The sequence below is a fragment of the Miniopterus schreibersii genome, assembly GCF_964146895.1.
Source record: "Miniopterus schreibersii genome assembly, chromosome: 21".
Lineage (NCBI taxonomy): Eukaryota > Metazoa > Chordata > Mammalia > Chiroptera > Miniopteridae > Miniopterus > Miniopterus schreibersii.
In genome coordinates, this window is record NC_138123.1 from 5,619,919 (window position 1) to 5,681,202 (window position 61,284).

At 45.6% G+C, this 61,284-nt stretch overlaps 2 protein-coding genes across 3 annotated transcripts; both read left to right on the top strand.

Annotated features, from left to right (window-relative positions):
• The first annotated feature begins 884 nt into the window (after positions 1 to 884).
• Positions 885 to 47,105, top strand: MARK1 (microtubule affinity regulating kinase 1). Of its 2 annotated transcripts, XM_081124306.1 has the most exons (18): positions 885 to 1,016; positions 19,296 to 19,499; positions 20,646 to 20,699; positions 21,946 to 21,994; positions 23,072 to 23,137; positions 27,030 to 27,100; positions 30,042 to 30,098; positions 31,988 to 32,224; positions 32,300 to 32,419; positions 34,585 to 34,684; positions 35,710 to 35,822; positions 37,318 to 37,471; positions 37,783 to 37,979; positions 38,580 to 38,680; positions 39,860 to 40,024; positions 41,448 to 41,687; positions 43,501 to 43,545; positions 46,449 to 47,105. In XM_081124306.1, the coding sequence occupies exons 1-18, from the start codon at positions 966 to 968 to the stop codon at positions 46,801 to 46,803; spliced, it is 2,379 nt and encodes a 792-aa protein (XP_080980432.1). In that variant the 5' UTR covers positions 885 to 965; the 3' UTR covers positions 46,804 to 47,105. The 2 variants fall into 2 exon arrangements, with proteins under 2 accessions (XP_080980432.1, XP_080980433.1); XM_081124307.1 differs by lacking the exons at positions 32,300 to 32,419; positions 34,585 to 34,684; positions 35,710 to 35,822; ... (5 more) ...; positions 43,501 to 43,545; positions 46,449 to 47,105 and having other exon boundaries at positions 32,047 to 32,135.
• Positions 47,106 to 51,597: 4,492 nt separating this feature from the next.
• LOC308550212 (required for drug-induced death protein 1) lies at positions 51,598 to 57,613 on the top strand. The gene is made up of 2 exons (XM_081123770.1): positions 51,598 to 51,893; positions 55,741 to 57,613. Exons 1-2 carry the CDS (start codon positions 51,603 to 51,605, stop codon positions 55,858 to 55,860), a joined length of 411 nt encoding a protein of 136 aa, XP_080979896.1. The 5' UTR covers positions 51,598 to 51,602; the 3' UTR covers positions 55,861 to 57,613.
• The last annotated feature ends 3,671 nt before the right edge of the window (positions 57,614 to 61,284 follow it).

Consider the following 61,284-nt stretch of genomic DNA (forward strand, 5'->3'; position numbering starts at 1 on the left):
GGCACCTGGACCAGGTGCCTGGCTGAGCCCCGCTGGCGCCCCCAGGGGCTTTTGTGCCCCGTGCCCAACTCTTAGGGTGACCTGACCCCACCGCTTCCTGCAGAGGGGACAGCGGGCTCCGCAGGGCGGGGGCGGGAGGGCTGGGCGCCGGGGCGCGGGAGGGTTAAGAGCCGGAGAAGCCCCGCGGGAGCCGGTCCACGCGCCCGGAGCTTCCCCCGCGAAACGACGAAAAGGGACCAGCGCCCTCCCGCTGCGCCCGGCAGAACCCGACACCGCGCCGAGAAAGGCGCCGAGGCCCGGAGCGGCCGAGCTCGGCGGGCGGGGCGCGCGACCGAAATACACGGGGCTCGGCCGCTGGCGCGCGCGGCGGGAGGAGGGGCGCCCCGCACCCCGATGAGGGAATGAATGGAGAGGCCCCCGGGGGGCGCCCGCCCACCCGGCCGCGGCCCAGCGCCTCGGGGCGCCCAGAGCCGCGCCCGCCGCTCCCCCCGGCTCGGCGGCGGCGCTGAGCGCGGACCCGGCCGGCACGGGCCCCGCGCGCGGCTGCGGCACAGCCCGGGGGCGCCGCTCCGCCGGGCGGGGCGCGGGGCGCTGTCAGGGCCGCGGCTCCCGGGCCCCCGCCGCGCGCGCCGGGCCGCCGCCCGAGGCGCGAGCGCACCTTCAGCCGCGGCCCCCGGAGCCCCGCGGGGCCCGGACGCCGCCCCCGCCGCCTGAGCCCGCGGCGCCGCCCCGGCCCGCCCGCCCGCGCCCTCCCTCCGCGCCGCCCGCGTCCCCGGCGCCGCCGCGGGCAGCCGCCCCCTCCCCTCCCCGCCCGCGCGGCCTCGTCCCCGCTCCGCGCCCGCCGCTCGCACCGCCCGCGGCCTGCGGGAGCGCTGCGCCCGGCCTCGGCCCGCGCCCCGCCCGCGCCCGGAGCCCGCACCCGCCCGGCCCGCGGGACCCCGGCGCGACCCCGCCGCCCGCACAAGATGTCGGCCCGGACGCCATTGCCCACGGTGAACGAGCGGGACGCCGAGAACGTGAGTAGCCGCCCGCCCCGCGCCGCCAGACCCCCTCCGGCCGCGGCCCCGATCGGCCCCCGATCGCCCCCCGCGCGCCTCGGGGTCCCCGCCGGGCGCCGCCGGACCCGGGCCCCCCTCGCCCGGGCTGCACCCCAGCCCTCCGGCGCGAGGCGGGGGGACTGAGCGGCGCCCCTGCCCGGGGGTGGCCCCGCGGGGAGCGGGGAGCTGGGGCAGGGCCGGGCCGGCGGCGGGCATCCCGGCCGCGTGATGGCCCCGCGGCGGCCGCATCCCAGCCCGGCCGCGCCGGGGGCGGCCCGCCGCCGACCGCTCCCCCCGCTCCGCGCCCGGCTTTTCGGGCCCCTTCAGCCCTTGGCACCCCCACCCCGCAGTGCCCCGTGACTTTGCTTTTTGTAGCATTGTGTCCCCGCGGCCGCGGAGGGGCGCGGACGGCGGTCGGGGCGCGCGGGAGGCGCCCGCCGCGCTCGGGGGGCGTGAGCCCGGGTCCCGCGCGGCGCTGGAGGGACGCGCCGGGCGCCTGGATCCCGCGGGGCAGTCGGGGCAGGTTTTGCTCCGGGTCCCCTGTCCTCCGAGCGTCACGAGGCGCATGTCTTTGAAGGAAGGATTTTCTGTGTCTTTGATCAACTTGCCCTCAGGAGTTTTTGTCTAGGTGCAGATGCCGCTGCTGTTTAAGCTCCTGAGAACCACAGGGACACGATCGGCTTGTTTCCACCTTGTGAAAAGTACAGTTGTGTGTGTGTGTGAGTCCTTTTGTGGGAAAGACATAAAACAGCAACAACAACACAACTCTCATGGCCTGTACCTCGGGCCTTGGCTGATCTTCTGACTTGTTTTAAGGAGCTAGAAGGGTAGCAAGTTTTGGGGGGCTGTCCAGATCTCTCCGGTTGTCTGCTTAACTCAGGGGCTCTCCAGCTCTTGGTGTGCCGATGCCTCCACGGCGTGGGGAGAATAAGTGCTTTGGGGTTCTTAGACAAAAGATAGAATGGAGACAGTCGCCTCTGAACATCCGAGCGAGGTGTGGACAGATTATTTGATCCTGGAGAGTAGGGGACCACAGAGGCTTCATATGATGATGTGACGCGAGAAGAGCTTCTAGGGACAGACTGTTGTTAGAAGACCCAGGAAGATGTTCAGAGTGTGCTTTTGTCCTCTGTGGTGCGGTGCGTCTAAAATGGTAAAGATAGTGTAAGGCGGCTGCTCTGTAAGTGATCACTTAATCTGCACCATGGCTGTTGTTATAGAAACATCACTGATACATGTAATTTTGATGGAGAGATTGAAGAGGGCCTGGGGAAAAGACGAAAATGTTGATAAAAGTTGATTTTAAAGCCAAGCTGGTGCAGAATTGTTCCAACAGGAGCTCTGAAAAGATTCCCGTCACTCGGCGTGTGGTTTGGGTGTGCGTGAAAAGTGAGACCTTTGTTTTAATTAGCAAAACGCTGTGTGTGTGAATGAACCTCAGAAGGGTGGGATGATACATTGTTTTTATTTTCTTCTGGATTTTGAATAGTACATATAGCTCTTTCCATACTTGGATAAATAAGGTGGTTGACGTGAGAGAGCATTATAGAAATATGAATGCAGCATCACACGTATGACCCCCCAAAAAACCACATTTTTAAGCTAAGCAGTAATCATGTGACAAATTTTGTTCTGAAAATGATTATGCTGTATAAACTCATTTGCCGTGTCTGAACATATTTCAAAGTCACTCTTACGGTCTTGTCCCTTGCTGCCGTTATGTGGTACATAACTATACCTACAGTTACCTTCTTTACCCGCGTCCTGATTTTCTCCTAATTGCCATGGGAAATACGTATTGTACTACAGCTGTTAATTTATCAATGAGGATGCGCTCAGCTTTGGTTTTGAGTTGGAAGAGATATAGTAGTAGGATTGAAGACAAGGCTTCGCCCTCGCCGGTTGGGCTCAGTGGTTAGAGCATCGGCCCGTGGACTGAAGGGTCCTGGGTTTGATTCCGGCCAAGGGCACCCACTTGGGTCGCAGGCTCTGTCCCCGGCCTGCTTGGGGCAAGTGCGGGAGGCAGCCAATGGATGTTCCTCGATGTTTCTCTCTCTCTGTATCTCCCTCCCTCCCTCTCTCTGAAAAGCAATGGGAAAATATCCTCAGGTGACCACTAAACATAAAAGACCAGGCCTCTCCCCTCAAGGAACTTACAGAAAAGGTAAATGTGACCCCAAACAGCGCACGTTAGGAAACCCTGTGGACAGGGCTGGGTTGCTTCATAAGTGCTGTAGGTGTGTTTATTAAAGGGGCCAGCAGTGATGGTTATTTAAATTACCAGTTGGCGTCTCTCTTCATTCTCTGGTTGGTAGTGACAGAAAATGTCACTGCCCATTCTTGACGTACCTTTCATCAATAAATAAAGTAACAAAGCCTCTTGATGGCTAATAGGTCGATGCCAGTATGGCCGTCAAACTATACATTTGTTTGTTGTGTTTCCAGTTACAGTGACATATTTTAAAAACGGGTTGTGAATATTTACATTCGTATGACAATGAAAGGCCTCTCACTCTTGTGGAATATTAAGGGCATAACTAAAAATATTTCATTACCGCAGGAAATTAAAAGAAGCAAATATGGTCACTTAAAGAGCCGTCTTGTATTTTATTGAAATCATTGGCAGTTTATATAAAAATTTGTTTACTCGTACATAAGTGGATTTGGAGTTTGTATCCTTGGGTATATGTGATATCTACCCATGTCACTAATATGCATTGAGGATAAATTTAAAAATTCCAAAGGGGAATGTTAGCACCGAGCTTCTGTGTACTGCTGCTGTTTAGAGTCGACTGAGAGAGAGTTGACTGTCTTTAGGAACATTAGTGTGCACTTTTTCAGAAGTATTTTGTTAGGTGAAGGATTTGTGTGTGCACTAACAGGCCTCACATGGCATAAACACTTCATAGTGAAGTAGAAAAGGTGTGTCGCAGATAATAGCATCAATTTATGCTAAAGGGGTTTGATTTTAGGCTGTAAAGAGAAGAATGGGCATCTGAAATAATTTCCTTCTGTCGAATTACTTGGATAATTCCAGCATAGATATAGATAACATATTACTATTATTTTTATGTGCTTTTAAATGAAGCAAGAAAAAAAAAAGTTTGTGTGTTTTTTGGAAAAACTCTGATGATGCTAATTTTTATGGATCCAAAATGTCCAGGCTAGCTTTCCGTGGTGAAATTTTGGTCCGTATGAAGAAGATTGGTTTGACTCCTTTTGGGAATGTTTGAAAACAGACTTTGGTGATAGTTGTGTTGAGACTTTGAATGACACAGCTCTGGATGGTGATTCTGTTCATGGATCTGACATTCACTGATGGCTGTAACAAGTACTGGCTGTAACATAGGTGGCCGTCAGTTGCTTGTCCCCGGGAATCACTGTTAATAACCACTCAGCACCCCGTGCACACCTCACGTGTCACAGTACCTGTCACGCTACATTCTAATTGCTGACTTACTTGGTCTCCTTAATTCTGTACTTGCCGGTGCTCAGCCCGATGACTGGGAGCAATACACAAGAGATTAGTGCTATAATGTTCCCCTTTGAATTTTTTCATTTGTCATCAAAACATAGCAGTTCCTGGCTTTGGGGATTCTGATTAGGTTATGCTAGACCTTAACTCCTCCATGTGCCTTAACTTCTCATTCGCTTTTCCCACGAGTTCCTTGCCTCTCTGTAGAGCAATCTGTACAGTTTGTTTAGATCTGAACTCTGTGGATTTATATCTTTCATTCATTTTGGAAATACAGCAACCAGTATCTCTTGGAATACTGTATGGCCTTACTCCTCTGTTCTCTCCAGTGTTTCTGGTACTCTGATCGGAGATGCTGCATTTTTTTATTCTCTACTGCATACATCTTAAACTCTCATTCATTTCTTCCCCAATGTTATTGGATCTCTGCTGCAGTCTATAGTAAAATCTACAGTGCAGTTACTGTTTGTAATATGTTGTGGTTAGCTACATTTCATTGGCTGTATTTGAATCACTGTTAACCCCTCTGTTGAATTTGGTTTTTAGTGGTAAAAACAGATAACATGAGATCTGAGATCTGCCCTCTTAACCAGCCCCTGAGTGTGCCGTACAGTATTGTTAACTACAGGCGCAATGTTGTACAGCAGCTCTCTGGAACCTTTTCATCTTGCATGGCTGAGACTTTATACCCATTGAACAGCAACTCCCATTTTCTTCTCTCCCCAGCCCCTGGCAGCCACGGTTCTCCTCTCTGCTTCTATAAATTTGACGACTTTAGATACCTCATTTAAGAGGAATCGCGCAGTATTGACCGTTCTATGACTGGCTAATATCACTTAGCATAATGTCCTCAAAATTTATCCATGCTATAACATATAACGGAAATCCTTCCTTTTTATGGTGGGACAGTATTCCATTGATTGTATATAACACACTTTCTTTACCCATTAATCTGCTGATGGACATTTGGGCTGTTCTCATATCTTGACTATTATGAATATTGCTTCAGTGAACAATTCCTATTCTTCTGAATAAATTCCTAGCAGTGGGAGCTCTATTTTTATTTTATTTTATTTTTTTGAGGAACACCATACTGTTTTCCATAGTGGCTGCCCCATTCCCCATTCCCACGAACAGTGCACAAGGTTTCAGTTTCCCCATATCCTCACCAACATTTGTTATTGTCGGTTTTGTTTTATTTTGTTTTTTGATAATGGCCATCCTAACAGGCATGAGGTGATATCGCACTGTGGTTTTGATTTACAGCTTCCTGTTAGTGATGTTGAGCATCTTTTCTTATATCTGTAGGCCAGTTTTACATCTTCTTTGGAGAAACATCTTTTCAGTGATATAATGCAGCCTGTCTATTTTTGCCTTGATTGCCTTTGCTTTTGGTATTATATCCATGAAATCGTTTCCAAGAATAACGTACTAAAGTTTTCCCCCTATGTTTTCTTCTAGGAATTTTATTATAGTTTTAGGTATTACGTTTAAGTCTTTAATCCATTTTAAGTTGACTTTTGTGTATAAGTGAAAGGTCCAATTTGTGGATATCCAGTTTTCCCAGCACCATCTGTTGCAAAGACTATCCTTTCTCCATTGTGTAGTCTTGGCACTCTTGTGAGTGATCATTTGACTGTATATCCATAGGTTTATTCCAGTTAGTCTAAGGTGTTGTATTCAAGTCCTCTGTTTCCTTCTTAATCTTCTGTGTGGATGGTCATCTAATATTAAAAGTGGGGTGGTGAAATTTCCTACTTCATTTTATTGCTATTTCTCCCTTCAGTTCTGTCTGTGTTTGCTTCATATATTTAAGTGCTCTGATGTTGGTGTCTAGAAATATTTATAACTGTTGTATCTTCTTGGTGAACTGACCCTTTAATCATTATATAGTGTCCTTTTTTCTCTTGTGACACTTTTTGACATAAAGCTTACTTTGTTTGATATAGGTATGGCCACCCATGCTCTTTACTATTTATTTTTTGCTTTAAATAAGTTTCCTGTCCTTTCTCTCTTCTCCTTCTGGGACTCCCATAATGTGTATATTGGTCTACTGTTCGATATCCCATAACTCCCTTAGGCTTTCTTCACTTTTTTTTTACTATTTTTTTCTTTTTTGCTCCTCTGACTAGATAATTTCAAATAACCTGTCTTCAAGTTCACTGATTTTTTTCCCCCTGCTTGGCCAAGTCTATAGTTGAACCCCTCTAATAATGTTCTCAGTATAGTTATTGCATTCTTCAGCTCCCAAATTTCTGTTTGATTATTTTTCAAACTTCCTATTTCTTTATTGAAATTCTTTTGTTCATGCATCATTTTCATGAGCAAATTGAGCATCATTATGCCAGTTATTTGGAATTCTTTGTCAGGTAATACACATACCTGTGTTTGTTTAGGATTGGCTTAAGGAGATTTAATTTCTTCCTTTGATTGGGCCATTTTGCCCTGTTTCTTTGTGTTTCCTGTATCTTTGTGTTGGTATCCATGCAGTTTTAAAATTGGCTTACTTCTACCAGTCATTCCAGCCTGGCTTGAAACATGGAAGGTTCTTTACCATTCAGTGCAGCTGGAGATCCTCTGGGCTCTCAGACCTTTGCTGTGGACTTGTCTTCTCAACTTGTGTGTGTAGTTTCCTGGTTAGAGGGATTTGGTGGTTCATTTTCTTAGGAGCCCATATCTCTAGCTCCCCCTGGTGTCTGTCTGCTGTACTGTGGTTTCTCTGAAGTAGCAGGACAGTGAGCAGCTCTTTGGTTCTCAGCAGCCCCGAGGTATCTAGCGTTTGCTGATTCCCACCAGCACCGTGAGTACAGCTGGACAGAACTGGTCCTTGGGCAGTTCCCTGAAAAGCCAGAGTGTTGGATGTATGCTCTACTGTTCTCTTTACCCATCTGTTGAATTTTTAATTATATTAATTCTGTTCTTTATTTTTAAAAGTTCTAAAATCAGTCTGGCCTTTTTAATAGTCTCTGCTCTTCACTCATTTTTGCAATTTCAACTTTATTTTCTTAAACACTTAATGTATAGTTACTTACAGTCTGTGTCTGGAAATTTTTTTATCTGAAATCCCTGGGAATTTAGCTTTATGGTTGGTGTCTACTGGTTCTCATTCACTGTGGCTTGTTTCTTTTTGTATTTGCTGGTCTTTGCTGATGAACTCCTGTTTGCCTGATTTCTACCTGTGTGAAACTTGGGAGTTTGAATAAAGGATGACTTCTTCTAGAGAGTCTTTTTTTCTGAGGAAGTATTATTTAATATTGTTTGACCACTGTATCCATTTTGTTCAGGCTGTAAACAAATCAGAGCTGAGAAACAGTCCAAAGTTCTAATGGAACTCCGTGTACAGGGTATAGTAACAGGCTTACTTTAAGCCTTTAAAGCATGAGCACCTTTCTTTTGGGGAGCGACAGTGCCGCTTTCACAGTCTCAAAAGAGGGTTTGCTTTCTGTTTCATCTCAGTTGGAGACGCTAGAGATACAAAGGCAAATGAAACCTGTCCCTGCCCTGGAGGGACGCGAGCCTGAGGAGGGAGGTGGACATTGAGACAAACGGGTGCAGTAGAAAGTTACAGCTCCTTGTCATCCGAGTGCTCAGGACCCAGAATACAGAAGGAGGGGGCGGTGGGAGGGAGCCCTCAAGAAAGGTCCACAGCCTGTGAACTGGGCCTCAGACATCGGCCCCCCTTTGCCAGGTGGCTCTGCGGAGAACTGAGTTGGTGGGAAGAAGAGAATATTGGGCTGAAGGAGCGAGACGGACAAAGGCCCAAGCGTGAAGTTGAGAGGTGGAACAGGAGCCTGCCTGGGCGGGCAGTGATTAGCTAGAGGACCGGCGGGAGAACAGGCACAGCCCCGCCTGCATAGCCCAAACCGGCCCTGGAGATGGTGGACATTGGACGATTTAAGCAGAGGGCCAGTGTGATTCGATTTGTACTCTGTGTGTGCTTTAGAAACACTCCAGCTTCTTAATTTAGTGGACTGCCTTCTCATGGTCCATGAAAGAGCCTCTAATATAATATTTATATAATATTTATATAAAAGTTATGTGGCGTATTGGGAGAAGGGCTAGAAATCGGAGCTAGTGATGAAAACTCTCTCCTTGACCAAACTTCAGGGTGACTCCTCGCAGTTTTCCTAACTGGGCTCTGACCTTGGCCTTGGTGTCTGTCCTGTCCCTGCAGGACAGGGAATTCTGGGAAGTCAGTTTAGTGAGGGTCATTCACCCTTGATATCTGACCACCCTGGATGTCTAACCAGTTTCCTCATCCCTTACCTTTGATGTCTACGTTCTTGACCTGCCTTCAGCAAGAATCCTGTTGGGCTGGTTTAGCAAGAATCCCCCTACCCTTGATGTCTCCTCTTAGTAATTTTCCGTCCCCTGACCCCCTTACTCTGCACCTTGGTCATAAATCCCCAGCTGTCATTGCTGTACTCAGAACTGATCTCTCTCTCCTATCCTAATTCCCCTGTTGCAGTAATCTTGAGTAAAGTCTTCCTTACCATTTATCAAGTGTCAGAGAATAATTATTTCTTTAACACCACTTAAGATTCACATTTCATAATGAAATTCCATACACATTTCACCGAGGCTGTATGTATTGGCAGTGAATTTAGAGAAGCCCATAGTAACCATAAAAACATTAGTAGGCCAGAAATTAGAGCCTCTCCCGACTGAGGGCAGAAGAATGGGGTGACTTAAAGGGGTTACAACAAGGATTTAGCAAATGCTAGACTGGTAATTAATTTTTTTATGGCATCCTGTTTTTGTGATTTTAGTTCATTTTTAAATTTTTTATATTTGTGTGTGTGTCTTTGTGATTTTAATCAGTGGTGAATACAGTTGACCTAAGAGGGGGAAAGTATTTAGCTGCTGAGTCACTAGCTAGTTTATCTTGGGTAGGTCATTTAGCCTTTCTTCCTTTCGTCACTTACTGGTGCATCTCATTTTGGCACTTACCTATAAACTGTGTGGCATATTTTCTCTGTAGAAATTATTAATCAACTGAATAGCATTGCTAAATCGTGCCATTGATCCCTCTGGCCACGCCAAATTCTTTCTGTTTACTGTTGAACTACCAAAAACTAGAGAGGAATAAACCATGTACCAGTGGCTACCTGTTTAAACCTGGGGAATTGACTTTCTAGTAAATTCTTTTTTAAAAAAAATGTTTTTATTGCTTTTAGGATGAGAAGAAGGGAGAGGGGGAGAGAGAGAAACATCGATGTGAGAGATACAACAGTCGGCTGCCTCCTGGGCGCCCCCTACTGGGGAATCGAGCCCGCAACTCTGGCATGTCCCTGACCGGGAATTGAATCGGTGGCCTTTTGGTGCGTGGGCTGAAGCCCAACCAACTGTGCCACACCGGCCAGGGCTCTAGTAAATTCTTAACTACTAGTGCCCAAAGGACATGCTAAGGAGGAAAGCTTTGAATAGAAAAGCTTGGTGGGAGCTCGGTTGATTAGCTCCGCTTTTCTCTTCTACCTTCCTCTCTAGGAGGGGAAAACCAAGGGGCGTCTTCTTTGATCTCTGTTCTGCTGGAATTGAATATTTATCCCGCTGCTGATTCTACGTCGTGTGCACTTGGAGACAGTACTTTCAAACGGGACTGTAATTTCCTTAAACTGCCCCCACATATAATCCTGCAACTCCTTGAGACAAGAACCCTATTGCTGACCTGCCTGCCAGTCAGGCGATGGTGCCCACCATGCCTGGCTTTCAGAAGTTTTCCAAATTGCCTGCTGTGTTGTATGAAAAACAGCAAGAACATGTCAGTAAAATACATCCCCTCCTAACTTGAGCACAATGTTGTGCACGTAGTAGGTGCTTGGTGGATGTTTAGTAAATACACACAATTTCTGTTCACTCATTCTGTGGGAAATGTTGACGTACTTTAAGACTCTGAGGTGGTGCTATGTAGATACAATATTTGCTTTTTAAATTCTGTTGTTGTTTTTTATGAACTTATCAGGTATTTTGGAGAGATCACCCCCTAAGCCTCTGTATTCATGTTCATAAGTTAAAGTCATTGAAAATGTTACTGTACTTCAAACAATGTACTTAGAAAGTGTATTGATAGATCTAAGTTGATATGATTATTAGCTTATATTGGGGAATAATGAGTGGATTTTGTTAGATCTACTCGACATATCTGAACTGAAGGTCTTAGAATAGAGCTTTACCTATGAGAGTGTTAAATTTAATCAAGTCTAATGATTTAAAGAACAAACACACATTGTAATTTTTGGCATGAGTTTGCTGTAAGGGCTTTGTGCTTGTGGGAGTGAAGGAGCTAGGAAGCTTCTAAAAGAATTTAATACCATATTTTTAGATATAATTTAAGCAAATGTTTTCTTTTATCCCCTGGGGACTCGGTTGATATCTTCTGGCAAGCAGTAGTGAATGACCTCCCAGAGGATTTGGGGGGTGGTGGTGTAGAGGAGAGTATTTTAGGGAGGAATGCCTCTAAAAATAAAACACAGGCTCACCACTCTCTTTCCTTGAAGAGAATTGTTGCTCTTTGTACATCCAGTTCAGATACAGAGTCTGCAGAGCTCCTTGGTTAAGGCCCGTGCCCTGGAGGGAGACTGTGGGTCCCAGCTCTGCTATCTGTTAGCTCTGCGACCTTGGGAAGTCACATCATTTCTTTATGCCTCAGGTTCTTTATCTGTTAAAAGGGAATAACAGTCGTGCTCACCTCGCAAGGTTGTTGTGAGGGTTAAATGTTTGAACACGTGATGCCCTTAGAACAGCGCCTCGCACCTGGTAGACACTCTATAAGTATTAACTGCTATTATTATTATTATTATAATTATTATTATTACATTGAGATAAAGGAAATAATTATTCCAAAGTTTTGAGTCACTGGATTATACCCAATTTTAATTTTTAAAAATTTCTGTATTTTAAGTCATAGGTTTACATTCCATTTTATACCAACACTAATCGTAAAAACTGTATTAAATTTTAATACAAAAATTGTACACGTAAAGTGTACTTTCTGCTTTGCTGCACCAAGTGTAAGCAAGCCAAGGGGGAGGCTGAGTCATCTGCAGGTGACTTGGTGAGCAAGGATAATTGCAGCCTGCCGAGGACCATGGTTGGTGACATCCATGTTCCCAATGCAAATGGACATACCTGTCTGTGGTGCTGTATAGTGCCTAAGAGCACACACTTGGTGGATAGGACAGCCCTGGGGTTTACTCCCAGCTTCAGTCCTTTATAAGGTGTAGAGCTTTGGCATGTCTCCTTACCAGTAAACGAGTATAATACATACCTGGTTGGAGGGGTTGTCGATCTGAAGTTACTAGGTGTGTGTATGTTGCGTAGCTGCAATAGTAGGTGTTCAGTAAGGCACCAAAGAAGCCAGGAATCCAAGGGAAGGTGATGAGGAAATTCACAGTTGCCCTCGGGATGCATTCTTCCTCTGCAGCTGGTTATGATCCCTAAGCCTTCATCCCTGAAGAGTCTGGGCCGTCAGAACTCTTGCCTGTATTGGGTGATTGTAATTTTCCATTGACTAACCTCAGGACACAGGAGTCGTTAGAGGTGCCCCGGAGGATCCCCTGCATTTAGACACACTCCTCCTTAAGCTGTTATGTAACAGCAGCCCAGTTTCCCCTTGATGGTCAGGATCAGCCCCATAGCCCCGTATAATGACCCTCTTCTTTGCCCAGTGACTCACTGCCCCGCCATGGCCCAGTCTTGGTTTGCAATTCAGTGGCACGTTGCTGTGACACCTGGTGGAAGCATTCCTCCCATTCCTCCCTCAGGTGCTGAGACTTCTGTGCTAGCAGAACCCAAAGTTGCAGAGACTAGAGAGAAATACATCCCTGCCGGATCACTAAGGGTAACAGAGAGGGATCACTCCTGTTTCTATCTTGATTCCTGGACCTGTGTATCCCAGCTATGGGAGAAGCAGCACCATATATTTATTATTCACTGATTCACAGTGCACATTGCATCCTGGAAGATGTTACCGCAGCTCTGCAAGGTGCTGTCACCCAGCTGCTGTCGTAACAGAGTCTTTAAAAAGCCATTCCACTGGTTTATCAAGCCAGCTGCTTCGGGGCATTGGGGAATATAAGAAGACCGGTGAATTCTTCAGGCACAAGCCATTACCAGGCTTCATTTGCTTTAAGATCACTTCCTTTCTTGGAAGCAGTGCTGTGTGGAACACCACGATGGTGAAAAGTGTATTCTGGAAGTCTCCCCGTGAGGTTTTGGCTTGAGCATCACGGAGAGGGAAGGCAGATTCCTATGAACAGCAAGTTTTTCTTCCAGTGAGACCAGAAGCCTGCCCCTCCTAGGATGCAAGCAGTCCAATATGATCAACCTGCCCCCAGGTAGCTGACAAACCTCACCCCCTCCTCCCGGGAATCGAGGTGTCACTTGGGAGCTGAGTATTATTCGGTGCATTTGGCAGCCCAGCCTTGGTCCACGACGGGCCCACAGCTTGAGTCCTCGGTGGCGAACACTCACACGGGACACAACTGTGTCCGCGGGCTGTGCTCACTCAGAGATCTGTTCACACATTTCTCCCTTGGCCTTCATTTTCAGGTCATGTTCCTTCTAGGTCCTCGATCCTTCAGCCAAGCCACGAGCTCCAGTCTGCGAATCTCTGCAGCTCCGTACTTCACGCCCTTTCTCTGTCTAGCAAAATAAACAACTTCCAGGTGCCCTGCCGCAGGTCGCACCCACTGGAGGGTTTCCTCTGTCCCTCTTTCTTCTGTGACAAACATGATTTCCAAGGAACAGTGGTTAGGTGAGCAGTGGAGCTCTCATCAGCAGGAATGAATACACTGAGCAATGAGATGACATCTTTACGTAATGTGAGAGAATGTAACTGCCCACCTCCAATTCTCTTCTAATTAACCTTTTAAGAGTAAAGAACAAAATAAAAGTACTTGCAGGTCAGTAGAGACTGAGCTCTCTTCTGCCTCCATTTCTGTACTCCCTGAACTACCCAGGAACGTGGTTAGCGAGGGACTTGGGATCCAGAAGAAAGCAGTTGGTGCAGGAACGTCAGGTTCATAAGGTAAACACAGGCTGTAAAAGTGACCAAAAAAAGAGCAGTTGCTTATTTTTAGGATGTTGGGGGCAAAGTAAATACAAACGCTGGTTAAGAATAACATGGAAAATGGCAGAAGAAACGTTGGAGCCCAAACTTCCGAGGTCTTGGGTTATGGGGAGGAGAATGGAAACGGATTATTTTTAAATTTAAATTTGACCAAAAGCAACACTGCACATCAGCTTGGAGTGGGGCGGAAAAGTGCAGTAAACCGAATCCAGTGGGATGGGAGTGCCAACTTTTTGCCAAGTAAGCGGGGGAAACTCGCCACGAGCTGGCAACGTAATTACTTGAAAGAAAGGTCAGCTCAACCCCAAGCAAGTAGGCGCGGCCCCCAAATAAAGAGAGGGCCTTTGAAGAGAGAGCCTTTGCAAGTCTTATCCTGACACGTGTCTGTACATTCACACACATGCCCAAAAACGTTTTCCTTAGTTTCCTGAGGACCTGTGTGAACGTCCACTTATTTGGTAATATTCCAGAAACACCTGACTTGCTGTTTTGAGAACCTGGGTAGTAACAAGGCTTACCCTTTGGTGATACAATTATCAACAAAAACAGCCCCCAAGGTAGACTGTTAGCCATAATGAGTTAAGGAATTTGAAGGTCCACGTAGAACCGTGGGAGGATTTCCGATAAATGGTCGGGGCCCTTTCCAAACTCCCAGCTCCCCCAGCCCAGTTATAGTTTGTGTATGTTCGTATCCCTCCTCACACTGCATTTAAATTAAGCAGGTGAGGTGTCCAGAGGCAGACTCTTGGCTAACTGGGACTGGCTTTCATCGCCGAGCTACAGAACGTGGTTCAGAGTATGTGCTCAATAAATGTCTGAGATGAACTTAAATATAACCTATGCCAATGGCAACGCCTAACAGTGGAAGAAAAATCCTCTCAAGCAGTAAATTAATGTAATTCTTGATTTTGGTGAACAGTAAACAAAACCTGCGAAGACAATGGGGAAAATTATTTGAAGAGATAACACAAAAGCCTGAATTACCTACCTGAACTGGTTACTTGAATAATAATATTAGCACTCAATGAATATTTACAAAGTACCTCTCACTCTACTGTGTATTATTTATCATCCACTCAGCAGATACTTGCTGCCTCCATACACGTGTGCACTGGGCACTGCTCCCAAGCACCAAGGATATAGAGGTAAATAAACAGACAAGAATTTTACTCTTACAGGGGAAATCAGAGGAAAACAGGTAATTTTTTAAAGATCACATAATATTAAGTAGCAGTGAGTGATATGAAGAAAATAAAGGAGAGCTAAAGGACGGGAAGAATTGGCAGGAGGGCCTTTTACGAGAGGTGGCCAGGGAAGGCCCCCCTGTGCAGTCCGGGGGGCGGGGACAGTGAGCGTGAAACAAGCAAATCAAGATTTTTTTCTGCCCCCTGGAGACAGACTATTAATTATTTAATTATCGCAGTCATTGCCAGAAAGGTGAGAGACCAGATGTACATGCAAATTGTTTCCTCTGTATATCATCCCGAGCGGTCCCCTGGGGTGCAGGGTGGGCAGCGGGTCCACAGAATTGCCACTCCGGGGCTGAGAAAAAGGGGTTCACGTCGGCAAACAGCTCCAGCTGCCAGAAAACAGCACCTGTGTAACCTCATCAATTACTCTTCACGTCGGAACTGTTTGTATTTGCTTTTCTCACTCACCTTTGATATTTGGGGCCATTTCTGACCATCATGCTTATTCCCCAGCAGTGCATTTTTGTCCAATTGAACTGAACGATGTCACGTTGAAGGGGGTGGTGGCTTCGTCTTCTTCCTGAAACAATACTTTTTTTTCTTCTTTCACCTAAGAGAGTTTATTCAAATACCAAAGAGGACATTGTCCAAAATAATTTTCTCTTTGTTTTCACTCCTTTCGCAGAGGTCAGTTTCTCCTTTTTCTCTCATTTTTTATTTTATTTTATTTTTTGAGGGGGAGGTGAATTCTGTTTCTAATTTAGAACAGGACAGAGCTGCCTATTTTAACACAAAGGGATGTAACAGCCCAAGCGAACCTTTCTGCTTTCCTGCCTCAGCCAGGCATTGTTTGCACCAGCTCTTGCGTTCAGAATGGGGAGAGAGGTATGAAAAATGAGTATAATTTAAGGGGAAATTCAGTACATTTAAATCGCATCCATCAGAAATTTTTCCGTTCCGTTCTCCCTGTAGCACGGACGACCAGTTTTCTCAGCAGTGACCGTCACTTGGAGCCTGTGAGTGTTTTTAATCAGCTGACACCTGCTTTCAGATGATGCCACAATAGCGAGGTCCCTGTGGGAGCCACCAGTAGCCTCATAGGAATCGCCACAGAATTTTATTTTGGCACTTGCTTGGGTAAACTGGTCTGTATTCTTGACTTGCTAAAGTTGTCAGCATTTCCCGTGCTGAGGCTATAAAAGCAGTTACTAGCCTGTCACTTATTACTTCTATGGCTTCTTTGTTTTGGGGTTTTTCACGTTAATATTCTTAACTCACCGGGAATTAATTTTGGTGTAAGGAGTAATACATCCTTCTAGGGTCCAACTTAACTTTTTTCTGGTTGTTACAAAACCATTTGAGGAATAATTTACCGTTTCCCCATTGATATGAGATACAACATTGACATCGACCTATCAAGAGTTCTCCTTTGCAGTTGGGCCTGTTCCTTAGGTGAACTTCTGTAAGAATTTTGTTACCTGGAAATGCTACAAAATTTTCTCTCTTTTTTTTATTGTTTTGTCATAATGAGTCATAACTTAATTGTAATGATTTTCTGGTTTTCACTACGTCATGATTCTAAAAAAATTCAACCTTCTGGAACAAAACCAGAAATAAGTGGGAAAATGCTCCTTTGTGCCTATTCTCTATCCATCTGAATTATTGTTTATATGTGAAGTTAAAATAAAGTAGAATTGGCTGCAATGATTTAGAAAGTATATCACGTACACCCCACACCTATCTGAAAAACTTTCACAAACCAGGAAAAGTGAATCTGAAAGAGGGACATGCAGGGATGTAGGGAACTATCATGAGTAACGTAACCTGCGAAAATTACAGATAATTAAAATAATTTCTAATCACGTGGCTGTGAGGTTTGATGCTATTCTTTAAAACATTTTAAAAAATAGAATAGGCACATATTTTTAAAAATCTGAAAAAAATGCAGAACAATTTTTGGTGGCTTTAACAAAACATTGTATGCCAATAGCATCTGGTATCGCTAGTCCAGGCACCCATGTCTCCGACCGCCAGTACCTGGCCCTGGGGAGCTGTCTTAGCTCGTCTTGCCCCGGTTAGCCTCTGATCTCATGGCTGTGATTATCCTGTAACCGTGAACCTTGACAGCCATGGGCCCTCCAGAATCCTGGCCTCCACTTCTCTCTTGTCCCTCCACTGTTTTTTGTCTTCGTCCAGTTTAGATTTTATAATCCATCATTTCAATAACCTAACTCATCTGGCCACCTCCTCTTGGTTGGTGCCTGTTGGGCCAACTCCAGACCAGGATGAGCTCGTATATCTGCTTCCTCGGCCCTTGCCGTGGGCAGTCGAGCATTGCTGACGAAAATGACACAACTAGACGGGTTAGTTAGCACCACAGCCAATCTGTGGTCACCCGTGCCAACTAGACCCTCAGGACTGCCCAGCAGAGCCCTGCTAGGCTGCTTTGGTTCGTGCGTTTTTCCTCTGCAGAAATTACTTCCAGTCTCTTCTGCTCTCTGCAAACCTGTGACCTCTCTCTGCTCTTAGCAGGTGACCTTCCCTCCAGTGACAGAGAGAGCAAGGGCCCTCAGGTTGGAGCCACCTCACCTCCCTCCTCGCAAGCTGGGGACTTTCCTACAGCGACACCTGCTTTCCCTTCCCTCTGCCCGGCACAGGAGACAGACGCCTTTCTCCCTGCAGCAGGGCCGAGTCTCCATCCGGGCTCTGCCCCGTGTCGCTTGCCCCCGACCCGGGGACGTCGCTTGTCTTTCCCTCTTGTCCCGGCAGCTCCACTCTCTCCACTGGATCCTTCCCTTGGGGTTTCCACGTGCTCAGGTCTCTCCTTGAAACAAGCAATGGGACATCGCCACCTCCGTTTCCCAGGCTTCCCCAGCCCACCTCGCCTTGGCTTTTCCCCTTAACGTTTTTAAACAACCACCAAGAGAACAGACACTGGAGGTGGGGCTCCCAACACACTAGAGGGGAAAAAGGAACAGAGAAGTTCATGAATATGGGGAATATAAAGAAAAGAGAAAACGCAAAACAAAATGCAGAAGGAAGCCCAAGGACGGCAGAAGTTACTGTGGACGTAGCAGGTTCAGTTCTCTACGGTGGGAGCTATTTATCTAACGTTCTAGAAGAGCAGAAGCCCACCAGGGAGGGGCATTAACAGCAGTGGGGTGCAGGGAACACTTTGGCATGAAATGTTTTATGCATTTACATCGTGATCGTGTTTTATGACTTTGTACGTTTGTCACAAGTCATATTGTGCACTGGAAGTTGGTGAATTTCATTGTTATTTATACCACAGTGAAGCTGACAGAAAGTTCACTAGAGGCATCATACATACTACTTGGCTTCCAGTGAGTTAGTATTTACAAGTCACAATTATGTAAACACAGTACTTTTTAACTGAAAATTTGATTATATTACATTAGGTGGATGAGAAGAGAAGGGGGCACAGGGTAAAAGATCTTAATCTTAATTGGCCACAGTAGGAAATGGAGAGAATGTCTGAGACTGAAGAACCAAGAATGAGCAACCACCAGAGGGAAAATCTCAAGAAAAAGACTCTGGGGAGCAGGCTTGAAGTCCGGAAGGGGGGTGCAGCGGACTGATAGCCTATTAGAGTGACTGGACCTTTTTGACCATGTGCATATATCGTTTTAATAAAATTTCATTTAAAAATTGGGGGCAGTGAATTGCTAGAAATAACTATAGAAAGACCAAAAATTGGCCTTGAACCCAGCCTAGTTGAGAGGGGAATAGAAGCTCTGACACGATGTCTGGCTCTTCCTGGGCGGGAATGTCTAAGCTGAATTTGAAAGGATTTCAGAGTTCACCAAATGATTCTTCTGAATATAATTATTAAGGATGTTTCCTCTTTCTTGTAACTCTGTTGAACTCAAGTAGTGCCTCTAAGACATCGTACTGATTTACTTGCATTTTCTAGGCTTATATTTGTGCCAGCGGTGGAGAGATGATCTATATAAATCTTAAAAAGCATGGCTGGTCTACCTATTACTATCCTAATGTTGAGTGAGAGTGCTGATAGAATATTGATCAGAAGGATACCAGAAGTACGGGCTGATTGGTCAGTTGGCTGGGTTATACGCCCAGCAAGTGCAAGTGTGAACATGGCAGGTTTCGAGATACAGGACTATGCTCATGAGGTGGTTTGTCTTGGCATTAAAGACATTTTAATGAAGCAGTTCTGGACTGTGATGTCGTCTCAACTAAACAAATAACACCCTTAGAGGAGTAATGGCCTGTGGGGCTCCTATCTACCTAACCATTTATATCTTTAAATCATAAGCATATGCCTGAAGCTATGCAGAACATTTCGTCTTACATAGTTATATTCCCCCTGGCAAAAGGAGCCATAGTCCAATAGAAATCAGAAACAGAATGCCCAAACTTTAAAATTGTGTAGTGCGATGTATGTTCATTGAAGGTGAATCACTGATGAAAATTACTTGTAGTCTTTTAAACTGTCCTTTTCGAATGGAATTAACATTGACGTCTTGTAACCTTTGTCTTAGCATACATCTGTGGATGGATACGCCGAACCACACATCCAGCCCACCAAGTCGAGTAGCAGACAGAACATTCCTCGGTGCAGAAACTCCATCACGTCAGCCACCGACGAACAGCCTCACATTGGAAATTATCGTTTACAAAAAACAATAGGGAAGGGGAATTTCGCCAAAGTGAAGTTGGCGAGACATGTTCTAACTGGGAGAGAGGTAAGTTTTCCACGATGCCTTTTAATATTTACTGGGATATTGAATATTTGCCTCCCCAGAGCCTTGTTAAATAGCTTTCCCAGAGCAGGTGGTGGGAATCAGTGAGTGTTACAGCATCAGCATGGCAAATACTGGGATCCGTGTGAATGCAACGTGCCGGATAGAGCTGTATCGCAGCATGGAGTTGGCCTTGATGCTGAGAAAGAACCACCTCTTCATAGTAGCATCTCAGAGATGGAGCCTGACGCAAATGAGCTTTTCTCAGACTTGTGTTTCATTATGTGGTTTCTGTAAATATTTCGGGTTAACCTTTGCTACCCAACTTTAAGAACAGGGCTAGGATAAGTTTTTATTAATAATCAGTTTTGTATAACAAGTGTTGTTATACAGATGTTTTAAAATTGGGTTTCTAAAATCCCGTGGGTTTTAAATTATATGTATTTATATAGCAAAAATTTATATAATAAATAATTATTGTAAACACTGATATATTTAGTAATTTCTATGTTAAAGATTAAAAGTAGTTAAGCATCTAACATTCTCTGTTACATTATGTTTACTGGATCTAATTACGACATTATGAAAAATTTCAGTCATCAAATGTTTTTGGTGAGATTTGATTTTGCTCTATACTGAACATTATTGTCACTTCCGGTTGAATTTAGTCTTCTCTGTCCATGCTGACCCCAGGAGCTGTTCAAACACAGGCCACACTAGGCAGAGGCTTAGAGGACATTCAGACCCCCTTGGTTTGTCTGCTGTAACTAAGTTTGGGTGGCCAGTTTCTCTACCCACCTAATCACTTCAGTCACATAATACTCAAGTCACTGAAAGTTTATAAGCCTCTCCCTTCTGCTAATTGTAACTTACCAAGATCAGGAGTGAAAGTTTAAGATGCAAATGATTTTTATTTTAAAAGAGGAAACTTGGAAGAAATAACAAAGTGATTTCATTGACTCAGGGTCAAGCACGTTAAACACGTGAGTCGCTGGCATGTGTCCTAAGGCTGCCAGATTATCAAAACCTGGCCATCCAGTTACGTGCACAGTGAATTTATCTAGTTAGAAATGAAATGAAAGATGCTTTATTTCTAAAATGTATTCATTAAAATATACTCAAATACAGTTTAATGATTCTCTTTTTTAGGTTGCTGTGAAAATAATAGATAAAACTCAGCTAAATCCTACCAGTCTACAAAAGGTATTTGATTATTTTAATAGGAAGTAATTAGAATGTGAGTTTATTAATTAATGTATGAGTTCTGTAAAGCCAGTTATCCTAAATTTTCGACTAGGTGCAATGTTGCATTTCATCAATATATTAAGAGACATGCTATACAACATATTTATATTTAATATTTAAATAATATTTTTAAAGTGGTTGTGTAAAAAATATCTCCTACTCAAATGCATGTGCCATGTGAAAGGAATTTATGTATTTAATTCAGTAGAATTAAACTTGGTATGAAATGTTTTGAAGTGCTCAGGACCCTGCTTTGTTAAGCATCTGTTCATGAGCTGATGTTGTCCATAGGTGGGTTTCTTCCTTCTTCCGTAGGAACTAGCGTTCCAGCTAACTTATTTCTTCAGAGGGTGAAAGTGTAAGAAAACGGGGAAAGAATGAAAAGCAGTCAGGATGCGGATTGCCCTGTAAACCTGGAGAAGCTGTTTCATTTGCTTTATTACTTGCTTATGTGGGGAAACCTTCTCCGCTACGCATTTTAGCACTTTCAAAATGAAACAGATATTTTAACATTTCTGCCATACATGTTAATTTTGTTTAGAATGAGACAGTATCCACTGTAGAAGCAATATTAAGAATTAATAATTTAGCCCTGGCCTGCGTGGCTCCGTTGGTTGGGCATCATCCTGTGCACCGAAAGGTTGCCCATTCGATTCATGGTCAGGGAACATTTCATTAAAAAAACAAAAAAACAATAATTTAGCAAGTTGTCAAGAAACCAAACTTGTAAACCAATCAAAAGTATTGAAAGTATTTAAGATTTACTGGAATACATACGGAAGAATTTTTTTCTTGAAAATAGAGGAAGCTGGGACTATTTAAGTCTCCTGTGGGTTTTAGACTCACCATCTGGCTCTTCTAAAAAAATCATCTTTTCATTGAGTTATCTGAAGAGTCACACTTCTGTTCTTTCTCTGAGCCGGGCAGTTTGTTGACGTAGTAAACTAGCCTATTTTTAATTTCTGGATGGACTTATGTACAGCTTCGCAGGCAGAGCAGGCGAGGATGAACCCCTCGAATCCGCCTGGTTGAAACTGCCCTGGAAGCCGGGGCCGCCGTCAGCCGAGGGGAGCAGAGCTTTTCTCAGCTCGTCCCCGATCCGCTGTGTTTAAGGAGATGAATTTCTCCAAATGCACGTGTTGATGGTCCTCTGCCCGCGTGTCCTTTTTAACAGGAGCGTCTTTCTTTCTGTTTTCTTTCCCAGTTGTTTCGAGAGGTACGAATAATGAAGATACTGAACCACCCTAACATAGGTATGAAGCTTACACGTGAATTAATAACGAAGCGTTCCCCGCATCCGAGTGCATATGAAAAGCTGCAGTTTTAAGGATGTTTTATATAAATAGAAGAAAGGCCACAACCAGAAACCTGAGTGATGAGCTGAGAAAGTGATTCTTTGGGTAAAGATAGATTATAAAGCAGTTAACTGAAGGCCCTGCAGCCTTCCGCCTGCCACTGGTGAGGGTGTGACTTGGAGCTAATCCACATGCAGCGCATGTTTCTTCTATCTTCCTACTCAGTCTCTCTAAGGAGAGGTTGCATGCCATTTAGATACTTATAAAAAGTGAATTCCAGATAACTTGACAATATGCATTATGGTTTTAGGCAAAATAACTAATTTGAATTAAAAACTAGAGCTGATTTCAGTTGTAGTGAATTTATTTCCATAAATTCTGGGTTTCTCCTATATTTACAAATAAATGTGTTGGTTACATGTATTATATGATGTCACTGCATTTTAACAAGTAGAAAGCATTTCTGTTTTGAATCTGTTTTTAAACACTTGTTTCTTGCACATTTAAAAGTCTTACATTTATTAGAAATATTAATATAATTACTTGTGGTGTATAATTTCAACTACATAAATCTGATAATTTAGTAGTTTTTTAACCACAAACTTTTATAATATCACACACTTACAGAATTTTTTTGTTTCTGTACTAAAGTATATATACGGCTTTAGGATAGGCCCATTATAATACAGTATCTTTTAAAGCTTTAGTTAAAATTTTATTATTGTGAAAAAAAATTTTATTCTGATTTTAAGATTTCCCTTTTATTACCTTATTATAATTAGAAATAGTAATGGGTTTTTACTGCCATAAACTTAACTCTCTTTTGACCCAGCCGTTGGTCCCCAGTCACTGTATGGTAAATAGCGTTCTTCCACATAGTAATAACTCTTGAGACAATATTTAAATTTAAAATTGTAATTAATAATCTTTAACAAGCACTTGGAATTTCTGCTGGTTTAGTGTTACCTTAAGTTTTACTAAAACACATCCAATATGTGCTAACAATTACAGTTTTATTTCTGATTTCTTTTTCAGTAAAATTGTTTGAAGTGATTGAAACAGAGAAGACCCTCTACTTGGTCATGGAATATGCAAGCGGGGGTAAGGTCAGGGGGCTTGACAAGTTCTCGTTGGTGAGACATAGACCCATCAACACCTAGCGATTAAGTGTAGCATTTATGTCTTTATTGTTGTTAGTGAATTTATAGTTTTATTAAAATGCCGTTACCTGATGCCTTAGGGAAAATTCAGTGTTTGTTTTCAAGACCTATTGATCCTACATTTAAGAGCTGGATTTGGAGCTTATTTAAAAATTACGTAGGGACATTTTTAAAACTCTAAATTTGCATTTTATCTATGAATGGTTTGATTCTCCTACCTAAATAGTATTATAATATGTCAAGTTATTATGATGATTAGAAGTTTGTGGCTATAAGCAGGAAATCTCAAATTCAGAATGTATTTAATAAATTCTAGGTCAGATGTTTATTTCACTGATTGTTCATCTATGACAGATTATCAATATACGTACATTTTCAAGATAATCCATAAAATGTTTTCATTTAAACAAGTATTGATCTCTATATAGGGTGTCCCCAATATACACACCCTTTGAATAATTATAAAGGCAATGTTTGTTAAAATATATTTCAGTTTCAAAATTGAGCTTTCAGCTGTTACAGCGTGTATATATTTTTTGGGGACACTATATTTTTGAAGTTAAAAGACTGAGTTGACAGGAAACTAGCAAGATACATTTGTAGTAGAATGTAATGTATATTTTGACTACATAGTGTCAAAAATAGAAATGATTTTTAAACACTGATATATATAGAAAGCCACTTTCATCTGCTTTCCCCTCAAGTGAGAGCTACACTGGCTGAAAATCACAGTTCCGTTAGGCATAGGACTCAGCATTCTCAGAAGTAGGTTTAAAATGTATGGAGCTAAGTCATTCAATAAGTAAAAAAGGAATACTTGATGGTTTTAAAAGCTCGGAAAATTTAAGCACTTGAAGAAGAGGGAGGGCAGCTCTAAGTATTTAAACCACTCTGGCTAATTAATTCTTCTGCTAATCAATAGAAAAACAGTGTTGATTCCTTTTAGCTGATAAAGTACATAGATTCTCCTGGTGATTCAGATTTTATGTAATTAGAACATCCAAATTATGTATTTTTATACTGTCTTAGATTTCAAAAAACTTTTACTACAAATAATAAATATATTTTAATTGCATTTTCAGTTTTTCGTAGAGATTGAAAGTTTTAATAGATTTGGTTTTTTCCAAAGCTTTTTTTTTTCCACTGTAAAGATATTTCAGTGTAGATTTTTTTACTTAACCTGAAAAACCTGGTTATTAGTATTTTCTTATTATTGGATTTTAAACAGTTATTCAGCTGTACGACTTTGCATAAAATGAAGGTCTATAATAAAGTGAACAAACTTACAAAAAACCCATCATGAACTATTACTCTATTTTTCTATCCTTTAGTTAGATTTATTTAACCTTTTGTCAGCGTGGGAACCCTGACTGTTATTTTTAGTTCAGTTAGACCTTTTTTTATTTTTTATTTTAGTCATCTAAAGTCTAGAAATAGGGGCTGGATATGCTTTGATAGGAGAAATTATAGACTGCTTACAGTCTGTGGACACCATTCTGCTCATGAAGGTCCACCACCAGTGGTGTTCATATGTGTACTGTTTTCACAGTGAGTGGTAAGTACAGTCAACTCTCTATTGGTGCTAATGAAGGGGACCGATGGCGGGGGCAGAGAGCACAGCGTCCTCACTGCTGTCCCCCAGTAGCGGAGTTGGAAGGGGAGGTGTAGTGTGGAGACTGTGTCCTGGAATTCAGCCCCAGCCAGGGGGCCCCGCCTTCAGTTCTGATTTCCCAGTGACCGATTTTCTTCGGTCTTGCCAATCAGCGATCCTGTGACAAAACAGTCCTGGTTCTGCCAGTCAATCTAGAATCATTTTCTTGCCCTTTTAATCTATAAATGGCAAGGCTCCTCTGGAAAATACACCACTTCATGTTTTCCCTCTGGAATTTCCAGATATTTTAGGATTGAATCTGACATGCACACAGAAATCCAGCATGAACAAGAGTGGAGTCAGACAACAGCCTCGAGGCCAGGAGTAGATCAGACTGGTTGGTGTGGTTCACTAATGGGGCAGAAAGTTTCCAGGGGTGGGGAAGGCAGGGAGCTCCTTTACGATTTCAAACCATAGTTTGGCCAAAGGAGCCTATGAAAAGTAGGGCCAGGGCTGCTCTGGAATAGTATGTTTGTTTCTTCTTTCCTTCATGCCAACAACTTCATTAAATGTTTGCTATGTCCTAGGCAATATTCTGGGCACGGGACACATGGGTGAGCAAAGACTAAGCCCCTGCCCTCAAGAAGATTACATTCTAGTAGGGGAAGCAAACCATAAACAAACCATAAATAAGTGAAGGACTGAGTCATGCCAACATTTGGGGTCTGAGAGTTCTGGGCAGAACTTAAGAGTAGCCCAAAGTTTTGGACTGGGGTGTGTGTCTTTCCCAGCCTGAACTCACATACAGTATTAGAATTAACGACTGATGGGCCAGCTAGGGCACCCATTCATGTCTCTGTTTCCATCACCCCGTTTAATCATTTAAGTAATATGCCGTCTGACATTGTAGATGTATTAGTTTCATCTGACACACACCATTGCATATTTGATTTTTAATATTTCACTTATATCCTAGGGTTGATATTGCATATACATATATATGTAATATATTTGTGTATCTCGATACAAATCTGTAATTTATTGAGTGCTTACTATATGCCAGTCACTGTGCTAAGCATGTGGGTTATTTCATTTAGTCCTGACAGAGCCATGTGAGATAAGCAATGGATAGAAACTGGTCCTCATGAGGTTAAGAAATCTTCCTATGTCTCCCAATGAGTACTTTGGGGTTAAACCAGGATTCATACCAAAATTGGTCTGATTCTAAAGTCTTGAATTTTTAACCACTTTGCTGTACTTTGTAAGAACTCTTTAAGCCATTTTATGAGTTTTTGATGTGCATGTATATCCATACGGTGTAAATTGCAATTTAAAAGGACACAAAAAATAAATTTCTTCTGTATCCGGAGATATTTTATTTTTAATATTGTAACTAAATATTAATTGAGGGTTTTTTTGGGGTTTTTTTACTATTATTGACTAGGAAAAAATGCAGTAACTTGCAGACATGTAAAGTAATGGATCTAATAGAAAAATTTTAAAGTTTCTAGTTGTCTTTAAATTATTTCAACAAGTTTGTATCATCTATCCACTTTGTGTTCTGTCACGAGGCTGGGGACACAAAGTAAGTACGGACGTGATGATGGCTTTCAGGTATTCTGAAGTTCACGTGGGGCAGTAGGAGCCGCACCTGAGGGTGATTTAATTCTTTATAGTAAGTAGTCAGGTACAGAATAGATGGAATGAGTCTGGTGAGAATACACGTAATCGGAGTGCAGGAAGGAAAAGAGCAAAATCAGTGTGTCCGTGGTGACAGCGAGATGGGATTTGACCAAGGCTGAAGGAATTTAAAGGAGAGAGATCCAACGTGATAAGACTTTTGTTATTTTATTTGAAATGGAGGCCCCCAAATACAAAGCCAGATGTCATTTCTGATGGGCCGTGCTGTGGCTTCCCTTTATTAGAACGGGTAATAAAGAGTTGACTGTATTTTTTTACATAATCATTGAAAAGCCGAAAGTGAGTTTTCTTGGTATGTTTTTATGACTTATTCTCGAAAGAGTGTTGCTAAATCACAAGCTGCTACAGATACTCAATTCTATATGTAATTTTTTTAAATTTTTTTTTCTATTCATGGAATAGTTTGTGACTGACGTAGAACCACCAGAAAATTGGGGGCCAGAGGCCTCTTCAAACACAAGGCGCAAACTTGACATTGCATATAATTGTTCGTTGAAATTCTTACGTGTATTTTACCGCCTGCTTTGCCTTCCCGATTCAGGTGAAGTATTTGATTACTTAGTGGCCCACGGAAGAATGAAAGAAAAAGAGGCCCGTGCAAAATTTAGGCAGGTACGGAAAGTAGTTTTCACCTTTGTCTTGCGGCTGTTTTTAGTAACGTTCAATGGACAGTGTCACAAACTGGACTTCGGGGGGGGGTGGTATTTTAATGAGAAAAATTCTTGCTTCCTTTTACTTTTTGTGAACGGAAAACTGAAAAAGAAACCTGTTCTTCCTGAATTTAAAAGAGTTGCCAATGGTTATTTTTAGATGGTCATAAATAGCGAGATGCTTATAGGTGAGAGTCAATCACTCTTTGATAGTCTTAGAAATATAGGCTAGGCTGAGATAGAAAAGAAATAATCCTTTATCCAATAATTGTTATCGCACATTGTTAGCCCTGTGTATGCAGTATATATGAGTACTGTTTAGAGAGGTTATTTTCTTTTATAATTAAAGATATCTTGGTATTAGAACTCATATTTTTACAGTTTTAGACTGTGGTCAATTTTATTTAGTCAGGCAAGGAACCTTGCAATGTGGCAGAAGAATATGGTAAGATATTTATATTTCCCGTTCAACTTGAATATGACTTGTTACAGAAATGCCAAAATAAGAAACTTAAGTCGATCTAGGATTTTATTTTTTATTTTTAGGAATAAAGGGATTAAATTAGCATACTATATAAATTACTGTAGAAATGACAAGTTAATGTAAATTGTTTTTAAAACTTACTGAAGTCAAGTTTTGGAGGACAACTCACTATATCCCAAACTTTGGGATTGTTAATACTGGGAACTTAAAATAGTTCATTGAAAAATAGCTCAGTGCCTCTTCTGTAAGCACGAACACTGATTCTACAATGAGAGGGGCCCTGTCATCAATAAGTTTGGGAAACACTGACCACCGATACCAGAGTTTCCTCCAAGAGAGCTTGCATGTATGTTAACATAGAATTACGTTTCCAACCCTACATATGGATGTCCTGAGATGGGAGGGCCTGGCCGTAGAACGGTGCGGTGAAACCTGGCCTTGTGGACGGGGTTCTGGCAATGGGTCTGAAGCCGGAATTTCTTTCCCATCAGAAACTGTACCTGGCGAGATAAGTGTGGTGATATTATAAACCACCGTGTTTGACTGCCAGAGGTCAGAGGTCAAAGAGTCTGGGGAGAATCAGTGCCTAATCCGAGCATTCCTCTCTGACTGTCCTCCCATCCTGAAGACTCTCAGGCCCAGGGGAGTTTTATTTCAGAAGTGCCCGTAGAGCTGCGCTCGTGGAGATTGTTCTGTCTAAAGGGCGGTGATGTTTGGTAGCCAGATCGTTTTCTATAGCGTGGCTTCTTCGCTGTCTCGGGACAAAGGGCCCACGCGCCAGGGAGCGTTTCTAATGGAATCGATTTTCTATTTTTTACGATTTCCTCCCTCCTTTGTACTTCTGCTTCTGTAATTGTGCCTCGTACTGTGGTTACCCACACTCACATTTTCTCCTAATCGGACTGCCAGGGCAGGGTCCACGCGGTGGCAATTTTCGCATTTCCCTAGCACATTTCCTTGCACATAGCAGGTACTCAATAAACTGGCTGATGACTCGAAATAAGTTTAATTGCATGGCACATTGCTCATTGTGTGTTGATTTTGTTTTGAATTCATGTCTTCTCTGTCTTTGAACCATTTTAATATACATCAGGATAATTTTGGAAGACTGAAACTTTCACTTCTGTTACTTAGAAGTTTGATGTTGTTTTTAACGCACATTCCTGTCAGCATGGTCACACGTCACATCACTGTTAGACTTTTAGAAATCTCATTGCTGTCTCCATTTGTAAACGCCCAGCCAGTATCCGGCATGCAGACTGTGTTTACATTTAAGTGAATCCACAAAATTGAATGTTCCGCTGAGCATTAAATTGGTTGTCCTCCTAGACATCAGATAATTATATGTACAATTGTGTAGCTCTTAGCCCTGGCCGGTGTGGTTCGGTTGGTTGAGTGTCGTCCCATGTACCGACCGAAAGGTTGCCAGTTCAATTCCTGGTCAGAGCACATACCCAGGTAATGGGTTCGAGCCTGCGTGTAGGAGGCAGCCCATTGATGTTTCTCTACCACATTGATGTTTCTCTCTCTAAAAAAAAAAAAAAAAAAAATCAATAAAAACATGCTTTTTAAAAAAATAGCTCTTACTTGATTGCTAGCAGAATCTTTTCAATTCTGCATTTTAATGTAGTAAATAAACTGTGAAAGAACTGCTATCATCTATTTCTCATTTGTATCTCTGGCTCTTGATCTTTTGGGTTCCTCTCTGTTTAGAACTTGCCCCCAGAGAGCCCTATGTAATTGTTGAAAATTTCGACTGCATACAAAATCTACTTACAGTGTCGAGTACATTGCCCACCTGCATTAGTGACAGGTTTAAGATTAAATTTCACTTTTTTGTCTTTTGATAGTTGGGTTTGTTTTTAAGGCACATTTTCCACATTTCTTTACGTATGAACACACAAAGGATGTTGCTAAATACCCCACAGGGTGAGTTCTTAGTCGGTTGGCTTCACTAAAGAAACATGTGCTGAACAGATTTGATATAATTCCTAAAATAGAGTTTTGCTTTTTGAACTTGAACCAGCTATCGTGGAATACTGATTCACGTTTGCCAAAGCTCTTATTCCAACACTGGAACAAATAAACCGTTTGACCCAAACTATAAATTGTACACATTTGATCATGTAAACAGAGAAATATAACAACCCATAAAAAATCTTCACAACTGACAAAGAAATATTTTAACAAGAGAATCCTACTTGTCCACATTTCTTATATTTAAGGGGGAGTTTCATTACTTTAACTTTGATATGTATAGTTTTCTGAACTAAAAGAACAGTGAAATTATTAAATATTACTTTGAAATTCAAGTTAATAATTGATCTAAGTTGGAGGTGATAATTGGGGGAAGTTGTGATTTTTTTTTTTTTTTAACCAAAAAATAATTTTTAATCTTTTATCCAAATATTTATTTCAGATTGTATCCGCTGTCCAGTATTGTCATCAAAAGTGCATTGTTCACCGTGATCTTAAGGTAAGCCCTGATTTTATAACATAAAATTTTAAACTATTAACGGATAATTTATAATATTAGAGCTATCTCTGGTTACCTAATTGTGCCAGGCACTATACAAGGAAATTAGTTTTTATTTAATCTTCACAGCACTTTTACAAAAAGCAGTATTTTCACTGGGAAAATGAAGAAAATACATAAGTAGTTATCTAGCAGGAAAGGCTAGAGGATTTGATTTGCCATTACTAAGCTTGTTTTAATAGATGAATGTGGGACTTTGTCCCAAACTAAAAATGCTTAAGGTCCAATTCAGTGAGAAGCAAGGTCCGGGCACAAATCCACGTTGGTCTGATATAAGACCCAGGTCTCATTCTTTACATCAAAGCTCAAAGGAAAAACTTAAAACATTTTTATGAGCATCGAATGCATGTGATTAGTATAAAGTCGCATACTTTGGTATAAGAAATATGTGATAGTCATAGTCAAGAAATGTTTGTGGCAGTGAACATCGGAGCACAGATATCTCTGTGAGGTACCAATTTCATCTCCACTGGCTATATATCCCGAAGCGGGACTGCTGGATCACGTGGTAGTTCTAGTTTTAGTTTTTCGGGGGCCTCCGTACAGTTTTCCGTAATGTCTGCTCCAATTTACACTTCCTTCAGTAGTGTGCAAGGACTCCCTTTTCCCTACACCCTCCCCAACACTTGTGTTTTCGATGAGGTGGGATGGTACCTCATTTCGATTTGCATTTCTCCGATGATGAGTGATGTCAAGCACCTTTTAGCCATTTGTGTGGTCTTTGGAAAAATGTCTGTTGAGTTGCTTTGGGCATTTTTAAATTGTTTGTTTTTCTGCTGTTGAGCTCTGTGAATTCCTTATACACAGGGTGGGGCAAAAGTAAGTTTACAGCTGTGAGTACCCAAAACACAGAGTTAATTGTTGTATTATTATTGATTAATTATTGCATTGTTTTCCATGCAAACAACTGCAAACCTACTTTGCCCCATCCTGTATTTTGCATATTAACCCTTTATCCGGCCTATGGTTTACAGATATCATCTCCCAATCCATAGGTTGCCACTTAATGTTAGGCGTTACTCCTTTTGGAACCTGATAAAACACACCTGCAAAGTAACCTATAACTTTGTTAGTCTGTCAGTTGTGAGAGTTTGAAACAAAACATGTTCAAAAGCAAATGCTTTATTGAATCGCTTGCGTTTACAGAAGACGCATTGAAAACTTTTTCTCTGAGTGATTCTGATTTAGGATTTTGGAAAACAGCATCTCAAAGCAAGGGGAGGGGGGAAATCACTGCTTTCTACCGTAACGTACCTCCAGAAGGGAATCTAGATTTTAACAGTACGAGGAAGCTTAGAACAGACGAGATCTAATGGCGTCTGCATTGTACTGTGTCGTGTTCCTGAAAGAAGAGACCTTTGGTAGGAAGCATCCTCTAAGGGGACAAAGGAGGGCACCCGACAGTCGTGGCAGAAGCCCGGATAGGCAGTTACTGTGGGTATCGGCCTTGCACTGACCAGCGGTCCTCTGCTAAAACCGGGCGCTGGTGGGTGACTTGGGTTAAGCCCCAAAGGGGTTAGTGTCACGCTGACGGATGTCCTTTGGACTAGGTCAGGCTAAGACGCGGTTCCGTGGGTTTTAAATGGCCTTTCTGGAACCGCTGCAGAGATGCTTGAAGTCGAGAGCTTTCCCTGGGCCGCGTTAGGGCCAGCCCTCCCCAGATGCGGCCCTGGCGGCTGTGTGGGTGCGGGCGCCCCGCTGGGCTCCTGCCCCAGCTCCTGCCCTGACAAAGCGGGGGGCAGGCGGTGAGGACGGGGGGCTGACGGGTGTATGGGCTGCTCCCTGCCACGCGGGCTCTTCACATTGTCTTCTTGTTATTTCCCTCTCAGGCTGAAAACCTTCTCCTTGATGCTGACATGAATATTAAAATTGCTGACTTTGGTTTTAGTAACGAATTTACAGTCGGGAGCAAACTGGACACATTTTGCGGAAGCCCGCCCTACGCTGCTCCCGAGCTCTTCCAGGGAAAGAAGTACGACGGGCCCGAGGTGGACGTGTGGAGTCTCGGCGTCATTCTGTACACGCTGGTCAGCGGCTCCCTGCCCTTCGACGGCCAGAACCTGAAGGTACTGGCGGCGGGCGCCCGCGCCCCCTCCCGCGCGCCCCTTGAGACAAGCGCCCTCTCCCGCCCTCTTCTGCAGGAGCTGCGGGAGCGCGTGCTGCGGGGCAAGTACCGCATCCCCTTCTACATGTCCACCGACTGCGAGAATCTGCTCAAGAAGCTCTTAGTGCTGAACCCCACCAAGAGAGGCAGCTTGGAAGTAAGTCGGCCTGGGCGCCCCAGGTTTAAGGGGAACTGGGAAAACACTCCAGGAACCTTCGAAGAGCATTTTAAAATAATTTTTTTTCCTGTGTGTGCTTTTTTTTTTTCCTTTAAGGAAAACTACCAAACCATCTAATTAGTCTTCTAGAAAGTAACACGGTTCTTCTGCTAGTCAAAAGTCATCCCAGTAGGTTTCTCTAAAGACTGTGATTTCTCCTCTGTCCTGAAAGGACAGATTACATTAAAACTATAAAAACTGGGATGAAACGGACTTCTGGTTGGAGGAGGAAAACCTAGCCTCTGGCAGACGGTGCCGGACCCAGCGCAGAAACCGTAGGTTTAGGAGGTACAGGTCTTTTGAAGAGAAAAGAAGGGAGTGAAAATTCTAATCCAGTAAATACTTCACGGCTGTGTCCGAAGTGAGTGTCTGATACTTGAAAACTTAATAGAAATCTCTCAACGTCAATACAGAAAACTTACAAATATGTAAGTAGAACGTTGGGAACGGATATTCCATTTCTCAACACACTGTTGTGTTACCTACCTGCGTTCCACAGACGAGCTTATTGATAATAATAGGTGCTGTTGTACATGTGGTAAGAATATCATCAGGGGTTTATGTAACCAGAGTGTCTAACCTTGGTTCCCTCTGGTACTGCAGTTAGAAAAACTTGTTTCTGAAATGTTTTGCCCATCTCCTCTCGAAGAGTGACATTTTAGCCTGGACTGAGATGATTTCAGGGATTCTTCATATATTGTTTGTTCACTGGGACTTTCTTGTCGTCATTTATTTGGCTGAATAGATAGGGTATAAAAATCAGAGCCAATAAACTGTACTTTTTTAGAGGTTAAAGACTGGAAAATGGAAAGAGAGAGGGGATAGCACAAAAATTTTTCAGTTTCTTTCTAATAAAAAACCTAGACACATCAACATTCAGATAAACAGGATATAAACAGTGTACAATACAAAAAATACAAATACTTTTAAAGTCATGTGTGATACGGTCCCGTCAGTACAGTCAGGAAGAGCTGACAGCATTGTAGACACAACCTGAAAAAATTACAGAACAGTGTAGAGCTAGAAACAGCCACAGGCCATGCACACAGACGACAAAATTAATTTCACTAATTTTATTTTCACGTAGGTAGTTCATTTGTAAGGCTTTAAGAAGTACTTTAATAAAATTTGCAGTCCTATCTGAGAAGCAACAGGAAGGTGTTAAATAAGAAGCTTAGTAAGTACAACCTCAGAAGCAGATGATGTACTTTACAACCGTTGAAACCATTTAAAAAAAATTATTTCCATCTGGCCGTCCTAAAGTCCATCATTTTTTAAAAAATATATTTTTATTGATTTCAGAAGAGAGGAAGGGAGAGGGAGAGAGAGAGAGAAACATCAATGGGGAGAGAATCATTGATCGGCTGCAGCCCACAACCCGGGCATGTGCCCTGACCAGGAATCGAACCATGACCTCCTGGATCCTAGGTCAATGCTCAACCACTGAGCCATGCCAGCCAGGCCATCATTTTTTTTTTATGTGTACCTAAGTGTACAGTGTGTATTTCCATTGTTAAGTTGTTTAACTCCTCTTGGAGACTCCCACCACTGTCATCATCTGTGGGCTGAGTCCTAAATCGCCACCCCTACCCAGGTTTCTCCTGAGCTTTGGAGGTGTTTAAAGAACATGTCAGCTTGGATATCCCACAGCTCCTCAAACTCACCTTGTCTGAAACCGAGCTCTCTCTTCCCATCCTGTCTGCTTCTCTCCCTGAGCTTGTTGCTCAGTAAATGGCATCACTACTCAGTTGTCTAAACCAGAAACCTGGGCATCACCTTCATTGTCTCTCTTCTCCCCCCATATCCAACCATGAGGTTTTGTTCATGTTTACCAGCCATATGTTGAAAATGTCTTTTTTCCATCGTCACTGCCCACCTCTCATTCAGACTGGCCTCTTCTCTCTGCTACACTCTAGCTCTTAGTTGATTCTGTGCCTCTGGCCTTGAACCCCCCCAACCTGCGCTCCACACAATGGCCAGGGAGACTTTTCAAATTCAGACTCTCCCGAAACCTTCATGATGTGGTCCCTGTTCACTAAACTAGAGCTGAAGTAAGTGGTTGAATGTTCTGGGTGGCCAAACATAATGTAGAATTTATTTCCTAGCAAATAATGAAAGATCGGTGGATGAATGTTGGTCACGAAGAGGAAGAGCTGAAGCCATATACGGAGCCTGAGCCGGATTTCAACGACACCAAAAGGATAGGTAAGTGTCTAAACACTGTGGGGGTGCTGTCCCTAGGCTATAATACAGCCCTTTAGTTTACCAAAGTAGCACTTAACAGCATAAAGAGGAAGCAGTTTTTATTTGAAAAATACCTGCATGATTATCTCTTCTTTCCCCGAATGTACACTAAGCGTTGCAGATTTCACGTTCCCTAGTTTGTTCTCATGCATATTCTAATCTAATTCAGTTGTTGGCAGCAGTGATACAAACATTAAAATAATGCAGTAAACCTCATTCTTTCCTAACTTCCAACAGGCAGAATGACTGATTTAAGTATCAGCACTGAGCAGACTGATAAATATCAGCAAAGCATAGCGTGTGTTTCAACCGAAAATGTCCAGGCCCGGAGTTAATATAATAGGGCCTCTCCTGGTCTGTTTTCTGCATCTCAGCAGGGTCTCTCCTCCCATGCCCAGCCCCTTTCTGCTGCCAAACCATCCTCTTTTCTCCCTCTCCCTTCCCATAGCCTTAGAAACTCAAAATGGAATCATCTCAACTGTACTATCTGGCTTCAGGGCAGAGGGAGGAACATTCTGGGTGTTAGGAATCCAATCAGAACAAGTGTGGAATTCAAGCCTTCAAGGAGGAACCAACCTGTCTTCAGATCAGAAAGCAGAAATTGTCACGAGATGAGAGAAACCACTCCCTGAGAGGCTGAGGGTGTGTTGAGAGAGAGAGAGAGAAGGGATTCGTGTGTCACACGCAGACAGATATTGTGTCTCTGGGTGGACAAAGGAATTCAGCTCTGGAATGTGCTAGGCAATGAGAAATGGAATGGGTCCCATCATATATAACCCATGGTATAGATAATCTCTGCGTGAAAAATCATGAACATACAGTATCTGAATGTTAATAACCCAGAAGTCTCTATCATTGATATTCCATTTTAACATTTTAGAACTTTGTTTTCATATCTAACGTTGGCAAGCTTGGCCAGTTCTTGTTCATCTGTTTACTAAAATAAAACTATTTGCATAAAATTTGCATTTTTTTCAAATTTCCAGATGTCATGGTCACCATGGGTTTCGCAAGAGATGAGATAAATGATGCCTTAATAAATCAGAAATACGATGAAGTTATGGCCACTTACATTCTTCTAGGTAGAAAACCACCTGAAGTAAGTTTTGCACCTTTTTTAGATCAATATACATCATTTCTTGGGCTAGTGATGGCCAAGTATAATATAAAACATCAGCAAATATATTCTGTGTGGTATCAGAAATAGCTTAAAGACCGTAACATTCTTATGTATTAGAATTAAAAACTCAAGAGGCTACGTTATGAACTGATTTTATTTCTGAGTACCAAGAGATTCTATCATGGAAAAGCAGGCCTAATGCCTTAGCCATAAGAGGTACCATTCACGGTCTAGTCTTTGAGAATGGCACCCCCCAGAGTTGTGCATCCAAATGCAACACCCCTACCAAAAGTAATATGGTTATCCTGGGTGTGCAGAAAAGACAATGGCCGAAACAGGAGCAAGTGACAGCATTTACAGCAAAGTGTATGTCTTCAGTGACTTGTATAGGTGGGGACCCAGAAAAAAGTTGGTGACGTTGTACCTGAGAGAGTGTTAAGTGGCTTTGATGCAGTCAGCTGGGATTTCTCCAGGCCAGGCCAGGTCTATCATGAGCTGGATTTAGGAAATAACTCTATGCAAATGGCTATTGAACCATAAAAAGCAAATGGTCCTTGGGGACGGCAGATATAACAGTTTAAATCGAGTGTCAAGAACAGAGCCCAGAGTCCAGATGGTTTGTTGAAAACTTGACATCTGTGGGAGCATTTTATAGAATCGGCTGAAATTATTTGTAGCTCGACCATAACTTTTAGTGAAGGCAGTATATCCAGCTGGCGGTTCCTGTGTGCTCTGTTGCTGTTATCTAATTTTCATCAGCAGTATCACCCTGCTATTTGTCGTTAGCATCTTTACGTACGAATCTGGGTCACCCTTTGGGACGGCAGTGATTCAATAAAAAGTTTGCTGGCAACAAACATCTTTTATGTTACAGAGAGAGGGATAGTGTATCGACCCCCAGTGGACCTTGCTTGGTTCTAAGGAGGTGCAATTCCTTGATCAGAGCTGGTAAACCAAACTTGTTTCTGTAAATGGGGTTGGAGATAACCAAACAAAGCAAAAAAATATGTGCGCACATGTGTGCACATGAAGTTAAAATTTTAGATTTTACCTTCCTTTGAATCCAGAGATGCCCCTTGACTCTCTTAACCTCAGTTTTTCCATCCATAAAGTGCAGATGAATAAATCAGGTTTTTTGGTAATGATTCAACAAAGTAACCTATGTAAAGAGCTTAGCACAGTCCATAACGGCCATTCAGTAATCGTGAGCAGTTATTTGGTGTTTTGACTAAACTAAGGATCCAGAGCCATTTGGACAAGAAAACAGGATCACACATGCTCATGGAAACACGTTATGTCCATTTCCTTCCCTTCCTGTTTGCCAACTGGGAGTTCTGTACCCAAACTTTTTTTTTTTTTTAACTTCTGATGACTCCTTGTATGGCTTGGAATAGATTAGAAAAATCGAGAGTGTACATCGGCTGCATAAACATCTTCCTGTGTTTGAAGCCCTGATGGTCTTTGTTTTTTCTAGTTCGAAGGCGGTGAGTCATTACCCAGTGGAAACTTGAGTCAGAGGCCCCGGCCCAGTAGTGACCTAAACAACAGCACTCTCCAGTCCCCCGCCCACCTGAAGGTCCAGAGGAGCATCTCGGCCAATCAGAAGCAGCGGCGCTTTAGCGATCATGGTGGGGGAAAGTCACACCGGTGACAACAGCCCGATTCCCCCCGAACTCCTGCTTTTTAGGCCATTGCCCATCCACACCTTCATGTGCCCGTGTCATCCATCCCTGTCACCGCAGGCTCCATTATTGAATGACAAACTGAATCCCATTTGCAGGGACCCACCTAATTTTCGTAATTAATCAGTTTCCTCTTCCTTCCGAGAGTAAAATATGCAAAGAAAGATATTTTTAACACAGAGTTTTTGTTCTTAAGAAGAAAATATGTCAGTTTTTGTAGCTCATTAGATTTTTTGGTGTTTTTTTTTAAATTACAGCTGGTCCATCCATCCCCCCCGCCGTGTCCTATACGAAAAGGCCTCAGGCTAACAGCGTGGAAAGCGAGCAGAAAGAGGAGTGGGAGAAAGACGGGACAGCTCGTAAACTTGGCAGCACCACGGTGGGATCAAAGAGCGAGATGACTGCCAGCCCCCTGGTGGGGCCAGAAAGGAAAAAATCGTCAACTATTCCCAGTGTGAGTCAATAGTCTGGCCTATTGCAGTTTGTGGTGGTCTATTGCCAGGAGTTTTTGTTTAAAGATTTTTTAAAAAAATCTATCTTTAAAAAAAAGTTTCAAAATTTCAAAGTGGATCGTGGATTTAAAGAACATGCAAAAGGGGCCAAGCTTCTCGTAAATGCAATTCAAAAGCACAAAGAGAAAATGCGAATCCTTTAAATTAAACTCCCCTGCCTCGTTTTTCCCGTTCGTAATACTCACAATCTTATATCGGCACATTAAATTTTATGTTTACAGATCAAGTGTTCAATGAAGGCAGATGCTGTTAACAATTACTTAAAAAACTTAGCTCGCGCTATTCACTTAAAACAGCAAACTCTAGAAATGATACAGTGGGAGCTGGAAGAGACTGAGGTGTCTTCTCGTAAGGCAGGAGAAAAGATAAATGGGGGAGAGAACGGAAAAGAGCCCTGAGGCATGCGATGTGTGTAGACCCTGTGATTAAACACACCCATGGGGCTTTTGGTTTGTTGCTTCCCCCTCATTTGTCACTTCCGTTTATTTCTTTGACTTTGCTCGAGCGCAGTTAGAATTTTCAAATGGCTTTTCTCTTTAAAGAACCATGTGTATGCTGGAGGGAGCATGGCTCGGAGGAACACGTACGTCTGCGAAAGGACCACAGACCGATACGCGGCCCTGCAGAATGGGAAGGACAGCAGGTAGATGTCACAGTGCCCGGTGATTCCGCTGTGTCACTGCCCTACAACCCCGTGCTGATGGGTCAGGGGAAAGGAAACCCAAGATAGTAAGATCGCAGCCAACCGTCCTTCTGTACCAGGGGGCGGGGGTGGGGAAATATTTAGGGAAAACAGGAGGTGAAGCTCTGAACCTGAGACTTTCCGAAATAAAATCTTTTGCAAATCTTATTTTCTGTTTGCCTGTGACAAAGCAGATCACCCCTCCCTAGTCTGATCTCCATAATCTGCATCGTTTTCTCCTGTACCCGCTGCTTCCCTCTTCCCTCCTGCCCCTCCCTCAAGTCAGCACTGCACCCAAATAACGAAGGCGTGAGTTTTCTGCCTCTGACGAAGCGTGGCTGTCTCAACTGACCATGGGGAGCCGAACTCCTCTAAACTACCGTTTAAATAAAGATAAACATGTTGCTTTTTTATTTAAAAACTTTAGCTTCATTTCATCGTGAGGTATAATACATCACTATTTATCAATATAGTACCAAAGGGCAGGGAGCTTATTCTAATGAAACTCTGTGCTTAGTTCCATCCCCAGGCACTTCAGTAGACTGGACGGACCGCCCTGACATTCGTTTCCTCTCAGTTAATAGACCCGCAAAGTAGGAGTCTATTCATTGTGAGTCATAGGAAGGTATCTCCTCGGACATCGATCCTTTAGGCTAGAATAGTTGGGGATTGATTTCCAACTTTTTTTTCCTTTCCCGAGGCCTAATCTGAAGTCCTTTAATCTACAAGTTAATCTATGGATTGATGATAGGAGCTAAAAGTGTTTTAATTATGCTTCCAGCAGTCATATTTTTGCTAAAATTATGAATTCATTTTATATAACGAATGATACCAAACTGTGATTTTGGGAAAGTGGAAAATGTCCCCAGTCACAGTCATTTTACCCATAAAAATCATTTCATCTTAGAATCACATAGAGAGAGGGCAAGCGTGTGTGATCTTTATTTCCCATGGAAGGTGGGGTAAGTTCATCCTGTACATCATTAACAGGAATACTCACCTGTCAGACACTAATATGCCACTAGTGTTAATTTCCTCTAAGCCTTTTAGTTATGAGCAGTGTTAGCTGGTTAACTTTTAAAAATCTAGTTCTTAAGTTTTGGTGAACCTCTCTTCTGCGTTTCTGTCTTATGTCCAAAGCCTCACGGAGATGTCGGCCAGCAGCTTGTCTTCCGCTGGCTCTGCGGTGGCCCCTGCTGTCCCCTCAGCACGACCACGCCACCAGAAGTCCATGTCGGCATCCGGCCACCCCATCAAAGTTACACTGCCAACCATTAAAGACGGCTCCGAAGCTTACCGACCCGGGTAACGTGCCAGTTGCATTTCATTTTGTTTATTAAAGGGTTGGTGTTTCCAAAATACGTTTTTACTGATTTTAGAGAGAGGAAGGGAGAGAGAGAGAAACATCGACGGGAGAAGCATCATTCGGCTGCCTCCTGCACGCCCCCTGCTGGGGATGGAGCCACAGCCGGGCATGTGCCCTGACGGGCAATCAGACTGGCGACATGGTACATGGGACCATGCTCAACCCACTGAGCTACACCAGCTGGGCAAGAGTTTTTAACAGTACGGCACCATATGAAAATCCATTCCAGGCATCATGCCATTAAGAACTTTGTGAAAAGATGACGTGGCTGTGGCAGGGGAAGAGGTGAATTGGAACGTAACTTACCACCTCCCAGGCTCTCCAGAAATATTGCTTATAATTTAAATCAGAGTCTTCTTCTTGAAGGATTTTATTTAAGATCCATCCTTAAAAGTAAAGCATTGCTGCCTGATGGATCATTTAGGTAAATTGAGTTTTTTGATGATTTAAAAACAAAAAATCCTGAGGCTGGGAGTTGAGAGCCCTGGGCAGTCGTCCTGGCTCCTGCCAGGTACTTCTTCTCAATAAAACCGGCCTTTTAGTTTCCCGTCGGTAAAGCCGGTGCTCAGAGAGCCCTTTCGGGTATAAAGTCGTGTGACTGTGTTCCTGGTACCGGCCTGTGTTAGGATTTCTCCAATTCGGGAGCACCTTCGGTAGTTAGGTGTGTTGGTGGTGGTGGTGGTGTGGCTGGAGCCTGGTGCTGTGGTGAGGCCGAGGTTCTGAAGAGGCAGGGACTGTGTTCACCGGCTTTCGATAAACAGTAACATGTGTGTTCCATGTTGCTGAGCGGCTTAGATTAAGATAACAGTAAAAAAATATATATATATGCGTATATATGCCTATATACATATGTGTATATATATACATATATATGTGTAAATAAATACGTGCAGCCCCCTGGTTTGGCATTTCTGCTGCTGAAGGGGGGATTTACCTTTGTATTCCTGCGGCTACATTTTTATAAAAGGCGTTTCGTCTCCAACACATTGTTCCCGCCCGTGACGCTGCGGCAGGTACGGCCCACCCGGCGGCCCCGGCGGGGGCCCGTGGGACGCGCCGAGTGGGAGCAGCCGAGGCCGGGCGCGGGGCGCAGGGGACGGGACAGGGGACGGGCCGCAGGGCTGGCCGCTTGGGACCTAGATGTCGCTGGTCAGCGCCGCTGCAGTAAACTTAATTTTTAGAACAGAAAAGAAACAGTGATGAAGGGTTACCCCCCCCCCGCGCGGGCGGGCCGTCCCGGGAGCGGGCGGGCCCCGGCCCGGCTCTGAGCCCCGGTTCTGAAGCCCGGTTCTGAGCCCCGGTTCTGAAGCCCGGTTCTGAGCCCCGGTTCTGAAGCCCGGTTCTGAACCCCGCCTCCCGCAGGCCGGCCCCGCGCGCGCCCGCCGCCTCCCCGTCCGCGCACAGCGTGGGCGCGGCGCCCGACCGCACGCGCTTCCCGCGGGGCAGCTCGAGCCGCAGCACCTTCCACGGGGAGCAGCTCCGCGAGCGCCGCAGCGCCGGGCCCCCCGCCTCCCCCGCCCACGACGCGGGCGCCCTGGCGCACGGCCGGCGCGGCACCTCCACCGGCCTCATCAGCAAGATCGCCTCCCGCTTCGCGCGCAGGTCAGTGCCGGGGCCGGGGCGGGGGCCGGGGCTCGGGGTCCTGGCGGCGTTTCTCGGGGTTCAGGGCAGCCCGTTCCCCCGCCGGGGTCCTCGGAACCCGGACTGGGCCCGGGCCCGGTGTGTCTGCCCTGGTGCCCGCTCACCTCCCTGAGCCCAAGGCCCGAAGTGGAGCCCCCTCGGGGACCCCGCGTGCAACCCGAGCTGGGTGTGCTGGGGGGGCCGGTGTCGGTCAGCTGGGGGGGGTGTCGGTCAGCTGGGGGGGCCGGTGTCGGTCAGCTGGGGGGGGTGTCGGTCAGCTGGGGGGGGTGTCGGTCAGCTGGGGGGGCCGGTGTCGGTCAGCTGGGGGGGGGTGTCGATCAGCTGGGGGGGCCGGTGTCGGTCAGCTGGGGGGGGTGTCGATCAGCTGGGGGCCACGAGGCCGCACCCGCTGTGGGACCAACCAAGTCCATGCGCCTCCGGGTGCTGGAGACGATGAGAAAGCAGGGTTTTTATAGCGAGAAGAGTAAAGGAACTGGGGTGCTGAGCTTTAGAAAGGGAAGAATGAAGAGTGGGGGAGGCAGTTCATCATGGAGAGAGTTGTTCTCGGGTCTTGGGAAAGCGATTTACACCTGACTCATCTGTCCAGCCGTAGATGTGTTATTTCAGACGGCGCCTAAATAGCCGCAGCCCAGCTGCTCTGGGTGGCTTCTCTGTACCTCCTCTGTGAGCGGCAGACGGCATCGCACCTGATGATTTGTTTTTTAATCCTCACCTGAGGATATGTTTTTATTGATTTTTAGAGAGAGGAGGGCGGGGGAGAGAAACGTCGATTGGCTGCCTCTCCTATGCGCCCTGACCAGCGATGGAACCCACCACCTTTTGGTGTTTGGGATGACGCTCCAACCAACTGAGCCACCCATCCAGGCCAAACCTGATGATTTTTTAACGATAGCTCTCTCTTATATAAGGACTTTTTAAAACATTAACATTAACTTAAAGGTTCAAGTTGATCATTTTTCACAGCTATTTATTAGTATTTTGCTATCAAAAGCCATCTCTTCATAGATTTAACCTGGTTTATAACTCCTATGTCGATATTTAATTACCTTTGAAAATGAAAAAGTAGTTAAAATTTTGGTAGATTTAAAAAATGTTAATTATATTCAACAAAAGGACAATTAGTAGAGTTTTCCTGGTTTTATTTCACAGGTGGATATCCAGGTAAGGTCAATATTTCTGTGTAAGATTGAGTTCCTGTTTTTAGACTCACCTGTTTGGGTAGGCTGTTCATTTGCTGTAATATTTTATCATGTGCATGAATCATTAGCCTAACTTCTGAAATAAGTTAATTATTTAAAAATTTGTGCTTATTTGTAGAGATACTTATATATGTGTTGAGCTATATTTCTAACTACAAGGTTAATATATATGTTTTCTAAAATTGAGCGACTACTAGAATCCTGCTTAATAACATTAAGTTGAATCTTGCTATTGATAATTATTAAATAGTTTTAACTTTAGATTGAACTAAACTACACCAGAAGATAAATTATAACTTTAAAATCATTTCTGAGAATTGGACGATCATTTTAAAAAAAATCCTAAACTCGCCTACATCTCCTCTATGACAATAGCCAGTAGACGCTCAATAAATGACAGTTAAGTGTGATTATGTTGAAAACATGAGAAATAGTATTAGACTGACTAGTAACAGAAAACTGTCATGCTAGAAGTTTGCTCGACTAGTTAACTTTAAGATCATTTCAGATGTAGGTTTTCTTGATCTGTTTTTTTCACTCTTATCATTAAATCTCAACCTTCACTTTGTTTTGAGGGATCCAAGTGAAGGCGAAGCCAGTGGCAGAACAGACACCTCAAGGTGAGGAGCCACTATTAGTACTTCGCTGCCAGGTCCCTGTGTATGGAAACGTGCTCTTGAAATATTGACAGCACTTAATAGACATGAGTAGAATTAATAACTAGCTAGTATGTATATTTAAAAATTTTGTAATGGGATAGGTTTTCCTACTTGTTGCCTAGCATTTAATTAACTGTAAGTTTGTGTTTTTTAAACATTATTTTAAATTGTATGCTTTGTAGAGAAATATCCTTTATGTTCTATGATAGATATATTGGCAAAAGAATGACTAGATTAAAATGTACTGATACTTTTCTCACGAAAATAATGTAACTAAAATTAGTCTTAAATAATACAGTGATGATCAAGTCTGTATACAGGAAGATTTGGTATTAGTAATATATTTTAGGTTAGTGTTCAGTGGTGGACATTTGCAAGTGGTCACCTGCCATAATTTATGTTTTTTTTGACATTTAAAACTGGTCATGGATTCAATCTGGCGACCAGTCTCAAACTTGAGCACAGTCGGAAACTGATCAGACAGATGACTGGGCCCCACCCCCAGGGTTTGTGATGGGCCGCCTGGAGGGTCTGGGGACCACATTAATGACATGTTACTACTTGTGTTCACATTTATAATTGGGAAATTCAAGGAACAAAGACATTACATTATTTTGAGTGGATGCATGTCCTGTCTTTGTTCAGGAATTATTTTTTGACCAGCTAAACAGAGCCTCAATTTGATTTCTACTTTTTAAAATCACTTGGAATATAAAACATCATTAGCTTTGGAAAGACTTGGTTAAGCATTCCCATGTAGTTCTTTTTACAAAGTGTGCTGTATTTACGTATAGTCATAATAGTTGAAATGTTTCTTTGTTGAGTTAGGTACCTGAGTCACACCATGGAAGGGAGCCAAACGCAGGCAGGAAAAATATTTTTAACTCTCTTCTGCCTGTTAAATAAACAAGAAGGACTTGTGTGGTTAGCCCCTCCCTCACTTAGTCACCACTTCTGAGCCCCCTTCTTGGGTGTCCTCCTCTCTTTTTACTGAATTTCTCTCTGAGACATTTAGTACTGGAGAGCGTCACCGTGGCTGCTAATATTGCAGTTAATTTGCATGTTCTTTTTACTTTTGAGTAAACATACTGAATCCCTCCTATCTATAAGACATTTGCTAGCCATTTGATCTATACAACCCCCAGGAGAAAAGTACCCCATTTTACAGAAGAAACAGTGGGGTGCATAGGAGGGACCAAACCCTCTAAAGAGGTTCTGTGGTTGCAGAGATGTGTGGGGCGTGAGGGTGAGTAGCTCGGGCTCTTGAGCCCAGGCCATTCGGGTTGAGTGGTGGTCTACCCCTCACCGAGCTGTGTGACTTCAGGAGAGTGACTTGACCTCTGTGCCCCCAGGGTTGTTGTGAGCGGTGAATGAGGGATTAGTACACGTTAGGCACTTAGAACAGTTCCTGGCACCCGGTAAGTGCTCAGTAAATGTTAGATGTTACTACTATCAGCATTTCCAGGAACGTTCTACAGTTAACGTTACCATTGGGGAAGCCTGTGAGATACACGTAGGAAACGTCTTATGTGTGCCCATTGTCTTAAGCTCACCAGGTTTCCTTGGTGGGATGCAAGGAAAGTTAGACTCGGGATAAGATATCCTTTTAAGTCATTAGCTGTAGGACCTTAAAAAGTGCTTTGACCCCTGACCTGAACTATACATGTTATCCTGGTAAATGACTCTGGTTGGATCTGCACATTCCAAGAGCCCTGTGACTTAGAGTCAGTGAGCAAAAAGAGAATGCTGGAGAACACATTGGAATGCATACTCTCGGATACGTAGTTAATAGTCTTTGGAAATTTATTTCCTCTACTTATTTCTTCCCTTATTTTTTTCAAGCTTGCATAGTTTGCAGAGCTTTGGGGCCTCAGATACCTAGGAATGAGGGAGAAGCCATAAACATACACATATCCATTAAAACTTATATATAAATGTATACATGAATATACATTTTAGGATAATATTGATATAAAATGTTTAAAATATGTATATAGTAGTTTATAAACTCCTTTCAAAGTATATCATTTCTTTAAATCACATGTAGGTGAACTGGGTTAACAAGTTAAAATTATAACATCTATATTTGAGTAATTGCTCATTAGATTTAATTACAGGGTCTTCTAAATTATAAAATCTATTCATTTTACCTCTATGATTATGTGATATAGGTTTTCTGGTTCTGTATTATTTGTGGGAGATCTGCAGTATGGAAAATTCAGTGAGGTTGATGCATTTAAGAAATACGTATTAATCATCTGCTCTGGCAGAGGGAACAGCCCTTGCGAAACCCTTAAGGCCAGACCAGACCCTGTAGGTTCGAAGAATAGTATGGAGGCCAGTGTGTCTATGGGAGTGAGCAAGGAAGTATAAATAATCCCTCTGTAGCTGTGACTGCTATCCTGTCTGTCCCCCATCCTTCACCTACCCAATGAAAGATAGAAAAGGGGACTTTTTCTTTGTATTTCAAAATTGTGTATTTACAGGCAGAATGCTAGTGGGCTCTTTTGGTACAAATTACAGAAAATGGAGAATCTGCTTTTTGTAAACTTAAACAGAAAAATACGGAAGCACCTGAAAAGGTATTAAGTTCTTCACTTCCGACTGCAGACTTGTTTCCCACAAATACAGTTAAGGAAATACGCTATTTTAGGTAAAAGGTATTTATAAAAGTCAAAACAGGGTTTTGTTTTGGTAGCAGCAAGATGACATTGCACCCTTGTATCTGCCTGCAGGTAGTCTGCAAATTCGGTCATTTTATTAAGCTAAGCACTGAATGATGACCCCTGACAGTATGTTGTGTCTCAGTTTCTGTGCTGAATGGAACTTTCTCTGCTTTCTTTCCCTGTGCCCTGTTCTTCCAGGAGTACGTCAGGGGACCCCAAAGAAAGAGACAAGGAGGAGGGTAAAGACCCCAAGCCCCGTTCTTTGCGGTTCACCTGGAGCATGAAGACCACTAGTTCCATGGACCCCAACGACATGATGCGAGAAATCCGGAAAGTGTTAGATGCAAACAACTGCGACTACGAACAGAAAGAGAGGTTCTTGCTGTTCTGCGTCCACGGCGACGCCAGACAGGATAGCCTCGTGCAGTGGGAGATGGAAGTCTGCAAGTTGCCACGGCTGTCGCTGAACGGGGTCCGCTTCAAGAGGATATCTGGAACGTCTATTGCCTTTAAGAACATTGCGTCTAAAATAGCCAATGAGCTCAAACTGTAAAGAAACTCCCATTGGCAGGATCAGGGAAGAGCCATCCAAACGAGGTACAGTTCTTGAATGTACTGGTAACGCCCAGTGTGATCGGCCTGTGATTCGCCCGTGTAGAATTTGCCCCTAACGCAATAAGGTTATACATAGTTATGATCTGTAAAATTAAAGTCAGTATGAACCATAACAAATATCTGTAGCTAAAAATAAAAAAAAAAAGTAGGTTCACATGTACAGGTAAGTATATTGTGTATTTCTGTTCATTTTCTGTTCATAGAGTTGTATAATAAAACCGACGACTGCTTCAAAACTTGTATAGTTCTCTAGATTTCTGCCCATGATTGTACGCCTGATGCTCTGAGTTGAAAATACTCTTCCCTGTTATTTACATTCTGGTGGGTTTTTTTAAAAAATTCTTAACTTCCATCATGCAATTTTGAAAATTGTGTCCAGGATTCAAAGTGCACAGAAATAGTCTGCACAGTAGCATGGACTTTGAAAAACTTATTTTCACGTCATACGTAAATTTAAACCAGAAGCCGATGCCTAAATCGGCTTTGTTCTACACAGAATTATTCCTGCTTGTCTTTGCTCTTACCTTGTCACCGGGCAAGGTCTAGTTGAGAAGATACGAAATGTTTACAGTGTTGGTTGGCACTTAGAGTTTTTCAAATAAAATACATGAAAATAAATTAGAGCTTCGCCTTGAGCTAAATAACTAGGAAGTACTGGGGGAAGTGAAATCTTCACCAGGTTTCTTTTGAACTTCAAGTGTATTCTGGCCCTGCTCTAACGGTAGAATCAGTGCTTTATCTGGCTAGTGTAACGCAGTAGGTTTGCGGCCGTCCCAATACCACCACGCACTGTGGGGATGTGGGAATATCAGGATTGTTCCATAGCACAAACTCACCTTTCCAGCGCTGGTCACCGATCGGTTAGGAAGTAACGCCACCTCAGGAATCAACTGGCATCGGGACTATTTGCCCCACTCTCCTGTCCCCCGCTCCCTCTCCCCCAACTCAATAATATCTGTAAGTATTTAGGAGACTTTTGAGCAAAACTGTTATACTATTTATAACAGCAGATTATTGATTTACAGTCATGTGCTTGTTCCGTTTGTTCCCATGTAACCTGTTTGTTTTGACTATTTTGCCAGATCTCTTGTATTTATTTCATAACGTCATGCCTATAACGTGCGGCTCTGTGACGGGAGGCGTTTGCCTAGTTTCCTTTCGTAATTAGCGATCCCTGCGATGTAAAACCACTAGTCAAGGTACATTTTAATACTTGTGATTTTATACTGGACTGGCCTTGGAGGTTGAACCTGTGCAATGTTAGTTAACGTTGTCATTACCGTAACACCCACCTAGGGCCCCGTCTGCACACTCCTGAGACAGAAAGCGTGTTCAGATTTTCACGAGTCTAAAGAAAACTAAAGCTGTGATAAATACTGTGATTCCAGCCTACATCCGAAGGCTCTCCGTGTAGGTGACCGCCGTTCCACGTGGCTCCCGGACGAGGGTGACCTTTACATTCTGTACTGTACTGTGACGTAGCTCTCTTCTGTACCAGTTCTGTTCTGAATCAAAGTGTATTTTTTTTTTTTTGCCTTAGCCAAGGGCGGTGTTTGGAAAAAAACAGCAACTGCGTCGCCCCCTTTTTAACGTAGCGTTCATTCCAAAACAACTGATGCAAGTTCTTTTCACTTTCACTGGTGCACACTGAAATTTTACTTGAACAGTTCTCATAATAAAGCACTTGTCTTTCGCTCTTTATCAGAATGTGAATGACCTGTTTTCTGGTACGGAGTGGGGAGTTGGTTTCGCGTGTTCTCAGTGGAGTTTGGTCCCTTGAGCTGCGTTTCAGTAGCAATGCATCTGTCAATCCTAGGTTCTGGTCCATGTGTGACGGTCCTGTTGCCAGACAGAGCTCCAGCCATAAGCACAGAAAGGCCACCATTTCTTCTGAACCTGTTGGCACATGGACGTTGTTGTTGGTTCCAGTCATTACCAGACAGAGCCACACGAGGGCAGAGAAAACCTCTATCCGGGAGGCACTACCACCCACTGCAGTCGGAACCCTGTGGGCCTGTCTATAAAGCAGACACCTCATTGCCCCCCCAAAGTGCTTGCCCTGGTGGCCCACATTCCCTAGATTTAATGAATAGCATGTCTTACTCTGTCTGCTCACAGATTTGGGGCTAACGTCCTTCACTGCTGCAGTTGGATTTTGCACTTTTTTAAAAATGTCTTTCCATCTGGCTACAAGGGCACTTAATTCCGTTCCATTGGATCCCTCACGTCCAAATGTAGCGCTTTCATAAATTTTCGAGAACTTGTTGGAATTCTGCATTTTTTTCCATATTGTGCAAATCTAGCAGGGCCAAAAACCACAGAGATAATTAAAATGATACTTGAAAATGATGTAGTCTCTTATAGCCATGCTCTTTTTATATCAGACGCTTATTTCCCTTAGAGTACTGGGATGAACCGATGGCTTTTCATTGACTCAATTTGTTTCCATTTTTTGTAGTCATGAGTGCTTTTAGGGTGATCAAAATGTCACAATTTAGCCAAAGGAATCCTTTAACTGGCCCAGGTAGCCTTTGTGTGTATACGTTTTTGGTGGACACCCTATATGTATACACATATATGTATTAGGATGGAATACTGTTGGATGGGTATAGTACCAATGCCAGTTTTTAGCCCTGGCTGGGTATCTCAGTGGTTGGAGCATCATCCCAGTGCGCCAAGTTGTGGATTTGATCCCCGGTCAGGGCCCATACAAGAAGCAACCAGTGAATGCGTGAATGAGTGGAACAACAGACAGATGTTTCTCTCTCTCCCTTTCTCTCTCTAAAATCATTAAAAAAATTTTTTTAAAAAATACTCTTAACTTACAAGGTCATAATTCTGACCTTATTTCTCTATACATATATTCTTCTTTTCTCAATATTATTAAATGCACATAGCTCAGTAGTTTTCCAAATCTCCAGTGTCTTTTGGGTAAATAAGAGAGCATCCCATTATACTGTTAAAGAATTATTTTAAGTGCTAGATACCCCACTTTAAAGCTTTATCCACAGGGGACTTGTGTTCCTGCTTCCTATGGGAAATGATTCCGAAGACTCTGGATCTGGTGGAAACACAGGTACGAATCTGCCCACACAAGTACGAACCACACTCCCTGGTGGGCTGCAGGAGAGGTGGCCGCAGGGACAGCTTGAAGGTGAACAGAATTCCAGGAGGGCCGCGCTGCTCACGGATGAGCAGCCAGCCGCGGCAGCTCGCATTCCTGGACAGGTCGCTGAGCTGGCTGGGTGGGCAGAGGAGTGGCCTTGCCTGGCACCGAGAAGTGACTGGGGGGAGGCAGAGGATGAGAAATTGCCAACTTTTAACAACAGCGCGGTGCAGGCTGGCAGGCTAGGCTGGAATGTGGGAGAGCCCAAAGTTTTAAAAAATCGTGGAGCCCCGCGATTGTCCCTAAGCTCATAATCGTGCTGAGAAAGGGCAGAGCAGGAGCACCGGGAAGCTTCCTGGAGCATCGCCCCGCGGTTGATGGCAGGGCCCTGCTGGAGGGGAAGGCAAAGGGGAGCCCAGAGGCTGACTCTGCTCCAAGGCCCTCCCAGCCCCGATGTGGAGACAGGAGATCAAAGGCTCTGGGGCCTTGCGGTAGCTCTGAGGCCTGGTTACCCAGAGGTGACTCCGTCTGCTTGGAGCTGAGGCCCGGCCCCCCTGCTCTGCTCGCCCGGGTGGGCTCAGCGATCAGCCCCTCACAGCAGCACCAGATGGAAACAGCTGACTCCCCCTGGGAAGGAGAAAACAGAATTCTAGAAAATCCTTCAGATCCCCGGGGACACAATTTCTGGAAGACCCCCGTAGCAAATTTTAGCAGCAACATAACTTGATTTAACTGTAATCCCGCCTTTCGGTTGTGTTGACCTCAAGCCTGTCCTCCAGTCAAGTGCTGAAACCCACCCCTTTAAGTGGAATCAAAAGTGCTGTGCCCGAAATTCCCAAGTTTGCATTCTATAGGGTCCGCCAAATGAGACTGCCACGGGCATATATTTTAAAAGAAAATCCCCTGCAAATGTTAAATTTCTCCTATTTTTTCACACATTTTGAACTGATAGTTACTCTAGCAGGCCCCAAGTTAAGAATAATCTTTAAAAAAATAAATTTTTAACCGGAGAAGGGCGTGGGGTTGACCATTTCTCCCCTTTGGGGGGCTGCTCAGAAAAAAACGGGGACTCCGGCCGCTGGGATTGAAAACTGCCCCAAGTTGCAGGCTCTGGAAGACGAAGCCTGTTGCCTTGCGCTGCTGTTTACGACCAGCCCCCATCACCCCCCAGAGATGCTGCTTCTTGAGCCCCGACTTTTCAACAACTTTAATTCCTAACACTGCAGGTCCGTACAGAACCCCTTTTCTATTCTTTTTCTTACCAAATTCACACATTTATTACAGAAAATTAAACAGCCCTGCGTGTAATAGCCTTGGACGGGTGGGTATCGCCGCCCCCCCCGTTGGCACCCGGGGCGCGGGAGGTTCGCTTGTTGGGTGGCGAGCGCGGTTGGAGGTTCCGGGTGGGGATGCCCCGGGCGCTGACCTTCGGGGCGCCCCTCGCCCCTTGTGCGCGCAGGCGGCGGGGGGCGCGCGGGTCAGTCCCGAGGCCCCGCCGCCATCCCGGGCCCCACGGCCAGGGGGCGCTGCGACCTCAAGTCCCCCCGCCCCGTCGGCGCGGGGGCGGCGCCCGGGCGCGCGCGGAGCAAAGGTTGGCGCCTCCGGCCGCGGACTTCCCGAGGCGCGGCACCATGGCGGTGGGCGCCGGGCTCCGCAGCAAGGTGGCCGGCAGCCTCCCGCGCCGCGGGCCCCGGGGCCGAGGGCTGCGGCGCGGGGACGCGGACGGCGCCGCGCTCCTGGAGCAGCTGGAGCTGCCCGACGGGGCGGCCGAGGGCGCGGCCGGCGCGGGGCGCCCGGGGGCGCGGAGCGCGCGGCGGGTGCACCTGGCCGCGCTCCCCGAGCGCTACGAGCCGCTGGAGGAGCCGGGGCCCGGCGACAAGCCCAAGGGGAGGTACCGGCAGAAGCTGAAGAAGTACGGCAAGGTAGGCGCCCTGGCCATGGCCCCGGGGGGCGGGGGGCTGCGGGGCGCTCGCCCGGCTTCCTGAGTGTGCCCCTGGAGAGCTCGAGCCCGGTCCCCGCCCTGTGGCCGCGCTCAGCCTCCCTGGGCTCCCCGTGTCCCTCTCAAGCCCCCCCACAACCACGCTCTCTCCAGCATTCGCCACTGAGACCCCCCAAAACTGTTCCTGTGACCTGGAAAGTGAGGGAAAAGTTTCAGGTAACGACAGACACTGCGGCAGAGGTGTCACTGGGCCCCCACCCACCGCCGGCTGGTTAGTGACAGTGCCAAGGGTCACCTGCCGAGTCGGTTCCTCCGTCTTACCCGCCCCTGTGTGGTGGGCAGGACAGACAGCAGGGTCCCCCCTCTTCCAGCTGGAAATACTGAGGCTTGGGCGTGGCCGGGTGACTTGCAGAAGGTGACCCCGTGGGAAAGCGTTGAGCGGCAGCCCAGGTTCTCTGTTTCTGGCAACGTCTTCTCCAGGATTTTCCACCGGCTGAGAATTTTGTTTTGAGTTAATTGCCCCAAATATTCCCAAGGTTATTTCAAGGGCCTAGGAGCTGGGCAGATACACAAACACGCACAGTTGTCCCTCGTGCTCCGGGGGCCTGTAGACGTCCTGCCGTGTTCCTGGGGTAGGCGTGGGGGCGGAGAAGCAGAGAGAACTAGAGAGAGGGGAATGTGAATATGGGATAAAGTGACAGTTTCCGCCTCGAAATCAGCCTGGACACAGCTGCCCCAAGAGAAAAATCACAAATTAATTGCATCGTGGCCAAAGGCCAAAGGCCTTGTTGATTTATTGTGCAGATACCTGTGTCCTACGGTGGCCCTTATCAGACCTGAAACCTTCGTACCTAGAAGCTTAGGCCTATCATCCTCTCTGGAGGTATTTCAGCAGCTTTTGGAGCCAGAACGCCAGCAGGCAGTTGTAAAACATATTAATAAAGACTATAAAGCGGGAACTAGGGCTAATCCTTTTCCTCCTGGTCCAGCTGAGCACAAAGGCGCCATCGGTGCACCTCTCAGCCGGCGGTGAGGTGTTAATGTGGAAATCTCAGCCCAGAGCCTGGCTCAGGACGTGCTGTTTTAGGTTCTTACTATGTGCCGGGCATTGTGCTAAGCGCTAGAGATACAAAAACGGGTACGATGCAGCCCAGCCCTAGAGAAGTCACGGCCTCTCTAGGCGTAGCCGGGACTGCGTGGTTCGAGCCCCGGCAGGCAGCCCTCGCGGGTGAGGCTGTGATGTCAGGGACATTTTCAAATCAATGGTGACATGAAGCCTGGGCACAGAAGGGTGAGTTAAGGTTCCACAGGTTAACGGTGAGATACTACTTCACACCCAGTAGGGTGGTTATTATCATCAACACGCACACGTACACACGCACAACACAGAAAATAATAAGTGTTGGCGAGCATGTGGAGAAACTGGAGTTCTTGGGAATTGCTGGTGGAAATGTAAAGTGATACATACCGATGCCGTGGGAAGCAATTGGGCAGTTCCTCCAAAAACTGAATATCGACCTGCCATATGAACCAGTAGTTCCACGCCCAGGTATCTACCCAAAAGAATCGAAAGCAGGTATTCAAACAAATACACACACATACACACACACATCCATAACATTACTTACAATAACCAAAAGGTAGAAATAGCCCAAATGTTCATCAGCTGATAAATGAATAGAAAAATGTGATACACACGTACGATGGAATATTATTCGGCCATAAAAAGAATGAAGTACTGATCCGTGCTGCACACACAGATGAACCGCTAAGTTATTACGCTAAGTGAAAGAAGCCAGACACACAAGGTCACACCCTGTATGTATGTATGATTCCATTTATATAAAAGACTCAGATTAGGTAAATCCAGAGACACAGATCACTGACTGGTGGTTGCCAAGGACTGGGGCGGGGGGTGGGGGAGGAGAAAAGCTGTCTAACAGGTATGTGTGTTCCTTTGGGGCTGATGCAAATGTCCTGGAAGTGGATGGAAGCCGTGGTTGCACAACATCATGAATGTTCTCAATGCCACTGAATTGTTGACTTTAAAGTGATTTCTTGCTCTGTGAATTTCACCTCGATTAAAGAAAAAAGAGAAAAAGATTCACCAGGTAGACAAGGGATGACATTCAAGGTGGAGGGACCAGCACAAGCAGAGATGAGGGCGTGCGAGAGCTCTAGAGGGCTACACACTCGTTCAGTGGACCCGGCAGGCCAGGTGCGGGGACACTGTCGTGTCCGAGTTGATGAGCTCTTTCTGCCTTTCAAAGGAGCAGCTCCTGCTTCCATTTTTTTCCTGAAGCAACTGAGACGGGAACCAGTTAGTCTCCAAGACAGAGGAGGAAGAGAGCTGAGCCTTCTTTGCTGGAAATCCAAGAATAGCCGCGGCTCGGCTAGAAATGAGGGGAGGAGATTTCCCCTGCTTTCATCACTCGGTGAAATTTTACCTTATTGGGCACAATGGAATAAGGAGTGACCTGCAGACAGCCCCACATTCCAGGCGTCCACTCCGTAACGACGTTTTGGTCAACCATGGGTCGCATATACGACGGCGGTCCCATAAGTTGATGATGGAGCTGGAAGATTCTTGTTCCCTTAGTGAGGTCCTAGCCGTGGTTACATTGTAGCACTGGAGGGACCTGGAGCTTGCTGTCAGTCATGCAGAAGTGCTTTACTTACCATTGGGTAACAGTTGCTCACAGTACTTGCTACAGTCACCAGCTGTACAGGCTTGTAGCCCACAAGCCATAGGGTCTATACCCTGTAGCCTAGGTGTGCAGTAGGCTAGACCATCTAGGTGTGTAAGTGCACTCCGTGGTGTTTGCACAAGGATGAAATCACCTGATGATACATTTTGCAGAACTATTTCCATTGTTACCACAGGACAGCTGGCTTTTCCTTCAAGGAAGGGTGATTAAAGTTCCTATTTATCGGACTGCTCAAATTCTTCACCCAAGTCCCTTCCTGCTTCTTTGTCAAGAAAAAGGCTTGGCCTTTGTGAAGCGTGAAAGGATTGGCCCGCGCACCCCTGCTGCCTTTTGGCCCCGACCAGGGGTCTGCCGGTCCTGAGCTGGTCCAGCCTCTCCAAGACGGCTGTGCGTCCAGAAGGCTGTGTTGGGGGCAGTGTTCCCAGTTGATTTTCAGCAGTGAGCCTCGTGGCATGTGGGGCATTCATTGTCCCAGAGTTGTTTTCTGGGCTTGGGGAAGGGGAAGGGACGCATGCGCTGTGCTCCCACAGGTGGCTGAGTGCCCTGTGCGCAGGTTAAAATGCGTGGCATCTCTGGATCCTCGCAGCCACCTCGGAAAGTATGGCCCAGTCCTTACCCTTAAGGAGTTTCTAACTGTGTCTGAAACCCAGACGTCTATGGAGGCAGTAGTCAGAGACTTTAAAGAGACAAATGTGTGGGTTGGACAGAAATATGTCCTGCAGGCAGAGAGAGGACCAGGTGAGCTTTTGGACAAGGTGAATATAGGAAACCTTGACCCAGCCTTCAGATGATCTGGTAACTTAGCTGGAACAGCGAAGAGGAGTTGGCTTTGGTTAAAAAATAAAACAAAATCGGTCTGGTGTTCAAGCTAGCGGCCTCTCTGCAGGCTCCAAGGTCTCTGAATTATCTGGAAATATGCAGAGCTTGGAAGCACTTTGCACAGTGGGGGCGTCTGTCCTGAGCCCCCCACATGTTCCCAGGCTGCGGGTGGGTGTGAGACAAACACGGTAACTTGCTCATTTGCCCTCGGAGAATGTAGCAAGACGATCCCTTAGCTTTGTCACCCTTGTGCAGAAGTTGCCTGACCTAATTCTTTGCTTTTGTCTTGGCTCCTTGACACAGAACGTTGGGAAGGTCCTGTCCAAAGGGTGCCGCTACATGGTCATCGGCCTGCAGGGCTTCGCCGCGGCCTACTCCGCCCCGTTTGCGGTGGCCACCAGCGTGGTGTCATTTGTCCGCTAGTGGGAGCTGCTGGGGGCCAGACGCCTTCGGAACGATGGAGGCCTCTGCTCTGGGAGCCACGCAGATCCCGGGCATCTCGGACTTGAAGCCACAAAACACTCGGAAGAAAAGACGTCTTTCTCGTTGAATCGGATGGGTGCTATGAATGGGACGTCTCTGCCCACCTGCTGAGCTTTTCACGTCTCGTGGACACGGGTGGCTCCGATGGACAGTCCCGCGGAGAATTGGGCTGATGTTAGGTTTGGGGTCAGAGCTAAGTTTGCTCACACTGGAGCCTTCACGTGCGGCTGGCAGGGCTGGGGTGGAGGCAAACCCTTCACTGGAGTGAGCACTTGGTGGGGGGCGGGGGCACAGAGTGGTGATGGGGGGGGATTTTTATCTGGAGTGAGATAGTTTGCTCTGGTTCTGAGGGCACCAAAGGAGCAGTTTGCTTGCGAGTCATGTCCCCCATCTCCTCTCCTACCCTTTGTCACCGGGAGTTTAATTACAGGCCTGAGAAGGAAGGAAGACACAGCTCTTTGAGGGCTCTGGCACTTTGAAACTGTGTTGACAATGAGTCGTGACTGTTGAAAGTAGAGAAAATTGTCAGAGTGACAGGAATGCGCAGTGGGGATGAGGGGCGGGAGGAGGGCACAGGCTGTGTGGTGGGAGAGGCTGGTGGGGGAGGGCGCCTGAGGGTCCCCGGTCCGGCCCAGATGTTTGGCGCTGGCCACGCTCCCCTGCACACGTGTGGCTGGCCGATGCCACGGGCCACCTGAGTCAGGTGCCCGGCGGCATCCGCTGAGCGTCTCTGAGCCAAGCCAGAGGGAGGTAACCACATCTGGAAATGAAGGCGTACGATTTAGAGAAGGAACCAGAAAGTAGGAGGCGGGCGCGAAGGAAATGGGAACAAGTTTCCAGGTCACGCAGAGGAGGCCTGGATGCTCACGTTGCACCAGTCAGCCAACCAACCGCACGGCACTGGGGAGGGGGCAGACAGACAGATGGACAGAGAAAGGAGTGGGTGGGGGAGGGATTCCTCGTCGTAGCCGTGGAGCCGGACTCAGCTCCCGGTTCTGGAGGCCCAGGGGGAGATGAACTTGGACGCAATTCCCGCATCCTTAGGATCTGCGAGGAACAGAGGAAACAGAGGGTCTTCTTGGAGCCCAAGTGATGAAAGTGGATCATGACACATTTTCATGCACGTGAGATCATTAGAGGTTGCCTGGCCGCACCGGGAGCTGAGCTGCAGGAAGAAAGGTGACAGGGAAAAGCGGCGAGGCAGCTGGTCACAGGAGGGGACTGGGAGGGAGGGAGCCTGCTGAGTGCCTGGGGCTGCTCAGAAAGGGACAAGAGCTACTGAGGCCTGTGTGGGACCTGCCCCCCCACCCCACCCCCCGCTTTGGAGACACTATCAGGCCAAGCTCATTTGTCTCTGAACTTCTGGAAGTCTGGTTAAGAATTAACCCAGAAATTGCAAAAGTCGAAACCTCACAGAGACGGTCCCAGGAGCCAGATTCATGGGACTGAGGGTGGGTGGACTTCAGACTTTCAGTCAGCCCGAGTTGTCACTTACTCCGCGAGGGGCCACCCGCCCGCCTTGCAGACGACCTTTGATGCCCTTTCTTTCTCTTTCGTTTCCTTTTACTACCTGGGCCCCCACCCTACTGAGAATCGAGTTTTAGAGCTTTTTTTTCTATACGCTTGACCTCGCGGCTTCTTTTGTACCCTTTTCTTGCTCGATGATGTAAATAAAAGCCCCCGTTTGGTTTAATTTCCTGTGCATGACGATTTTTTTTGCCCCCTCGCTTTCTGGCCTTGCCTTAGGCAGATGCCTGCGGTGTCCAGCCGAGGCTGAGGACCTCATACGGCAGGTGAGGGCCAGGGGGACCTCCGAGGGACAAGCCAGGAGGAGCCCCGTGCTGCCCCGAGGCGCAGGGACAGGGAGAGAGGCCCTGACCCACCTGCGCTCTGCTTGGCTGTTCAATGTGGGGCCGTTCTCTAGAATTCTCTAGAAGCCCAGCGGGTCAGGCTTCGGTGTGCAGGAGCCTCAGCTCCCGCATTGGTTAAAAATGAAAATTTCCAGAACCTCCTATTTGGATTTGGAGATTTTCCCCACAAGTAGCTTAGAAGATGCTGAAGGAGCTATGCTCTCCCTGAGCTGGGAAATGCCGGCCCCCAGGGGCTGCTGCCCTTTGCAACGGCCCAGGGCTCCAAGGGGGAGCCCAGGGTCTGACCTGAGCAGGGGCCAGCCCCCCAATGCTGGGCATGTGTGTGGTGCCCACTCACTATGTCCTGCCCCCCCCCCCGGGGTGCTCAGTGCTTCCCACCCTGCAGCTCTATCTAGAGACACAAATTCGGGTCAGAATTCAACACCTCCGGGACTGGCGATGCTTTTTTTTTTTACAGGTGGCTCTCAGGTGATCCCTCTTGCGTAACCTGTTGACAAAGCTCTAAACAAATGTGTCTGGTTCAGAGCAGACATAAAACCAGGGCAAAGTGCTGACAGACAAAGTGCTGATGGCAGAGCCAGGAGGCCACCCTTCCTGACACTGGCTCTTTCACCCCCCAGTGACCCACCTCTGTCGGATTCGCTTTCTCTGTCTAACACAGAGAGAGGTCGTTTGTTTTGCTTCCTGTGAGAGATGTTTAGAATTGCTGCAGAAACAGATAACACCGCTCCTTTTTTTTTGTTTTTTTTTGCAGGGGACTTACCCATTGGAAAAAACACCATACCTGTTTATCTTTTTTAAAAAACACTTTTTTAAATTGAATTTATTGGAGGGACATTGGTTAATAAAATTATATAGGTTTCAGGTGTACAATTCGATAATACACCGTCTGTATATTGTATTGTGTGTTTTTATTGTATGTTTTTATTGATTTGAGAGAGAGAAGAAAAAAAAAACACATCATCCATCGGCTGCCTCCTGCACGCCCCCTACCTCGGATCAAGTCCAAAACCCGGGCATGTGCCCTGACGGGGAATTGAACAGGTGACCTCTCGGTGCCCAGGCAGATGCTCAGCCAGTTGAGCCACGCCAGGCAGGGCAAAGGGGAACTTCTGATGGGATCTTAGTGGGGGCAGTGGTGATGGGACCCATTCGGTGGTTTGAAAAGACGCCCCTGGCTGCAGAGGGAACAGGCTGGGGCCGGGTGGGCATCACTGCTATGGGGGGGGGCGGGCACACGGGGGGTGCTGGCTCTTTCAGGAGAGACAGCCTGCTGCCAGGGGCGATGGGAGGGAACGGGTCCCTGGAGCCTACTGAGATAACAGAAGTGATGGAATGTGCTGAGGTGGGTCCAGGGGTGAGGGAAAGGGAGGAATCAAAGAATTCCCTCGGATTCTGGCCCTGCAAGCACCAGGTGGGGGGGGAACGGAAGAATGCCAAGCCTTTCAAGCTCAAGGCCAAGGCCGCTGTTGAATTTGTACAATGCGTCTCCGCCGGGCCAGAAATACCCTGTGCAAAACCAGGACCCAGGGTTTTCTGCTGCAGCCAGGGTTTCCTGCGCCATTGTTGTCAGTTTTATCTTGGAGCCAGGGCAATTACGTGACTGGCCGGGTCCCTGACCTTGGCCTCTCCGGGAGGCAGGGATCTACTGGACACTCCCCCTTGGTCTGCTGGGAGGGCACATTCCAGGCCCTGGGGTGGGGGGGACAGTGAGGCAGGGCTGTGTGGGAGAGCACACCCCTGTAGCAGGAAAATCGGGCAAAAAAAAAAAAAAGGTGTTTAGTTCCATGTGTGGTTTGATCCTCATGATGACACAGTGACATGGATGTCATTGTCCGCCTGACTGAAACTTGGAAACGGAGACAGAGGGGCCTCACTAGTGCATGGAGCCTTGCAGGGGGCAGCTCAGGTCCCATAGATGCCAACGCCCACCCCTTGGTCTCAGCTTTTCATCTCCTCCACCCCCGACCTACCTCATGCTGGGTGTCCAGGTGGTCTTTATACCAGACTTTGCGTGGCTGCCACAGCGACAGCTGGCCCAGACTCTTAGGAGGACTCTGTGGAATTCCCTCTCCCTGGGAAACACGGGCCGCCCTCTACCCATATTCAAGATGCTCAAGGCTTTGCAGGTTAATAAATAAATGCAACGAAGGGGAGCCTAGGGAATGGAGGTTATTTTGTGAATAGCCATGAGAGAGGAGGCGCTTGGTATACTGTTTCCACGGGGCCGGAGGGACACATCAGCAGGTAAGGACATTCTCTCCCTTCCCAGGCACCGCTTCCAGCTACAGTCCTTCCTCCTTCCCTCCGAGTCGGGCACAGGCCGCTGAGATGAAAGGCCCGTCTCCCTGCAGCCGCCAAGGAAAACAATCCACACTCCGAGGGAAACAATGGCAGAGAGAGAGCAACTGAGAAGCGAGAGGGGAAGCAGGATCCTGCATCCTGGCTGATAACATCCCCCAAATCAAAGCTGCGAAGACAGGCGGTCACGGTCATCGAAGGATCTTGGGGGACAGGGGTGGGCCAGAGGTGAGAAGATCCCCGGCCCTCAGGGTCATCAACTTAAACCCCCACCCCTTTGCCCTTGACATCCAAGGGATACAGGTGACCTTCCCATCCCAACGAATTCCCCGAGATTTTACTGTGCCCGAGAGACACAGGTAGGCACCCAAGTCCCAGCTGGTGGAAGGCAGGTCACCCTGCGGCGAGACAAGCGGCTCAGTGTCTCAGCTAGTCTGGGAATAGACGCCTTAGCCTGTTTCTGACTCAGGACAGGCCTGAGGACCGAATCACGTTGTCTCATTCCGTAGACCTTCAGGGGCCACAACGTATCATTCAAGTGTCAGGAGTGGTATAGAGCGTGGCCTTGTTCCTCCCCAGTGTATTTCCAAATACTTGGCCTCCAAGCGACTCTCAGGCCCGACCCTCCCCTGAGCCGGGTCAGGGGAAGTTGTGCCTCAGGATTTACTCACCAGGAAGGAAAGGAGGCTTCCTTTCTCTGCCCCAAAGAGCCGGCTGCAAGGCTTCCTGCCCACCCTCCTCTCCAAAACGCTGGCGGCAGCGCCTCCTGGTGGAAACCTGCAGCAAAGGCCCCGCAAAGTCCCCAACGACCCAAAGGCGCAGGGCACATGCAGGGGGCGGGAGGCGATGCCCAAAGGGGGCGGGCTCCCCGCAGGTCCCGCTGATCGTTGTTATGAAGCGTACAGATGTCGCAGGACCAGATAATTTGGTTTTTCAAGACGAATGAGGAACCTGCCTATGGAAAAAAACAAACAAATCCAAACCAACTGTACAAGCCAAAGAAAACAGGAGGTTAGCCAAAGTTGAGAGCTGCAAACCTCCGGGAAGCCCTGATCTTCGTGGAGAAGATGAAACATTAATAACAAGAGTTAAATCCCAGCTCGTACATGAGGAACCGTCTTGGTAACAGAAACATGTTATATAAAATATAAAAGTCACAACGATGAACATATTTGACAAAAAGAGAACAAGT

What these genes read in the sequence shown, in the direction of transcription:
- MARK1 (XM_081124306.1), top strand. Translation starts at nt 966, where the DNA reads ATGTCGGCCCGGACGCCATTGCCCACGGTGAACGAGCGGGACGCCGAG. An exon ending in TTGTTCACCGTGATCTTAAG is followed by an intron (nt 30,099 to 31,987) that starts GTAAGCCCTGAT and finishes TTTCCCTCTCAG; the next exon opens with GCTGAAAACCTTCTCCTTGA. An exon ending in CCAAGAGAGGCAGCTTGGAA is followed by an intron (nt 32,420 to 34,584) that starts GTAAGTCGGCCT and finishes TTTATTTCCTAG; the next exon opens with CAAATAATGAAAGATCGGTG.
- LOC308550212 (XM_081123770.1), top strand. Translation starts at nt 51,603, where the DNA reads ATGGCGGTGGGCGCCGGGCTCCGCAGCAAGGTGGCCGGCAGCCTCCCG. An exon ending in AGCTGAAGAAGTACGGCAAG is followed by an intron (nt 51,894 to 55,740) that starts GTAGGCGCCCTG and finishes TCCTTGACACAG; the next exon opens with AACGTTGGGAAGGTCCTGTC.